This window comes from Oxyura jamaicensis, chromosome 5 (genome assembly GCF_011077185.1).
Source record: "Oxyura jamaicensis isolate SHBP4307 breed ruddy duck chromosome 5, BPBGC_Ojam_1.0, whole genome shotgun sequence".
NCBI lineage: Eukaryota > Metazoa > Chordata > Aves > Anseriformes > Anatidae > Oxyura > Oxyura jamaicensis.
Window position 1 is genome coordinate 50,614,307 of NC_048897.1, and position 64,882 is coordinate 50,679,188.

At 45.4% G+C, this 64,882-nt stretch overlaps 3 protein-coding genes and 1 long non-coding RNA gene across 7 annotated transcripts; 2 read left to right on the plus strand and 2 right to left on the minus strand.

The window, feature by feature from the left end:
• Positions 1–4,366: 4,366 nt before the first annotated feature.
• Positions 4,367–27,233, plus strand: DLGAP5 (DLG associated protein 5). Of its 2 annotated transcripts, none has more exons than XM_035329033.1 (19): positions 4,367–4,463; positions 7,186–7,436; positions 8,118–8,326; positions 8,787–8,879; positions 10,574–10,658; positions 12,711–12,806; positions 13,926–13,996; positions 15,682–15,950; positions 16,382–16,512; positions 16,597–16,726; positions 17,103–17,188; positions 17,488–17,648; positions 19,734–19,826; positions 21,008–21,227; positions 22,340–22,571; positions 22,902–22,959; positions 24,535–24,706; positions 25,062–25,111; positions 26,162–27,233. In XM_035329033.1, the coding sequence occupies exons 1-19, from the start codon at positions 4,432–4,434 to the stop codon at positions 26,282–26,284; spliced, it is 2,562 nt and encodes an 853-aa protein (XP_035184924.1). In that variant the 5' UTR covers positions 4,367–4,431; the 3' UTR covers positions 26,285–27,233. The 2 variants fall into 2 exon arrangements, with proteins under 2 accessions (XP_035184924.1, XP_035184926.1); XM_035329035.1 differs by having other exon boundaries at positions 4,445–4,520.
• Positions 27,234–28,636: 1,403 nt separating this feature from the next.
• On the minus strand, positions 28,637–33,594 carry LGALS3 (galectin 3). The gene is made up of 7 exons (XM_035329059.1): positions 33,504–33,594; positions 31,010–31,031; positions 30,479–30,846; positions 30,415–30,442; positions 30,080–30,168; positions 29,614–29,782; positions 28,637–28,899 (listed from the first exon to the last, which is right to left on the minus strand). Exons 2-7 carry the CDS (start codon positions 31,025–31,027, stop codon positions 28,744–28,746), a joined length of 828 nt encoding a protein of 275 aa, XP_035184950.1. The 5' UTR covers positions 31,028–31,031; positions 33,504–33,594; the 3' UTR covers positions 28,637–28,743.
• A 1,018-nt stretch (positions 33,595–34,612) lies between these two features.
• On the plus strand, positions 34,613–50,044 carry LOC118168575. The gene is made up of 3 exons (XR_004751650.1): positions 34,613–34,632; positions 42,718–42,723; positions 49,903–50,044. It is a non-coding gene; the product is annotated as an uncharacterized LOC118168575 (long non-coding RNA).
• On the minus strand, positions 44,829–56,173 carry MAPK1IP1L (mitogen-activated protein kinase 1 interacting protein 1 like). Of its 3 annotated transcripts, none has more exons than XM_035329051.1 (4): positions 56,036–56,173; positions 49,300–49,327; positions 48,078–48,791; positions 44,829–47,613 (listed from the first exon to the last, which is right to left on the minus strand). In XM_035329051.1, the coding sequence occupies exons 2-4, from the start codon at positions 49,321–49,323 to the stop codon at positions 47,602–47,604; spliced, it is 750 nt and encodes a 249-aa protein (XP_035184942.1). In that variant the 5' UTR covers positions 49,324–49,327; positions 56,036–56,173; the 3' UTR covers positions 44,829–47,601. The 3 variants fall into 3 exon arrangements, with proteins under 3 accessions (XP_035184942.1, XP_035184941.1, XP_035184940.1); XM_035329050.1 differs by having other exon boundaries at positions 56,032–56,163; XM_035329049.1 differs by lacking the exon at positions 56,036–56,173 and adding an exon at positions 50,867–52,784.
• Between the last annotated feature and the right edge of the window lie 8,709 nt (positions 56,174–64,882).

Genomic DNA, 64,882 nt, shown 5'->3' on the forward strand with positions numbered 1-64,882 from the left:
TTCAGTAGCCTTGAACATCGAAAAAAACGATAGATAAAGAAAACTAGTCCTATCTTATCAGAGACCTGGAGAAGTTTAACTCTGTCAGAGTACATAGGATTAACCAAGTCTCTACAGCTCTTCTTGAGTTTCCATCTTAATTAGTGGTCATATTCCACAAAGCTTTTCATTGTACACTCTAAATCAGGCTGTTCCTTATCTCCTTTGTGTTTGTTTTAGCCGTGAGACACTTAACTCTAGCAGTCACTTCCAGCTTCCATATGAGATGCTTCTGGGTGATGGAGACACATGCTGAGAAAAAAACACACATACGGGTTTTAACCCAAGCTAAAAAATTACTGGAGTCTTGTCTAAGCATGGGAAAGGGACGCACTTTTCAAACCAAAACACAATGGCCTAACTCAATTAGAAACGTCCTTAATGCTGCTGAAACATCATCTACCACTGCACTAAGTGGTTTCTTCATCTGCTTTTGCTAAAGGGGATAACTGTACAATTCACCCACAGTAACCCACTCCACACAGGTCCCTGGAAACAACACGAAGTTTGGTTTCAACTTGGCAGTGGCTTAAGGTTGATCCTGCATTTGTTCCTAGGTTAATTCCCGCTCCCCTCTTTCATGGAGGAAAACCAAGGTCTGAGCCTGTTTGGAAACAAATGTGACTTCCTTAAGAATGTGGCTTTGGGCTTCGAAGCTTGAAACCAGCTGTGGGATGCTTTCACCTGTAGTGCTAGAGTGGGTAGGGATTTTGACTGAAATCTGTAACAGCAGGGAACATTCGGTGTAAACACAATGTAAATAACAGAAGATGTGAAGATATGCAGAGATAAAAACTACCCAGACTTTGTTTCCAACCATACTTCACATTATAAGATTGCTAGTTTGCATTTTAGACTTGATCCAGTGGAAGATTGGAGCTTACAAATGTGCCACGACATCTGCCTGTTAGGCTATCAGGCTGCCAGAATGCAACAAAATACCTCGAGTCAGGTACCTCGCCTCTCTATTTATAGCCTGGGGAGCGTCAGACACCTCTCAAGGGCGAGTGGAAACTCCCACCTCCTGCTTGCAGGAGACATCAAAAAGAGGGACGTATTAGGCTCACTCTGCATAGCCAGCATGTTCCTGCCAGATTGGGGTGGAGGGTGCGCACAGCTGGGGTTTACAAGACTTTGAAAGAACAGAGCAAGGTTACCATTTTATTTTTAACACCGTGGGCTGTAGGGGTTGCATCTGATGTGGTTTGTTGCATGTACTAATCTAGATGGTAGAGCAAATACCCAGGGAAGGGGAGGGAAGATGCTCTCCAAGCTCTCCTTATCCTGGTGAGTCCAAACACCTATCTTCTGCCTGGTCCAAGCAGGTAGGATAGCTTAGTCACTCCCCAGACATAAAGGCGTTGGTGGATCACTATTTCACACTCTTATTAAAAATGTTCTATGGCATAAAATGAAATTCAAAGAACAGATGAAGAAAATGCAGTGGGAGACATAACTGTTTCCCAGTTGTTAGAAGGCAGAATTCATCTTCTATTTTCTGCTGTGAGAATTTGTTCCAGTTTTTAAACTAGAGACTGCTTTATATGTTCCAGAAATGAGAACGACAGCCAGTGCACTGTGACGGCTTTGCTGCACAGTTCTCAACCAAGAGACTACCAAATAATTTGGCTGGAGGACTACTCTGTGCCCTCTGCAGCAATATGTTTTGGTCCACATACAAGAGTTTGCCTGCAGTGGCCTTTTTTCTTTGCTATGAGGTGCATGGCAAGCATGTGGTGCTGTGGACTACAGCTTTATATCTGCATTTGCCTGACCTTTCACCAAAAATATATTCAGAAATTCTAAGTATTTCTGGTCTAAATTTGTGGATAGGTTTTCCTACATGCTCCATATTGCTCTTCAATAAGGGGCATTTATGCAAGGGTAGAAAGAATTACCCTCACAAAGCACCATATCCCATATGAAAGAATGACAAGAAGAGTAGAAAGAACGAGTTAGCAGATTCCACATAATGATCTTGGTAAAACATGTATCTGATAATGATAGTTATATTGTCAAGAAACAGAGAAATCTAAATTGGTTCTTAAAGCTTCAATGGATAAAATGTAGGCATATTATCACAAAATCATCAGGACTCTGTGAGAATGACACGTTTAATCTTTCAGGCATGTATAATATCTGTACAGGATAATGAGTTTATATATTCATAGTGCTTGTTTATCTCTATTAAATTGTAATGTGTTTATTCTCTTAACACAATAAAACCAGTAGCAATCAGGAATTTGGATGGAAAAAAAAAAAAAAAGTATTACCATATTTTACCTTAAAGTGGGACTGTGATACTTTAAAATCGTGGCATTATTCATATAAATAGACAATTACGGTGACCTAGATATTGTTAGTGGAAGGTGTAACTGCAGCATGTGAAGGAAACCCATTCTGGCTGTAACCTAGCCAGCTCAGGTAACAACCAGCAAAGGTGCACGGCAGAGTCTGAGCTTGCCAAGGACCTGAGTTAGGTGCTTGGGTTACCAGTCTGCACTGACGTGTGCACTGCCACGTTCTCATTGATGTTGTTATCTGAGCTAGTGAGATTAAAGTCTAGGTTGTAGTGCAGTCAGACTTCCTTAATTCAGTATCAACACCAACATGAGTAGAAATTAACTCAACAAATGCTCCAGCCTAGATGTTCCATTGTTTCAACATATATTCTTCAGGTTCTGGTATGCAGTACGAAAGAATGATTTTTGGTTGGAAGGGTAACACCCCCAAAACGATTTTTTTCCTAAAACTTGTGGTTCAACATGGCTACAGTCATGATATCATAAGGTAGAACTGTGGAATGCCCTCAAATTCCAATGATTCAGGAAAAAAAGGGGGAGTAACAAAATGCAGCAAACACTCAGGACTGCATTGGACTGAATTCTGTGGGCAGAGTCTACAGATAGAAAGTCCTGTAGCTCTGTTGTTTTATCAGATCTCTTTTATACCACTGGGGAATCCAGCAGCAGTCAAAAAACTCCAGACTGATTTTTTTATCCAATACCTAACAGGGGCCTATAGGAAAAATAATAAAGTAAATCAATTACCTCCAATAGAAAGGGGTAATGGCTTTCAACTAAAAGAGGGGACATTTAGGTTAGATATGAGGAAGAAATTCTTCACTATGAGGGTGATGAGGCCCTGTCACAGGCTGCCCCGAGGAGCTGTGGCTGCCCCATCCCTGGGGATGCCCAAGGCCAGGCCAGATGGGGCTGGGGGCAGCCTGGGCTGGGGCAGGGGTTGTGCCCATGGCAGGGGCTGGGATTAGATGGGCTGTGAGGTCCCTGCCAACCCAAAGCATCCTGTGAGTCTGTGATTATTTTATAGCAAATCAATAATTTTAGGGTTCTTTGATTTTCAAAGTTGCTGGACCTCTGCTCTATCCCTTGGCAGTTCATACAGGGAGATGTGTGGTGGCGTTTCTTTGACAGCTGCATGCCGTGACGCGCAGCGCCAGCCTGGAGTGTTGCAAGACTGAACGCTGCTGCGGGAAGCAGCTCTGCCTTCTGACCAAACGGTCTTTAATCCACTTACCGCTGTCTTCTTTCACTGTAATCGTGTTTAAATAAAAGTGTACCGATCGTTTACTGTAACACTGCCCGGAGACGCTGCATTTCCACGCAGCCTGCAAGGTAGGGCTGTCATCCACCATGGACCATAGCGGCTGCTCAGCAGTTTCCTGTCTGGCACTCATCTTTCCTCCTCTGCCAACCTACATTTTGGCAGCGCCACCAAGCGGCTGCTTTCCTCGTTAACATTTTTACGTTTTAATTTTGCTGGTTTTTATCGACAAGCGCAGCGCGAGCTGCCTGGCACCTGAAAAGGCCGCCGAACAGAAGCCGCCCCAGCAAACCTGGGGTCGCTGTGGCACGAAGTACAGGAGGAAACGGGAGATGAGGGCTGGTGTGCATTAGGGTAGAATAAACGTGGAGGACGTGTAATGGGCCAGGGATGCATTTTTTAAGTGTCTTATTTAGGTGAACCTTGAAAACATCTGAAAATTCCTACAGTGCTTGGGAGTCTCACGCAGTTCTTTATTCCTGCCCTGACGCAACTCAGCACAACCCAAGATTTGTCCTCATTTTTTACACCGACCGCATCTCTCTGACCCCCAGCGGCCCTCCCCTCCCTCAGGAAGGCGTTTCTGCATCGCGGGACCCGCTGACAGGACCCCGCCACCCCCCCCAGGCCTCCTCAGGCCACCGCCATCTTAGAGCTCATCGCGGCAACCCCTCACCTCCTCCCTCCCACCGGAGCCCCACCCCCGCTCCGCCTGACAACCAATGAGGATCAAGCACAACTCCGGCAGCGACCAATAAACATCCCGCTCCGCGAGGTAGGTTCCCCCCACCGACTGGCCGTTGGGGGCTGACCAATGAGATCCCGCGGATGGGCCGGGGCTGGCCAATGAGCGTCGGGAGGTGAGATTTGAAAGTGAGCGGGGAGGCCGCGGGGAGCGGGGCGCTGAGGCCGGGCAGGTAAGGGCGGGCCGGAGGCCGCGGCCGGGCAAATGCGTATGGGGGGGGGGGGGGGCGGTTGTTAGGGGCTTTGGGGGGGCTGTGAGGGGCTTGCCGTGAGGTCCGGGACCCCTCTCCCAGGAGGTTTCCCTCTCCGTCTCCTCCACAAGTCAGCCCTGTGCTTCTTCAGCAGTAATTTAACTCGTGTGAATTAACTGTTTCTAAGTCTTTCCCTTTACATAAAGCTCTGTCCCTTCCTGCTGTTAATCTTGCCTTGCCTTGCCTTTATGCCGATTTAAATGCTAGTTATTATCCAAGTCCTGCTTGGACAAGGTGCTACTCCAAAAAAAAAAAAAAAAAAAAAAATCAAAATCTGGGGGTGATACTTTTGTGTTACAATTGAGGGGAAGCTCTTTTCTCTATCTCTGCTTACTTTATACTTCAAGTTCCTGATTAATTCCTCTGTCGTGCTACTTACTCAAAAGTAGATTACTTGCTCTTGGTGCTTATTCATGGCAGAAAGGCTTAGGTGGACATGTGCTACAACAGCTAGAAAAATGCTCTTTAAAATAGAAGGTAGAGTGTTAAAATGCTTATTGAAGTATAAGGCTAACACAGCTTTCTGTAAGCTTGCCTGATTTGTAACACCACCTGTTCTGTGGTTAAGGCATATTAACTTTTACTGAGGCACTGAATTAAACATTGTGCATGCAATCTAGGTCTGTTGCTGTGTATAGAGAACATAAAGGAGCCCCAGGCACAGGGAACTTGGCCCACAAGTTGTTGGAGATCTGGGGGCTCCAAGATTTAGAACAGGTCAGGCAGAAGCTTTGTCAACTGATCATTGAACATTTGGACAGCATCTCCTCCTCTGCTCCCCTTTCTTTGCCTAGTGATTGGAGGGACCCGACCTGTAAACTGCTTCAGAAAAACCAAAGGAAGAGGTGAGGAAAAATAATCATTTTGATTTTAACAAAGCCCACTCCTGGCTGAGATGAACTCCTTAAGAAGCTTGCTAGCTGTCACAGTTCTGAGAAGGAATCAAACAATAAATAATGTGACAGTGGAGAGATGGCTCTTGGAGCTTCTAGGAGTGGCACACCTAATATTATCTTAGCTCAGAAGTGGGGAGATGGAAACAATGGCAGACTTTCACTTGGAAGAAATGCTCTTTCAGTGAGGATAAACTTCTTAGCCAGACCTCTCAATTCCTTAAGTGTTAACTTCAACACCACAGAGGATGAGTGTGGAGACTTAATGTTAGCTGCTGCTTTTAGGAACAATTTTCTTTCAGTAGGCACAAGAGATCTGCTTCTAGGAGGTAGATGGTAGCAAAATACTGCCTTCAACTTTTCTTAATGGTTTTCCGTAACGCCACGGGAACGACTAACAAGATCAGTCCAAAGATGATTATTGGAGAAGCTCAGGATTTAAACTTCCTTAAACACTTACCTGTTAAGCGAGATAAATGTGACTTATGAGCTACAGTAGTTAGTCTCATCATTTGCAATCGTTGTTAATTATCTAACATCTTTAATGAATTTCTGAAAGTTGGAACGTGAAGTGAAAGATGAGATGTAACATGCTTGATATTAACAAATCAGGTGACACTGATGTGCACCAGCTCTTCCAAGACTGTGTGGAAGAGATTCAGCCTCTGATCTGAGTACTTTAAGCTGAGTTTTGCTTTTATTCCCATTTGATCATTTATTCTTCCTCGCCGTTTTGCTCTCCTGCACCACTAAGCTTATTGGGAGAAAAAACTAAAATATACCCATTTAGGTTTCTGACTCATACGTAGTCTCCAGCATCTATTCCAAGCCCTCCCAGATGGCTGTGGAAGTGCTGTTGGTGCTGTGCAAGTTACTCGGTACGTGAATACTGCCATGAAGTTGGGCGCAAGGGGCTGCTGCTGCCAGCTCCAGAATACAGACTTTGTTTTCCTTCTTAGGGTAGTTCAGATTCTCTCCGTGCTTTTTCAGGAGGTATATATAATTTAAGAGTACATCGTTGTTTGTTTCTGCTTATTTTGGTATTCTGTTTTTCCTGACGTTCAGGTTTTCAGTTAGGTCTCTGGTGTTTGTTTTTGGCTTGACATACTGGTAGCAAATACTGGAGCTTTTTGTGTCCCTATTAGCACAACATGTACAGACCAACTGATGTTTTCATCAGGTCTTCCTCAGGTTAAAAAAGTAGGGAGAAATCCTGCTTGAAATAAACGCTATTGTGTTACAGTTGCATCCTGGAAACTCAGCGAGGAAACAGAGCCAAGCACTCTGATGCAGGACAAAAATGCCTTGCCATCAGATAGGGTATAATCTAAACGCTCAGTGGCAATGTTGCTTCCAAGTATTGTCCTGCAGCCTTGTCATTCACTTGCTTGTCTCCTTAACGTGAAAAACATCTGTGTTGGAAACAGACTAGCCGGCCAGTCCCTGGCAGTGACAAAGCCTTCCCTACTAATTTTGGCAGATTTGTTGACAGCTTAATAAACAAATGAGCCCCTCAAATACATAAAGCAAATAATGAGGAGCCATGCTGAAATCATTATTTGTGTTTTCTCTGGTACACATGCAGAAATGAAGAACCCAGAGCTCTCTTTGTTCATTACATGTAAACCCTAATAAAAAGGGCAAAACAAACCATTACAGCTTTTTTTCCTAATCATTATGATTTTTTTGTCCAGGATAATCAAGATGGCTGCTACATCCCAGTTTGCCAGTCGATACAAAAAGGATTTGAGTACAGAAACCATCAGAACAAAAGTTGCGCGCAGAAAATCGGTGCTTCAGAAGGAGAACAGACACAAGTTGTTTGAGAAGGGCAGACAGTTTGGATTGGCAGATGTCAATGTTCAGTTATCGAAAGACAGAGGAATCTCTCAGCGAAATGAGACAAGTGAAATGTGCTCTCAAGAGAACAGCAGCGTGAAACAGAGTAAGTAAAGCTTTAAAAATTGTTAAAGCTTTTTAAAAATTGTTATGAAATTCACTTAAAGAAATTTTTAATGTTATCCCAGGAGCCAAAGTGAGGTTCACATCTTAATTTGAAGGAACGGTTTAAGATTTAAAAACAAATGACTGCCAGTTCTTCTAACTGTCGAGCAAATGGTCTTGATACAGCTTTACCTTCCTTGATGGCCCCAGTGGTATGAATTAGCCTTTACTGTGGTTTGTCTGCAGCGGACAAAGAAGAAATGCATTTGGCTATTAATATTCAATGAGAAGTCTCTTAATGATTGCTTTGTTCAAGAAGTGAATGAAGCTGACCTATAATCTCATCCACATGTTACTGGTATCTGTCACGTGCTTAAAGTATGCTCAGCAATGGATAATGCATGTTCTAATTTTATTCTTAAATTTGCTAGTTTCCTTGTGGGAATGGCTAAAACGATGCAGATACTTTAAGGTTTTAGCAAGGCGATAGATCACATGTATTTATAAGTCTTTAACTGAAAATTGTAGGCATGTACTTCAGAGTCTTCTACTTGCTGGCCTAGTATGTTCCTCTTGTAATTTGGGGAAAAAAATGCACTTTTCCAACATATTTTCTGACTTTGACTTGACTGAAAAATGTCTACGGTATTGTGTAATATCCCTGTCTTCATCTTTGCTTCAGAACAACCTACAGATGCAGCCACCAAGAGGATTAATGACCGCAAGGAAATGCTTCAACGCTATAAAGAAGAAAAGGAACTTCGAAAGCTAAGAGAGCAAAGAGAGAAAGCAAAAAAGGGCGTGTTTAAAGTTGGGTTGTACAGACCTACCGCACCTGGATTTCTTTCACTTGTTCCTGAAGAACCTGTGACAGTGAAGCCAAGGGAGCAGGTAATAAGAGTAATATTAAATATCTAAATGAAGCTTATGTACTATCCAATGTTACGGTTTCTGTTTGTATACAAAACTTCATGCAAGTTATGTGAATTAAACCTTTTATAATATAAAGACTTTGTAAATATAATAAGGAACAATAAGGGAGTCATTTCCTTCTTTTTGTAAACAAAGCAGGACATAATATAAATGGTGTGTTGATTTGTGGCTTTCTCTGTGTTCTCAGCTCAGAAATTACAGCAGTTCATCTGCAAATGAAATAGCCAAGTTATTTTAGAACTGGTAACCGGTATTTAGTCCATCTGACTAAGTTTTTCAAATCGCAAACTTGATTCATTTTGACTCTTAAGTGCACAGGCATGTTGCTGCTTATCCTTAAGCTTCTTGCTCACTCTAGCAGTGATGGCAGAGGGAGGAAGGCGTAGTTAACTCTTTGTTTCCTTGGGAACGTTTCCAGGCAGCTCCTGCTTTCTCTGGGAGGATTACTCGATCAAAGGCCAAGAACCAAGCAGAAAAAGCTGTGATACCAACAACATCTAAGCCTTCCACGGTTTGTCTCTTATATAAAACCTAAGTGAATCTTGCAGAAAACGATGTAATTATCCTTTAGGCCATAATTCCGAGTTGTATTCTGACATGGAGTGCTGTCTCCAAGCAGGTTTTCCCTGTGAGAATGACAAATTAGGTCAGAAAAGCTTTCAGCAAGCTGGTAGACTTTTTTTTTGTGCTGGTTTGAGCACTGTGTTGAACTGAACTACAGAGAGTTTGATTAGGTCGGTACAAACCAAAGGGAAGTGTACTGATCTTCCAGATCCCTTTTTCCATATGAAATATTGACCGGTGTTTAGTCTATCTGTTTTTCAAATCACAAACTTGATCCGTTTTGACTCTTGAGTGCACAGGCACCTAAATAGTCAGCAAGGAATACAAATGAGAGTGGAGACAGTAATGAGTTAAATACTTCTGGCTTGGAGAACCAGTGACTCTCTCATGAATACAGAAAATGTGTGATGAATGCAGATTATAAAAAGTCAATTCTTTTCCTACATCACATTCTAGCTTCAAAAAGTTGAAGGTACCCCAGCAAATTGACTACATTTTAAAAACTTGTTATAAGTTTTGTATGTTTTATTCTCCCAGTAGGAAAGAACGCTTGTTTTTAAAATTCAACCTAAAAACATTATTGCGTGTAATGTCACCTTATTTATCTACTTGTTTAAAGATGTGAGACTGAGTTACCCATCAGACCTATTAGTCTGACTTCATGGAGTCTACACAGTGACAGATCTGGTGCACAAAGCTGTTGAAACCCTATTTATTTTTGCTAATTTGGCATCTTAATTTCATAAAGATGAAATTATATTCAAGCTTTTAAATCTGTAGAACGTTTCATCTCACATTAGTAAATTCAGTAATAGTGGTCTTGCATACATTATTTTCAACAAGCTGGACGTGGAGCTGTATGCTTTAGTAAGGGGAAGAATTTTATATGTTAGAGGGTTTTTGCTTTATGTTTTCCATACTATGGTCCGTAATACAAATGAGTAAAACCAGTGGCTAAAATTCAAAGACAACATATAGCAGTTGTACGAATTTCCATTTAATTTTAAGGCCTAAAAACCTTGCAAATGGAGGTATGTGTTGTTGAGATGCTGTTACTGTAGGCATCACTCACGATTAATCTTTACTGCTCAAAGTTGGAATCACTTCAGCGTTGGCACACTTCACTGTGAATCTTGGCAGTCTCTTTTGATATTACTTGTACAAAAAAAGTAGTTTGAGGAATTTCACCTGCAGTAATCTGTAAAAAGCTATAATTTGAATCTAGCAATCTTGTCTTACGCAACTTGAATGCATTTGGAAGATTTCCAGTCATAATTATATGAAGGGAGAACTGAGTTGATACTGAATCTTTCAGAAAAGCGGCTTTTAAATCACATAAATCACATAATACAAACTAACTTGGGGCAGTAATTAGCACCTACTTTCAAAGTAAACTAAACAGTTTCTTAAATTTTCTTAATTCTTTTTGTGAATTCCTAATTAGTTGGATAACAAGTTAACACATGTCTAAAATGAGCTGTTTCAGTTATCTTTAACTTCTCTTTACTCTTTAAAGCTCTTTGTGCCAAATTACTTGGCCGTTTGTTTTACTGGAGGCTAGGATAGAAAGATGAGGAAAGAAGTTGGACTACTTCATTTCTGGAAGTCCGATGCTTCATAAAATGCAATCTTCTTTTGCAGGTCTGTGCCAACGGGCATAGCGTGCGCCCTACACAGGCAGGATGTAAACAGAAGAGTACAGACAAAATGGCAGAAAAAGGGAAAGGTATGAAAGTAGAATGCTCCTTCCATCTGAATCTGCAAGGGCACTGCTGTTTCATTCTTCTGAGTCAATTGTCGTGTTATGGGAGTGAGGTGTTGAACATCTCTGGGAGAGATCCACAGTTAATTTGGGGGTTTAGGGAACAAGGAAGTTTTTAGGATGACCGTTCCTACCAGCTGCAACAAGGGCAGCTGCTGCTAGACTATTAAGCGTGTGGCTCTAAGTATTGCATGTGCTTGTTGCCTCTATAGGCCAGGGGAAATGGAATGCAGGTTACTTAATGCAGTTCTGGTTACTGATGATTCAGCCTAGCGAAGGGAAAAGACAAAAATCAGTAAGTAGAATTGTATGACTGCTCGCTGCCTCCGCAGCTAGACTTGTGCAGAGCTTCCAGTTTGCCTCTGAGAAAAATAGCACATGCAGCTGCTGTTATATCAAATGGCTTCACCTGGAAAGATGAGGGGTAGTTGGCGCAATTAAAATATGATTTTTTGTTATGGTGACTAATCTGAAAAATAGTTGATTATATAAGCTGTAAATATTTAGAGTGAAATGTGGATCCATACAGCAGATTAAGCCATTGTTTCTGTTCTCCAAGTCATGCAAGTTTCATTGAACATGGGAAAAAATCTAGAGAAGAATAGCCTGCTGGTAGAGCATATTAGCATATAATGTAGGAGCTAAGAGCCCAAACATCTGATACACACTAATGTAACTGACTAAATGCGTGATTGCTTGCTCCAATAAATAAGTACAGCCTTACATTTTCATACTTTACAACAGCCCCTTCTGTATGCGTCTAGTTGTTGGACTTCCTATGTGATGATTCCACACATTTATGGAGAAAACAGTGAAAAAGAGGGGAAAAAATGCCACGTTTGTTTAAGCAAATAAAATGCCTTTGATTATAAATTCTTTCTGGTTGCACACTGATGTCCGTGCCTTAAGTTGATAATGCTAAGTCACGTAGAATGCTTATGTTAACAATGATATTCCATAATTCAGGGTGAAATGAATTTCATATCACTGAAGTAATTAAATCAGCAAGCAGCAGATGTCTACTTAAATAAATTTCATTCACACCTTCAGTGAATATTGAGAAAATCCATTATCAGTGTTTGGTATAACAATTGAAACATTTAATTTTTGAAAAATCATCCACTAGACTCGAGAATGCTTTTTGTTGAATCAAGAATATGCGTTGTATGTATTTAAACATTAGTAGGAAAATGTCAGGGAAGTGAACATTTGGATAAATCAGATGTTATAGTTATTTATCTAGTAATTTCTTCCCAACTTGTCAAGCAGTAATTATGTGGCAAGTAGAATGACATTTAAAAAATACAAATAAAATAAATATCATTAACAGCAACCAAGTGGGGCCACTAGATTTCAGGCAGATAAAGGAAGGCAGAGAATGAAATGAAGAACTTGTTAATTTGTGCAAGTGAATATAATTTTTGAAGGAAATAAGGAAATCAGAAACAGTACTGAAACACAAAGATGTCAGTTACTAAGATGTGTAATAGTATATGAACCTGAGTCATATTTAATAAAAATATGGACTAGAATATAGCTAGTTGGAAGGGACCCACAAGGATCATCATTCGGAGATGAGTCAAATTAAAGAATACTTTATGAAATGCAACCTTAGAATACTTTCATGTAATGACCAGAGCATCATAATGGAACTGTTGAATTTGTCGATGATAGCAGTGAACACTGAGAAGGGATTCTTAAGCTTTGTATGTATCATTTAGCACACTGGTACATTGATGTTATCAGGATCCTGGAAGTACTATTGTGCAACAAAACCACCTTCTGTCAGTATCCTGCAGATCATTGCCTTGATGCCAAGGCTGAGCTGGATTGATCATGTTTAGCTCTGTTTGCATGGAACTGACAAAAAAAAAAAATCTCTCCTGATGATTCTGGCAAACTAATGCAACTGATAATTGCTGGTACAACTTGGATTTTTACAAATCTGAAGCTTTCTATTATATTGCTTGAATACAGCTCCTTAGAAAGCTTATCTCTGGAATTAATATTTCTTAGTGTTGCAGACTGCAGTCCAGACAGCCCCAAATGTAAGAATCACCAGAGCAGCCTCCTCTGCAGCTAGGCAGATGCTGAAAACTACTGCTACTGCTGGTAAGTGAGGCAGGAAATACAGGCTTGCTTGTGTAGCTGATATATAAGTATTTGACAGAGTGTGCTGTAAAGAGATGTCCTGCCCAGTACTGCGTAAGTGAACACTGGAAACAACGCTTATGTTTATGTGCTGCTGCTAAACATATTGGCAAATGATACGCTAGAGACAGTTTTGTCTTTAGGATCTTGTTTATCTAGGACACTCTTTGCTGTAGAGATGCATATCAGCTTGCTCTGAACTGTCTTAGCTCACTACCCTGGTCTGTAGTTGTCTCCCTGGAAAAGACAGACCATATGTAAATCATGCCAAATTGTCATGTAAGAAAAGGACTAAATACTCGATCACTTCAAATCTCATCTGGAGCTCTATTGGAATATTGGAATCAAGATGTTGAAACTAACATTGGACAGTTTCCCGTAAAATCCATCAGTGTGGAGCATCAATATGCACATGGTAATTACAGACTGAAAGAATGAAAACAGAGCTGGGAAAGATTTGCCAGTTTGGTGTATCACTGTTTAAGGACATGTGATTAATAAGATCAGGAACAGATGCCTCTGGAAGAACTGAGATCCTATGTTCTTCAAGTCAGGAATTTTTCTTCATTCATGTTTGTTTACTAAACTAGAGGAAACTTTTAGCAATATTACTTGTCCTCAGGGTGTTCTCCAGAACGTTTTGCAGTGTCCCTTGTATTATATGACAGAAGGCTGAAAGTACAGCTGCAATAGTGTTGGTTTCAATCTTCCTGTGGAAGTTGTATACCAAAAATAAATTCAAAATCTGAGCTCAAACTGACTTAGAAGTGTTTCTCCAGCCTTTAAGGAAATGAAGCCAACTCTTTTAGTGTATGAAAACATCTAAAGACTAATGGCTTAATGACTCCATTTTCCTCTCCTGGTGATACATCTCTTAACAGGCTGTTCAATCTGAGTTCAGGTTTTCTTTTGAATGAACTCTTGCAATTAGGCATCTGCCCTCTAGCCACTTACTTGACAAGCAAAACAATCTCTCCCTGTCTTTAACCACCAGACTTTTATGTCAATCTTCTGAAAAGATCAGTGAGCAGTTGCCTTAATCAGATGCCTTTTGACCTTCTAGATTTTCTCTCTCTCTAGGTAACCAGCCACAGAGGAAGACAGCAAATGTAGCAAAGCAGAAAAAAGCAGTCAAACCTGGTGTCATGGAGGTAGGTCATTTAATATTTGAAATGGAAAAGCAGTAAAACTGATTTAAGAGTAACAAATGGTAGTGAAACTGTGGCTTAAATATGGTTGTACTCAGGCATATAGGTAATAGGAAGTTCACTAATAAACTACATTTTGGAAAGAAGCTGTAAGTATTTATTTTGTCTTACTTTTAAAACTTAAGACCAAATTTGATTTGCTTGTTTGGATGGCTTGTTTACTAATCCTCAAGTTTTTGGACCATGAATTTAAATTAGAGGTCTTACATAACATCTTAGAGGTGATATTTCAACTACCTAAAGAAAAAAAGGCCTGCTCAGTTTGCTGGTTTTATCTGCTGCGTGTAGTTTTGTGCAATTCATTCCTTTTTGTAACATACTCTGAATGTATCCTTTTGATGCTCAAGTAATAATACAAAACTTTAGAAGCTGAGAATTAAATGCACTTTCAGGCTTTGAACCACCAAGAACATATCTGAGAATATTTTTCCTTGCAAGATTTATTATAATTAAAGGTAGTTGCTTTTGTTATAGCACTGACAAAGGGAACTTAACTTTTTTTTTGCCTCAGCATAAAGAACACAGTATTTGAATTCATCATAGCCCTCCAACCCAGGTTGCTAAACAATTTGCTTAGTATTCATGCTTTGACAGTCCTGTGCAAGAATCATCTCTATTTTCTCCTTCCTTAAACTGTTATTCCCCCCCTCACTTAGTGTACCCTCCACACCTCCCATCCCCAGTCCTATTTCAGCAATGTAGCTGTGCTCTAGGATTGTCTTAAAGCTGGTGCAGTCACGCACAAGTGTTGTCAGGAGGTAAAAGACACTTAGATCCTGGTTCAAGTTAGTACTTTTTTGCAAGCAGGAGTTACTTTGTGCTGCCAGTTTGTAAACCCTTGCTGTAACCTCAGTCATCTTGTCACAAATCTGTTAACATTTTAATTCAAAGCTTACATTCCAAGCAAGGGTTTTTAAAGCATAACAAGATTTCCAACAGATTGAAGATGCATATTTTCTTGAAAAAACAGTCTGAAGTCTTTTGGCTGGTTTGAGCTAACAGTATCTCAGTGTAGGTATCTCAGAAATGTGTTCTGTATGATTGTCTAGTCACTCATCTCATAGGAATGTGGACTCAACTTATTGATTAACTTTGATTAACTCTTTCTCCTCTTTGAACAACCTTCTGTAGTCCTAGCTGCACTTGTATTCTCTTTGTCTTGGACTGCATTCCTCAGCTATCAGCCTTCTTTAGCTTGTTCTTCAGTCTTTGGATATGTGTATAAACTGTGATTATTCAACAGACCTAGTCTCAATTGGAGCCAGTAACTCAGCTCTTGAGGAGCTTATCACATTAAAGCATTTTTTTTTTTTTAGCAGTGGGAGCAAGCATTTGCTAATTTTAATTGCAGCTCTGGTAGGCCAGGCGTTCTGCTACTCTAGCCCCTTCAGTGGATTGTTGCATTCCTCATGGTCGAGTGCTACCCCTGCTGCAAAAATGATTTGCAGTTTTCAAAAGCCAGTTGGGCTTATGGTAAATCAAGACTTCTGTACATGCATGCTGTTGTAGAAAGCAAATTACCTGAAATCGTTCCCTTCCTGATGGCTTTCTGATGTTATAATTCAGCCTGTTCCTATACTCACACTCATTGATTTGATACATAGTGTTCACTTTCTCTATTTGTGCAGGTAATTCCTTTTGAACATAAAGCGAATGAAAATGCTCAGCTGGATCCAGTGACATGCTCAGCATCAGAACTTAAACAGGAACAGACCTCTGAAGAAAAGAAGAACAATTCTGCTCCAGGGAGACCCAGAACGCGCTCCTTTGCACCTCAAAACTTTGTGTTTCAGCCATTAGATGGATTAACAACCTACAAAGTTACACCCATGACTCCTTCTAGAGCAAATGCCTTTTTGACACCTAACGCCTTCTGGGATTTTTCAAAATCTCCAGTGTAAGATTCGTACTTCTAGTGGCCTAAAATATAAGTGGCTTTATAAATATAGGTGAACCTTTGTGATGCTACAGAAAAGGTGATCCTTCTGTAGGGAGATTACACATGTAACAAATTGTTCTGATGTTGGAACACCTGATCACTGCTGTTGCTGAATCAAAAGTGGGCATAATATACCAGCAAAACAAGCTATATAATGCATAATCCTGCCTGTGGTTTAGAAGTAGGGCAGCTCCATGTATGAGGGACTGTGCCATAGGTATCTGTGCACAGATGTGTCTATTCTAATACTAACAGCTCATGTTGTCTGTCATTGAATGGAAGGTAGTCTTCCAAATTTGTCAGTCTTATGTGTTTGGCAATGTTAGAGGTCAGTTTCTCAGTGTGTCTTAACTCTAAGCATACCTCTTTTTTTGTTTGTTTGTTTCCAGTAATATAGTTGAAAAATCCAGTAAAACTAGATTTTTCTGGGAACAAGAGCCTGATTCAAAAAGTCAAATTTCACCTTTTGTTAAAGATCCTCAAGAGCAGCAGATCACTACAAGTCTGAAAGGAGAACAAGGTATGAAGTTCACATTTGGATTAACATTTTAATGTTTTTTTAGTTTTCACCAAATTCTGAATAAGTGCTTTTATCATTTTTCAGCAAGAGACTCAGATGAGAAGACTTCCATTCAGAGATCAAATGAAATAATTCCTGTCTCTACAGATATGAGAGCACTTGAAACAAAGACTGAAGATACAAGAGAGCAAGAGCATGATGTGCCCTACTTCAGGTTTGTGTCTTTTTGTTTTCCTTCACTGTTGCCCTTTCTGAAGTCCTTAACATGAGTAATACAACATCTTGTAAACAGTTTATAGTGGTTGGTGTCTGTCACCAGCAACCTCAGTAGATACTCACTCCTGTCTTTCCTTTTGTATTGTTAGTGCAAGTAAAGAATATGAAATTCTGGAGGCTAATGCCTTGTCCTAAGGAATACAAACCTGAAAGCGGTAAAAAATAAATTGCATCTCAGCTAGTCAGCAAATTAAAACAATCTGATGGGTTCCGCTCAAAGACTGCCTAGCTTCACTGAAAGTGAAAGGATAGCAATAATCAACAGTTATTCTCCAAATATTCTCCAAAAAATATTTTTCACTGTTTATTTTTAGAAACATTCTTCGGTCCGAGACAGAGAGGCTGATGTCTCAGTGCCTTCAGTGGGATGGAAAACTTGAGCTGGACATTCCAGAGGATGGTAAGACTGAACTGTAAAAAGCGCTGTTTTGGTAACTCGTTTTATTTAAGAAAATGGTTGACTTGTCAGTTTTTTTTTTTTTTGCCTTAAAGGCTTTGAGTTGGTAAAGTTTCTTTGACAGAAGCAAGCTTAGAGACGTTGAATGGATAGCTATGCTCCAGACTGATTGTATTGCAGGTCTGAACAGTTCAAAATAGGTGAAAAAATAGATTCTGAACTCTTCAGGTACTTATTTACCTCCATTGTGAAATGATGGGTTATTCCAAGTTATACTTTCTTTTGTTTTCTGTTACTATCAGCTAAAGATCTCATTCGCACAACAGTTGGTCAGACAAGACTGCTGATAGCAGAAAGGTTTAAGCAGTTTGAAGGATTGGTGGATAACTGTGAATTCAAACGGGGTGAAAAAGAAACAACCTGCACAGACCTGGATGGATTTTGGGATATGATTTACTTTCAGGTATGTACTTGGATGTTAATCTACTAGAATAGATAAATAAGATGGGGATAATTAACAAGCAATGGATTGAAACTATTCATTTGAAAATACAAAATCTGTTTTTTTTTTCCAGTATATTTAAAAAAAAAAGCAGGTCCTTGTTTAATACTTTTTAATAGTGCATAGTACCTGATGTTATACTACGGTTTATAATTCATGGACCAGTTTGCCTGTTGTCATCTTGTGGCTTGTGGACCTTTTTTCTGGAATGAAAGCATGTAGCCAGATCTCATTCTGGTTTGGAGTGAGGAGTTGGTCAGTGTCCACCAGGACCACAAGCTGGGAGCTACTCCTGGAACTCACCTGAAAGTAGTGGTTCTATTCTTCAGTATGCCAATAATGCAGAAACTATAACAACATTTTAAAGGAGAGCTGGGTGGTAGAAAACCATCTCTCTAATGTTTCTGCTGGTTTCAGAAGGAAGTATAATATTCTGAATGTTCAAAATGTCTTGGCAGTTTTTTGTATAGCAGCATTAACCAAAGGAACTTGTAATAAATCCATCTTTGCATTTAATTTAATGTTAGGGTCCTAGTTGTAGGTCTTGAATTCCCTCAAGGAAGCATATGGGTTTGATCTGCTTCTTGAAGATCACAGATACCGAGGAGAACATTTTTAGAACCAGTAATTTGAAAAAGAGGGTTTTCCTGTCCTTACTGCATCTCTGGGGGCAGTTTGTTTCTCCTGTGCATCCCCACCTTTTCCCACAGATAAACATGGAGTGACAGAGCTGCTAACTTGATTGAATGCCCTACTTTGCATTCAATCTTTGTCTTTTGCATTTTGGGGGATGATGTAAAGGACTTGTTCCTTCAGTGACAGACCTGCTATGAACAAGCCTTGTATTGGCCTTCCTAGTAAATAAGGCAAGTGTCTCCGTTACAAAGCTGAAGGAAAACAAGGCTGTTGCACTGAGCACCAGTAAGGGAGAAGGTAATGCTGCAGAACTAGTTTGTCTGTAGCCACTGGATGTCACAAGTGCAGACTGCATCAGGAAGCTGTTCAAGCCAGCAGCTTAAAAGGGGCAAACGAGCTTGCGTGAGGCATCTCCTAAACAATGGAAGACTCAAGCTGGTTTAGTGTAACAACCTATGTGAGGTACTCTTTGGCATTCCTTAAATGTGAGCACTGTTTCAGGTTGTAAACCAGCTCTTTCATTATCCCCCAGAATCACAGAATGGTTGAGGTTGGAAGGGACCTCTGGAGGCCACCTGGTCCAATCTCCCTGCTTAAGTAGGGACACCCAGAGCAGGCTGCTCAGGATCCCATGTCCAGAAAGCTTTTGAAGATCTCCAAGGAGGGAGACTTCAGAACTGCTCTGGGTAACCTGTGCCAGCGCTCAGTCACCTTCACAGTGAAAAGTTTTTCCTGAAGTCCAGAGGGAACCTTGTTTGTTCCACGCTGTGCACACTGCCACTTGTCCTAGTGCTGGGCACCACTGAAAAGAGCCTGGCTTCATCCTCTCTGCACCCTCCTTTCAAGTATTTAAAGACTGAGATTCTCTTGAGCCTCTTCTTTTCCAGGCTGGACAGTCCCAGCTCTTTTTTCTTCTCCTCATAGGAGACACACTCCAAATCTTTGTGGCCTTACCTGGACTCTCTCCAGTATGTCCACGTCTCTTGTACCTGGGAGCCCTAAACTGGATGCAGTTCTCCAGGTGCAGCTTCACCAGCGCACAGTAGAGAGGAGGGATTGCCTCCCCCAGCCTGCTGGCAATGCCTTGCCTAATGCAGCCCCACGATACCATTATGTGTACCCCAGGATTGCCACTATATGTATTAGATCGTGCTGAGTCATTCTATACCTCTGCTACTGACTTTGAAGAAATGAGACCTGGATCTCGTGTATGATAGCATAACCATTCTGTCAACTGCATGAGAATATTCCATGGTTAGTGTTGGATGGAGGTTTAGTTTGCTTCTGTATTTAAAGCAAAAGTACTGAAATGCATGATGCTTAAATTGTTATCTACGTTCATTATACATTTTTTTGTAAATCTGGTAAGTCTTGTGAATTAACTGTGGATTTTTCTGGGATTTCCAATAGATTGAAGATGTGAATAAAAAGTTTGATAATCTGAAGATGCTTCAAGACAATGAGTGGCAATCACTTGATGTCCCAAGCAAAGAAATTGTCAAGGTATGAATAGAGCCTAAAGCATCAAGATGCAAGTGTGTTGAGATAGTTAAAATAATTTGTAAGCTATTGCAATAATGAGTACTCTTCTTAAATGCAAGTTCCTTCTAAGGCATTATTCATCTGTCGTCTTTATTTGACCATGATCATCTACATATATTCAGTCAAATTAATCTCAAGGTACACCCTTTTTCCTTGTCTCCCACATGTGCTTACAGTTGGTGATTGTGATATTAGTTGCCTCTTTTGGATGGTAAGATTAAGAATTAATGGCTCTTGAAGTCATTGGGCTCTTTGCTAGTAAGTCTTACTAGGAAGAATCTGGAACAGAAATTACCCTTCAGATGTAAAATTTCCTCTGAGCCACTGGCGTTGGCACTGACTTAACTGATAAAACTGCTACAGAGGAATTTGGCAGGGCCTGACAGTTTTAAGCACTGAGTGCTGAATTATATCCGTTGTCATTAAAACAAGATCATGGGTAGTGTTAAACGACTAATTCTCTAAGCATAAATGGATCTGACGCTATCCAAAATAAGTTATTGATTATTGCAAAATAAGCCCCAAGGTAAGCTATTTTATTGACTTTGGTTCCAAATCTGTAACTGTTTCTAACGATTGAAGATCAAGAATCATATTCATACTGCCTAAACTCTGTACAGTTCCTTGAGACTGCTCAACTAATCATAAAAAAAATATATGGTGGTCAATAAGAAACTCCAGATGCATGAAACCAGAGGAAGTGTGGTCTGGGTGAACTGACTAGAAATGTCAGAACCATACAGATGATGCAAGACACAGAACTTGAAAAACTGAGTGCCAGGAGAGACTTTTCTGGTTGACAAGTGTCTGCCTTGCAGTTACTTTATTTCCCTGCCACTAGGAGTCCCTGTATCCCACTCTTCTCAAAAGCATTAACTAGAAACACTAAAAAAAATTTAAAGAAGTTACAACAAGTATTAATGAACTGCAGACGTGGTATGAGAAATAGTTAGAATTGTCCTCAAAACCTGACCTTAACCAATGAATGGCACTCAGTGGTATTCTGGAGATGAACAGAGATCTTGTGTCCTGCAATGCTGTTGCCTGCTGCTGTCCGTGTGGCCAGCAGCTGTGTTGATGATGTTCATATGCAGTTACCTCTGTCTGAAGCTTCCAAATGAGACCTTGACTTTCAATTTCAGAAAAAGACTGCTCCAAATGGGGTGTCTAAACCAAAGCTGGGAGCAGCTGGAAGAACTGCTGCCCGGAACCGACTTGCTGCTGTAAAAGCAGCGATGAGGGACAAAATGAAGAATGATGGAGCTGCTGATTGTACACATCAAAATAAGCTGCCAGAGGTAGAAAAAGTGGTTTTTGAAGCAGGATTTTTCAGAATTGAAAGCCCTGTGAAAAACTTTCCAGGTAAGTGGAGCTTAACCATAATTTCTATGACCTGAAAAAAATGAAAAAATTTGAACCAAGCTCACTGGGAAGGAATTATGCTATTTATACTGGATACAGTTCCTGTTCTGGGCACAACTCATGTTTCAGCTAACAGTCAGTTACATCAGGAAACGAAAGTAAACTGTTCTATATGACTGTACTGCTTTAAGCAATTATGGCAACATGGAATCCCTGCTTAGACTCAGAGGTAAAAGAGGGTGTTTTGTGGTATTCTTTTTTAGAATGTGTTTAGCAATGGAGTTTTAATCTGAGCTTCAGGCTTAGCTGACAACCCATTCATCAAAGTCAGTGCAGGCTGATGACCTTTATTTGAAAGATGTGAATTGGAATTTTTGTGTAGTAAATCTTTCACTACTGTCTTCAGAGATGAAATACAATATATCTGTGATCAGTATTCATGTTCAACAAAGTTGCCATATATTCCCATCTGCTATAAAAGCAGTCTAACGCTTTTCTTGAGCAGACAATCCAAATACAACCTTATTTTCAGCATCTATCTTACTTAAATCTGTGAAGCTAGTATTTTCAGCAATCCTTGATTCTTTGAGAGCTGTTCTGCTTCTCCCATATTTATAGTTCAGAAGAGGACTGAATTTCGCAATTTAGGTAGATTTTCTCTTCACAAGGCTAGCGATCTTTTAGGATGCTTCCAGTTAGTAGAGGAGATCTGAAAAGCTTTGAGCAACTCTGAACAATTACAGAATTCTATAAAAATCAATTCCGAATCTGTCTTTTTAATTCTATCAGAACTACCTAATGCAGAATATTGAAATTCATGACAGTGGCTTTCACCATATGTATTTCTTAATAAGAACAGCCAATCTCGTTATTTCAGGTTTTGTGAAGGGATGGTAATTACCAAATTGCTTAGTTGGAGTGAAGGTAGCTTTAACTTACAGACCTGCTCTTGTCACTGTTTTCAATTTCTGCTTGCATCGTATATAAGATCATAATATAACGTTTTATAACAACAATTAAGCATAAAAACCAGTGTGCTCCTAGCTAGAATCCTAACAGTTTCATCTTTTGGAAACTGCTGTAGTAATGAAACATGAAATGCTCTTTTCCAGACTTGCTTTCAAAGAAACCTCATAGATCTTCCCAGCAGACTTCTGAAAATCTGGCAACTCCAAGATCACCCAGCAGAACTTTGCAGAGCAATTCTTCTCCTCTTTGTAACACTGAGGACACAACTGCAAAACAAACAACACCAGCGCTCAAAGGCTTCCACCCAGCACAAAATTTGAATATGCACCAATTTACCACTGGAAAAACTCTCCCTAGTGGTTGTCTTGAACAAAGGTAGACATGTTAAGGCAGCTTTAACTTAATGTATAAGTAATTTTCCAGTTTTAATTGGAAAAATTAATACTAATGCCCATTAAGTGTTACCTTCCAATTTGGTAGGGATGAAGGTGTTGTGTCTTTTCCTTCCCTCAAGCAAGCGTTAAGAGCTTTTGTCCAAATGTAATTTCATTGCTGGGGTAGAAGTTTTTGCCTAGAAAATTTTATCTAGCTGGCTAGTGCCAAACCAGCAAGCATAATTGCAGAACTAATTTGAACATCAGTTGGGTATGTAAAAATCTTCGGAAATGATTGAGAAGAATGAAGACAGTTTTGTTTTTCTTTCAGCGTTTCCCTAGATGCAGAAGAACCCATTCCTGTTGCTGGTGCAGCGGAGGGGTCTAAGGTAAGTCATGCATAGTTCATGTATGTGCTTTCAATAGCTTCTAATACTAGCCAAATAAAAACAAAACCATTTTTAGTGGTGCACATCTTAGTGTTTGATTATTAATGATCCATGTGTGTGAGGAGCTGCGTGTTGCAATCAGTACTGTGAATTACTGCCTCCTGTCAGCAGCATAGGCATAACATGATGCTTCGGGTCTGTCTGTTGTGCCAGCTCAAGTTACCTGAGAAGACTTACCGAGAGGAAACCCCCCTGGAGCTTCTCTGAGGGCACTTGGCTTCTGTGTTCAAAGCTTGTCCATTAGTTGTTCTGTTTTCCTGAGCTGAACTCCTGCCAGGAAATATCCTTTATCTCAGGATAAGGGTGCCCAAACCTGGCTTGCTCATTTAATAGTTCTTTTTATTAGCTTTGGACACTGGGATGTCTGATCCAATATTCATCAAGAAGTCTTGTGTATTCTTCAGGCTGTTACTTTTTCCTTCTCAGTGTAGACATCAGTAGGGTCGGCTGCTTTTGCATTTGGGTTCCCTGACTAAAAGTAACAATATTATCTACCTCTCTGGGTCTTTGTGTTGCCATAACAGACCATTAGGTTGTTCCACCGTTTAAAGGTATAGCAAGAGCACTGTTAGCAATACAAGTATCAGTGCAGAAGTGGATGACCTGAGATGCCTGTAGACTCCTTTTTTAAGTTTAAAAAAAAAAAATCATTAAGCTGGAATGGGGCCTCCATAATTTAGGCAGTACTGTGCTACTCAGTGCAGGCCAGTGCTTTGGAGTTAGTCATCCTTCAGCACCACTTGTTGGAGATGTAGGATCTTAATTTTTGATTGCTTGGATCTATGCAAGGCTACAGCAGGCTTTATTCATACATATGCATGCACCCATGCATGTGCATACATATCTGTATTTTTAAAAAATCGCAGTTACAAATTTGCTTCTGTTCCTTTCGCTTCGTCCTTTCCATGTCACGTGAGAAATTGCTTGTTAGTGATGCCACTACATAGGGATTTTTTCACAATCAGTATTTCTGATAGGGTTTTCCTTCAGGTAAAGTCTCATTAGGGAACATCCTCAGAATGCTTTTGGCACTTCAAGTTCAAAATCATTTTCTCATGTGGAAGAACTTCCTCTGTACCCTCTTTAAGATGACAGCAAGTTTACAGGGGTGTTTGGGAAATGGTCCACATGAAATAAATCAGTGTTAAGCTACCAGCATTGTTCTGCCTCTTTTGTACAGACTGGAGTTCAAACCCACCCTCTCCTGATTTGTCTAGAAAATCTGAATATTAGGTGTATGGATCTGGCTTAACACAACTCAGATGTGCTGGTTTCTGTAAGCTCACATCCCTTGAATATCCTGGCTACTTTTTACCTTTGTGCTTTCTGCATCCAAAAGCTGACAAACTGCCTTTTACAGCAGACGAAACAGAAAATAAAGCTTCCCACTGTCATTCAAACTGCTTCATGTCCTTCTGATTTCACTAATGCTTTCTTTTTGGCTCTCTGGGAAGCAAATACAGCTGGCATCTTAGTCTCACAGAGGATTAGGAACAGTTAATTTGTGTTTTTCAGGTGCTGGAAAATTCTAACAGTGAGTTAAAAGTAATGGATGGCATGGAAGAGATGGAACTATCGGCTCCAGAACAACAGGGACAAGATATCGTCATGGACAGCCCAGAGAAGGAGGATACCTGCACAGAGACTAACTTAGCTCAGTATGGAGAACCAAAAATACATCCAACAGGTGCGTATCTTAATGCTGCTGTTAATGTTTAACTTGTGGTTATGTTTAATCTAAAGTTTTGATGGTCTAAATATTATGCTTTGAAAGCACTGTCATTGTAGCTTGGTTAATCTAGGCATGCTCGTAGCAAAACCTACATCAGCTAGCATGCCTTACTCGTGCTTTGCATGTGAGCAAACAGTTCCCCTGGTTTTTCTTTGCAGTTTCCCTGTGATATGTGAAGCAGAAAGCTGATATAAAAGGCTTGCAGTAAAAGCAAGTGCAGACCATTTAGATTTTCCTTCGATAAACACAGAAAACAGAACTTTTTTCAGCTTTAGCAGTATCAGGCTAACCTTAAGCATTTTTTTTTCAGATGTTTTTTGTAGTGATTTGACATCCATTGATGGAAATCCTTTTGATACGGTAAGTTAACCCTTAAGTTTGACTATAATGATCTGCTTCTTACAATACTGTTAACCTTTGCTGCAGAATCAGTTAGTACATGAAATAAATGAAACCCTGGAAAATGATGTTATCAAGTCAGTTCATGCAACTTATTCTAATAGATTCAGGCCACAATTCCTGTACTGGCTCACATTCATTCCTTGTTGCACGTGTTGACTGTAGGATGAATTGAGACATTTGTCACAGAAAGAATGCCCGATCTCATTAGATTGATCATTTAAATTACATCTCTTGTGGATTTCCTCGTAAATATAACGAGCTGCCTGGCCTTTTCCTTCCAGTTTCTTGCTGGAGTTTTCAAGACTTATTCCATCCCTTTTCTTTAGCATTATCTTTTACAGCCAGAATTAATATTCGCCAGGCAAAAGCATTTGCCTTCCAAATTGTTAAAAGAACTTGGCTGTACAGCTTCCTTGGTTTTGCATGGGGAAAAAAACCCTCTCTAAAATATAGCTTACTGCTTGAAGTAATGAGTGTCTTCAAAATGTGGACCGCCTATTCATTTATGTTATGTCTGGAAATAAATTTGCAGAATTCCTTACTTCTTACGCTGGTACCCACAGTGATAAATTACTTTTTCAAAGCAAGAGCCGCAGTTCAAAATACCACCTAAAAGCAAGCTCATTTCAGTATTTTTACATCCACTAAATTGCTGTAGTTTTCAGGAACGTTTCAGATCTTCCTGGCAGATCTGTGCTTCACGTGTTCTGAACCTGTGATGTGTCCGCAGTACTGACTGCGATGCAAGAGAACTGTGTGCTTCTCCTGTCTTATCAAAAGCAATTTCTGCTCATTTTTGTACTTTGATGGTTGTGTGGCCTTCCAAGCAGGCAGGCACCTGACAGAAGTAAGCAGTTGCCTGTCAGTAATTCCTGTTGGTCTGCTGTTCTCACAGGTGCCATTAGGGAGAGGAATTTGCTGTTAGCTTATCTTCTGTTCTTGCAGTGCTGGTTTGTAAAGCAGATAACTGCGGCTTCAATGCTTACTTCACACTGATTTCTCTCGCAGCCGATGCTGGATGGTGAGCTGCCCTTCACTCCAGTCAAGAACAAAGCCCAGAAGCTTGCAGCAGCTGAAACGTTCAGTGACCTTATTGTATTTTCTCCTCTTCCTTCCTCTGGGGAGAAATGACTTGACTTGAAATGCAAAATGTGTAAGTTGCATAAGGGAAAAAACCAGAGGATGTTTAGAATAGTCTGCAACCCATGAACTGTGTTTTGTGTAATACCAGTAGTATTTTATAGTGGAACTTGTTAAAATGTTTTGTAACTGTGTTATGGTGCAGTCACTGTGCACTGTAAATATTGCTGTATAGTAGTAGTGGTGTGTTCGCTGGTTATTCCTGCTGTATCCAGTGACTGCATATTCTGCCTCCAACATGAAATACTTCTATTTTTGTATCCTTTCATGTATTTCCTGTCTACTTCAAGTTGGAAAAGTGTTCATCTCTAAGCTTTTCTGTCTTGACCTTTCTTACCTCATGAGTTCTTTCTACAAGAGATGGGATAAGATTTCTGTAACAGATGCCTACCAGAGCAGCTGCACCTCTGCCCTATTTGCGATGTGAGGGCACCTCTGAGGGGGAGACTCAACCTGTTTCCTACCCCAAAGCACTGTTTCGTATTCAGTCAGTGTTGTGAGGGTTCTATCGCACCCTTTGGCTCCAGTATTCTGCACATCAACTGTGCTTGATCAGCAGATGGGACGAGGTTTGATTCATATTATTCTTTCCTGTGGGATCCTTCCTGGTGTTTAACAATCACTTGCTTTGTAACAGTAGAAATTAGAACAAGCATTTCAAGGTCAGATAGTACCTTTTCCTTGCGGTGTGTCAGGTAGGCATCGATTTATTTTAGATACTCAGCAGAGAGCTGCATCCTTAAGTACCTTCAAGCTAAACCCCATTCTCTCTTTCCTTTTTCATGTGAAAGTCTCTTAACCTCTTCCTTTGAACATCTGGCCTGTTAACCTCAGCCTCCTCTCGCATCTTGTTCCTTATGCATTCCCTTACCTGAACTGATATATTTGTGCACAAGGAGCATGCCCGTTACTGCTATGCAAATATAAAGTGTGTATATATGAGTACCTCATGTTCTTATATTTTTAAGAAATACCTGACCGGGCTTCTTCTTGCAATGATGACCTTCGTGTAAGTACACACGTTCTTCCACTAACCTCTATTTTAAACTAAGCAAATGTAATACAAATCCCTCAGCAGAAAGCCTTGCCGTTACAGCTGGGGCTTCTCGTTGGACTGAGGTTTTAACCTGGAAGATCTGTACTGACTGCACTGAAATAAACAGAGGAAGCCAACTTGACGTGGTGTTACTGTGCGAGAATGAACTTCCTTTGATACTAGCTTCTGTTTTTATTGACAACTACAAAAAGATAGCTCTTACTGACTTGCCTGCTCTGTGCAGTGTTCAACACTGCGCAATGAGAAGTGGTAACGAGGGATTTTTGCCATCTAACGTGTATGCTTAAGCCAACGTTAGTGTGCTGGCCTAGGCGCTTGCATCTGCTGGAAATCTGAACGCTGTTGTAACTCGGTACCTCCAAGGATAAACGAAAAGACTTATAAAAGGGTATGAGGCATTGGAGAGATCCTTGAAAACTTCAGTAGTGGCTCTTGCATTGTTCTTGTTTTGCAGACGAGACTAGAGAATGACTCATAGCAAAGGGAACGGACTTTATTAACAGCCTGACTCATCTGGTGAACTTGCCAGTGAAATTCCTCCCCACCCTCAAACCGGTCTTGACTGAGAAGTGAGGAGTTGAGAGAAGCAAAAGTCTCCTGACCAGTGTGATGCAGTACGTAACACATCTACAACGTGCATCTCCCTTGAGACAGAAGTGTGACAGGGACATGCTGATTTGGGCCACCCTCAGCAGCAGGTTGTGATGGCTTCCTTTGATGCAAGTGAAGCTTCCTTTGAAGAGAAGGAAAGGGGGGTGCCTTTCCTAGCCACAGTTTAGGGGAGAGATTTTTGCTTCCTTCAGGCTTAGCTCTGAACCTCCTGAAATACCTTGTTCTGGTCAGACCAGAGGCTCCTGCGTGTTCTGTGTTTTCCAGTGTTGCCTGGTGGGCAGCTTCACTGGAGTGACACTGCTGTGACTCATGCACAACCCCTTCACGGCTTGATCTTGCAATTCCTGCCCTTGTGGTTCCCCTGGGGGAAGAACAGAAGTCCTTTGCTATGCTACTTTAATTCCTTTAGTGAAGAAGGAATAACTGCTCCACCTGGCAGAGGAACTGAGGCTAAGATAAGATGGGGTTGAAGATTGCTGCCCTAATTCACAGGACCACTGCCTGTATGTTACAGACAGCTTTCCCACATACTTCTCTCCTTAAAATTACAAGTGGCTCATAGTCATTATCCTCTGGCAAAGAGATCCAATCGCTACAGCAAAAATTCAGCTACTTCCACCTTTGAACTCTGAGCACGCTGAGGATATTGTCTTTTAGTTTCTTAGTCAAAAACCAATTTTACTTTCAAAAGTATTTTATTGCCTCAAAATATTCATGTACAACACCAACCTTACAACCTTATTATGAGCACTAAGTTTGTGATAAAATTACAACTTCTCAGTTATATCATGGTAGGCAAAACGCTGGTGAGAGTGATGTCCCCACTAATGCACAGTTGGGTGATCTCATTCAACCTCTTCTCGCGGAAGTTGTACTGCATCAAGTGAGCGTCATTGGCTGCTACCTTGAAGTGATCCACCTCGCAGAGAATCTGGAGCTGGAAGAAAAAATGCCAAATCAGCAACAAAAATAATCATGGGATTTGTTTTAGGAAGAAGTTCTAAGCCCTAATGTTAAGCGAGTTAGCACTGAGCGAGGGCTGCTACCAGCTGAGTCCAGTCTGGTGACACACAGATTGCTAAAACACCCCTGACCTTTGCCTTCCTAAAGCCCTGGTGTATTCTTCCTCCCTCGTGTTTTAGCTCACGGTGTCTGTCTCATGTCTATGACAGTGTTTTCAAGTAGCGGTATCCTACATCTACATTTCATGCAGCGAGAGCTGAGTTCACTCATTTTGCAGGAGAAACAGCTTGTGAAAACAGTTTGGCTGCTGTAAGGAAGAATGCCTTACAGAAACCTGTCCAGTGATTGCTGCGGAATGCCAGCATAAACACGGAGGATGTCATAATAAAGGGGAATGACAGACCCGGGGGACGTTCAGCCACGGGCACCTGGACCAGCAGGAAGGGGTAAGAAATGGAGGAAAGGTGCCGTGACATCTGCTGCCCTGTGCAGCTGGAGAAGCACGCTGGTCATACCGCTGCTCACACCGCCAGTTTACTCATAAGCAGCAGCCTCTCGGACCTGATTTCTTGTGCAAAAGCATCAAGGTCTTTACGGGGAGTCTCATTACACAGTCCTGATAAAAGCCTCCCAGCACACGATGTGGCTGCTGTTGCACGTTAAGACTGAGAATTTTGTTTTTTGTTACCTTGAAGGGCATTCCAGGCTCAAAGGGAAATCTAGGAGCCGACCTATCCTCCTTTCCCCAGTTATCCTGGAACTTTGAATTACAGACGATGACTCTTCTGTTATCTTCCTTGAAACGGGGATTAAAGTGGAAGGCAACGTCTTGCCCCCTCTTGAAATCCAGTGCAAATCTGCAAAGACAATAATGGATTAGCTGCTTTTCTACAACAGCCCTGAGCTCTGTTACAGGGCTTGCCAAAAGCAGCAACAAGTGAGCATAAAAAAAAAAAAAAACAAAACAACAGACCCCATTAGGCAATGAGAGGGCGTTTCTGACATCTTTAACACAATTATTTTGTGTAGTGTTTGATTTTACACTATGCAGGTGTTATTCAAGAACAGAAAGTGAATTCCAGCCCCCTGCTCCATCCTGCAGCACCCTAACCCTGTGCAACCCCCGCTCCCAGGGTGCTGGGCGCCCCCCGTACCTGTCGGGGTTTGGGTTCACCGTCCCCGTGATGGTTATCAGCAGCCGAGGCATGAGTCCTGCGGGCAGGGGCAGCTCGAAGGGGATTTTCTGGGAGAGATCGGGGACTCGGTGTTAGCAGAACAGCCCCTCAACAAGCAACAGAATGCTTCTGCTCAGGCAGGGGCTGGGTTTTGGCATAACAACACACCAGGACAGCCCAGTGACACTGTGACTGTTGCACATGCAGCTTCCCAGAGCCACCCTCCTGGGGACGCACAGCCCCATGTCCCTCCTGCGGCCAAGCAGAATCAGGCAGAGGACAGAGAAACCCTTAAGAAAGGATGGAGCCATTACCATTGGAGGAGCCATCCCTGGTCCTGCCAGTGCTCCAGGTGCTCCTGGATACGGTCCCATTCCCGGTGCTCCCATGGGATTCGGCCCCGGTGCTCCAGGATACAATCTCGGCGCTCCAGGATTCGGCCCCGGTGCTCCAGGGTATGATCCTGGCGCTCCAGGATTCAGCCCCGGTGCTCCAGGGTATGATCCTGGTGCCCCAGAATACGGCCCAGGTGCTCCAGGATACGACCCTGGTGCTCCAGGATAGGGTCCTGGAGCTCCAGGATAGGGCCCCGGCGCTGCTGGTGACCCGGGGAAGGTCCCCGGTGCTCCGGGGTAGGGCGGGAAAGCCCCAGGTGCCGGCTGGTTCCCCCAGGCAGGGGAGGGCCAGCCTTGGGGCGCAGGGGCGCTGGGGTTGGGGTTGTTACAGGTGGACAAGGCGTCGGCGAGCTGGGAACGGAGGGGAAAGGAAGAGGAGGAGGGTGAGGTGGGGCAGGCAGTGTCAGGTGGAGTCGTCCCCCCCCCCCCCGGGTCCCAATCCCACCAAAAGCCCCCCCTTTAGTGCAATGGAACAGTACCATGACCCACAGTTTTTAAAGACATTGACACTTACAGAGAAACCGTCTGACATGGTCCTAAAATGAAAAAACAAAGGACATTTAGGACATTTTTTTAACATATACAGCCTGAAAAATAGAGGTCTGGGAGGCTTACAGTTCTAGAAATGTGTCCCCCTGCGTACCTGCCAGGCAGAGCAGACAGCTCCGGCACCTCAGCACGAAATCTGGTCTAGGACCTGCGGGAGAAATGAGGGTCACCAAACGAGGGTCACCACCAAACGAGGGTCACCACCCTGCACAGCAGCACTCGGGCACACACAGAGCTGGGTCCAGGCAGGAAACCCCTCGGTCCCAAGCTGTGGACGGAGGGCTGGAAGCAGCATTTCCCTGCCCAGGCCACGTGGATGCTGCCTGGTTTGCTCTCCTGAATGAGGAGCTCATCGCTTCCTGGGGAAAGGGATGTCCGCACCGTGATGGGGGTGCCTGGGCACCATTACATGGCAAAAACACGTGAGAGCCATGGCTTTAAGCCCCCCGGCAGCCCCAGGAACTGTGCTGAAAGCAATGTGCACCACCTCCATCCCGAGTTACGGCCAGGGCAGTCAGGTCTACGCTGGGCTAAGGGGTGCCAACAGCTCAAACCAAACCCAAACGACAACCAAACCAAACAGCTCAAACCAACCCAGACCCAGCCCTAACGCCCTCCAGCCACCAGCAGCAGTCGATGTCAGTGCAGCACCATCATCGACCCTACAACAACGCTGCCGGTGTCAGACGGAGGTGGGGAGCCCAATCCAGGGTCCTGCTGTGGCTCTGTCCCAGGGGAGTCTCAGCTCCTTCCAGCCTCCCCCCGGATTTCGCTCTCTGCCCACGGGGAAGCACCACGCTCATCGCAAACCACGCAAGAACCACACCCTCCGAGCACCACATGTAAATGAGAGCAGAGCTCTGCATGTGACCGACAAAAACGTGCCAGATCGGCTGCATTCACAGCTCTGGAAGATTTATTCTGGACTCGAAACACTTCATAACAAGAAAAAAAAAAATAAAGCGTGGGGAGCTGCTCTTTCTGCCTCCAGCAGAGCCCCTCTGTGGCCAGACCTTCTCTGCCCCCGGCTCTACCATGCACCCGCAGCCCTTTGCTGGGGTGACAGAGGCAGGGGGGACACTGGGTGCTGGCTGGGTGCAGGATCAGCCCTGGCTCCTCACGCACGGAGCCTCTTGCCCAAGAGCAAGGTGTCCCCTCACAACGCTGCCCTCTCCAAAGGCACTTGAGGGAGCGATTTGCTGGGGCCAGCAACGCGGTGCCAGCACCCACGCGGGTCACGGGAGCGGTTTTGCCCTGTGCCAGCCGCAGCCTGCATTACTCACTTCCCAGTCCCCGTGGCGTGATGCTGGAGAGGATTTCAACATAGGGAAAACACCCAGAGAAGTCCCTGGGGGTGCAGAGCGGGGAATCACGGCCACAGAACCGGCAGGAGCCCACCCTGCTGCCGGCCTGGGATGGAAGAAGGAGGGCAGGTCCCGCAGGGGCTCGCCTTCCCCCCCGAGCATCCCGCTGTCCCCACGTCACCCAGGGGGATGAACATGTCGGTGACAATGCCAGGCCAGCTGGTAAAAGCCCCTTTACAAGTTTTTTGAGTTTTGAGTTCGCAGCCGCAGCGGCTCAGAGCTGAGTTCCTCCTGTCAAAGAGCGCATTCATAAAGGAAGAGAAGGAAAAAAAAAAAGGAGAGGCAGAAATGGAAGGAAAAAATGGAAAATTCCAAATTGAAAGCAGAGGAGTGACACTCTCTTTGGGAGAAACATCCAGTTGCACAACGGTCCGAGCAGACCTGGCTTTAGGAACACTGGCAGAGCACAAGCTCTGACGGACAACAGCGAACCCTTCCCCTGCACAACGCCCCAAACCCCGAGCCTGCGTGACTTCTGGGCCTGCCTTGCAGCCAGCATCCAGAAGCAGATGTTTTTGCTGCCCGTACCTCGCAGCTTTTATTTGCCATCGGCTTTTCTCAGCCCGTGGGCTTCCTGTTTTCCAGGGCTGAAGGCTCTGCCCAGAGCAAAAGGAAAACCCTCACAGGTGTCCGGGCAGAGCCCCGCGGGCGCTCCCCACCTCGAGGGCAGCTGAAGTGCTCGTCTGTGCCCTTCCCTGCCTCTCCAGCCTCCCAGGGCCTCAACACTCACCCACCTCCACACCTCTGGGGCTGCAGCAGAGCCACACCAGTCGCTCTTACAGCTCCGTAACATCCGTCCCTACAAAATTCCTCCAGGCAGCGAAGGCTTTCCATCTGCTCCGACACGGGGGGCTCTCCGCAAGGGTCCCCAGCCGCTGCCTCCTTTCGAGGCTCAGCCTTCGGCCACTCATCGCCTTGGGCATTGGTGTTGGGAAGCCCTTTGGGAACGAGCCTAATTTTTATTATTATTATTATTTCCCTTCAGGGGGCTGAGGGGAAGCGACACCCAGCGAGGGACGAAGCCACGGCTCCCCCCCCCCCCCCTCCCCGCGGGAGGGGGGCCCCAGCGCCCCCCAGCCCCCGCAGCCCCCTTACCTGTCAGCAGCGGGACCGGCCGCTGTCTGTCCGTCTGTCAGTCCGTCCGTCAGTCCGTCTGTCCGTCCTGCCTGCCCTGCCTTGCCCTGCTTTTCCCGTCCCAGCCCCAGTCCCGGCCCCGCTCGGGGCGGGGCGGCAGCGGGGAGCCCGGCCCCGGGGGCGGCCTCGTTTCCCCGGCCCGTTGAGGAAGCGCAGCGAGTTCAAAAAACCTTAAACCTTCCCTGCTGGGCTTGTGGGCGTGGGGCTGAGCCTCCAGCCCCGGTGTTTCCACGAGTTTTTAACCCTTATGTGAGGTTTTAACCCCCTGGCTCTCTCAGGAGACCGCAGTGGGGTGGCGAGGCGCCAGGGTCACCGGTATGAGACTGGCCTTGATGGCGTGAGGCTGCCCACCAGCAACACCAGCACGTACAAGGCACTTGTGAAGAACCAAATTCATGTGCAAGTACCTTACTGTTGTCCCAGCCACCCTTGGTGCTCTGACACCATCTGGCCATGCTCCCTGGCAGTGGCCGAACACGGAGCTGGAGGCATCCACCTCGCCCTAAGACAGCCGGGGAAAGGGCGCTGCCAGCAGCAGCCACAATTTCCCCACACACAATATTTTTTTCTTCAGGCTAAGGCTGACACATCTCCCACATCTCAGACTGGTTTTGTGGCGACACAAAAAAATGCTGGGATTCTCCTCTGCTGTTGGTGCCTTTAGAGACCTAGAAATAACTGTAAGGCAGCAGCTAAACTAAACAGCTTAGCTAATGCTGATGATAATGCTGAAAAACAAGGCAATAATATGTCGAGTTTGATTTTTAATGAGTTTTAATATCACTCTTCTGCAGTTCATCTCCGCTTATCCAAACTACTGGGCTCTGAAAGAGGGCGGCCTCTCTCTTCCCTAGGGCCCTCCTCTCTCTTCAGGGGTCCTCCTCTCTACTCCAAGGTCCCAAAAGCCTGGATTTTATCATCCTTCAGCTCCAAATAATGCTCGTAACAAGGATTCAGACCAAAGCTGCATGTGCACAAAGGGGCTGATTGATGAGAGCCGCCCAGGGAGGGCACCACAGGGGTGCATGCGTGGAGCACCAGCGTTTACCTGTCACAGCAGCCAAAGCTCACCACAGTGAACACACACACAGTATTTTTGGTGATGTTTTCGGGCAAAAGCACCTTGGGATAATTTAAACCAGTGAAGGATGCCTGCATCACCTCACACGAGTGTGTGACCGAAACCCGGCCTTCCTGAGCACACCATAATCGAGTGCTGCAGACCTTCAGAGCCAGCTCTGTCAGGAGGTTACGGTGACGTGCACAGAGCGTTTTTAGGCAGGTACCAGTGGTTTTTGTCTTCCTTGATAAGGCTGTATTATTAACCAGTTTACTATGCTGTTTTTTCCCTTTCTACTCTAAGATTTCCCCCGACTTCTTTGGCAAGAGATATTCTCATGAAAAACCCGTTTTGCTGTTTTCAGGATTTTGCTCCAAAGCTCCACACATTTACAAAAGAGGCTTGCCTGTTTTTCCAAGTTCCACTGCGTAAGCTTTACAGCCTCCAGTTATGCAGCAGACACACAGCGTTACAAAAATATTTAACCAGAAATGAAAACAAGAATCAAAATCCGAGCTTTGGTTCATTTCTTCATTTCTCTAAACCAGGGAGCGCAGAAGAGTGAACGTCCCTGCAGCGTGGAGGGGCTGGGCTTGGAAAGCCCTTTGCACGCAGAGGTATTAAATGCCTGCACTTTGCTTCGCCCCGCTTCACCTGCGTCATCGTCCTGCTATGTGCACCGTCAGACAGGTAGGTGTGGTGACTGTCAATTTAAAGTTTTGTCTCTCAGAAAAAAGAAAAAAAAAAAAGAGTATCTGGTTTTATTGGCACAGACAGAAGCAAATGGCAGCGCAGGAACGCGGCAGCTCTGTCAGATGTAAGTCACCGATCACATCACGCCCTTGCAGCGCTCGAATGTGTTGTGATGTACTGCCTTGCCACCCAGATCTGGCTGCTTTTCCAACGGGGATGAAAACATCATTCCTTTCTCAGAAATAGGCACATATCCTCACAAGTATCCTGCTTGCTTTAGAGACTCAGTGTAACACGCAAGCCCGCTGCATGCAGCGTGACATCAAAAGCCCGATTTGGCAGAGCAGCCTGTTGACAGACAACAAAAAGCCCAAGGAACAGAGATGGAGGACCCGGGCAGATGGCTCAACCGGTCAGATCAAGCTGTTTCTTAGTGATATGCCCTCTGACTTGTCCTTCACGGAGGCCAAAATTATTCCCTAAACACAATTTGCTTTCCCCAGCTTAAAATGCCCAGCATTTATCTGATAGCAAGCAAGTGCCAAGGTGTATTTTATGGCAACCCAGAAGTAAGGCTAGACGTAAGATAATGAGCTAAATTCCACCAAATGCTTAGCTTCAGTCCAGCACTTGAACTAACTCACCCCACCTCTCCTCACTCCGGCTTCCCAAGCCACTCCGGCACCACCACGCTGTAAGGCAACAAATTTTTAAACGTTTTCCTCTAGGAGCAACCTTTGACAGGCTGCTCTGCAATAGTTTCAAAGTGCTGCAGTCTATTAAATTCTTTTTATCAAAGGGATTACTTGCAATCGCCTTATAGCAATGTTTACCCAGTGACTAGCATTGGGTTAATTAACTACATGCTGTGTTAGTTCAGGTTATAAAGAGAGGAGAGGGCAAAGTCATTTAAGCTGAAGAACTGCACAAGACCAAGTGGATAAAAAAAACTAATTCGTGGAGACTGACCCAAAGGCACCATGCCCTTTGCAGACACCGGGAAGAAGGAAAGCAAAAAACAGTTCACAAACAGCCCCCCAGCTGCGAGAACAGGCTGGTACAGGGAGGCTCAGCAGGAATAAAGGGTAATGCAGAGAGCGGTGTAGAGCAGAGGTTCCTCGTTTGGGTGCACCTGGGGAGCACCCCAGTAGCCTTTATGCCAGTTTACATCAGGACTTAATGCCTTCTGCATCTGTGTGCTGCTTTCTTCTGTTCTTGTGGACGCAGAGTCCCCAGAGGTAAAAGACCCGGCCTCAGGGAGAGATCTGTCTGTGTGAGGATACATAACTTCAAAGCAATAGACTGCTTACTGGCAATGAAGTCAGAAAGCTGTGCATCTCTTGTACTTTTTATAGGCCTGCTTGCTTTTTAGCTAGCCATACAGCCAGCCCATAAGATCAGCGAACCGTCCAGGCTGGAAAAGACCTTCAAGATCACCTGAGAAAAGAGACCGACGCTCTCCTCACCACTGCCTCCTTTCAGGTAGCTGTAGACAGCGAGGAGGTCTCCCCTCAGCCTCCTTTTCTCGACTACAAAATAATAAATAAATTACAGATTTACAGCTGTCGAGAGACAACCATGAGGTGACGAGGACAGAAACTAGGCCGGGGGGGCCACAGGCTCTTTCCTAACACATACTAAAGGAGTTAGGCCTAGACAGCTGCTGGCAGGGGCACTGGTCATCGATGAAACTTCCAGCACAACCCCTCTGGGTGCTCAAGAGCCCAGCTCAGCAGGTCCCAGCCCCGGGGTGACACGGCCACCAGGAAGCAGTGTGTGACCGGTGTCCTGCTGGCTGGGGTCCAGCCCCACACGGCTCCTGGCACCAAAACCCGGGCTTGTGGAGCTCAGCTGCACGGCTGGAAGTCTCTAGATGTTATCTGCACAAAGCATTCAGCTGCTACTTCAGAAAAACCTGCATTTCCAGCCCATAGGGTGGCAGGGAAAATCTTGATGGTAGATTCAGTGAGTGAATTTGGAGGGTAAGAAAATAAATGGCACCAGAGCTCACCCCACAGAGCAGCACAGATGTGACAGCACAGCCACACAATTTTATCACTCACAGGACTTCTGTGGCCTGACTCGTTTGTGGGGTCGCAGCAATGCTATGTGTAATATTTGGGCTGCAGATCTACCACCGAGGCTGTGCTCAGAGCAAAACCGAGCGGCTCCATTCGGCCACAACCTCTTCTTCCTCCCCACACAACCTCCCCAGCTGGGGATGGGCAGGCAGCATGGTAACGTCAGCTCCTGTCTCAGGAACAGGACCGAGGTTCTGGGTGCCACAAATTCCTCCCAGGAGCCCGGTGCTGCACCTCGCCAAGATGCCACTTTGGTTTCATCCCTGCGTGCCAGTCAGTCCCCACCTCTCCCAGCAATAAACAAGGTCATCACAGCTGAAGCACCCGACAGCCTCACCTCCGTGCCTGCCAGACTTGTGCAAGATCCTCCCAGCACTTCTGAGATCAGCAGGGAATCGAAGAGCTTTCCCCAGGAGTGTGTTAGAAACCCCTCTGCATGCACCCTTTTTTGGGGGCAGGGTGTGTGGGGCTCATTCAAGAGCTCAGTGTGCTGAATTGCTCAAACCCCACCAAGCATCACCTTGCTCTAGGGAAAACCTCAGTGCAGAAGAACCTTGAGAACTCGAACCTGACAATGCAGAAAGCAGAAGGAGCAGATGAGGCTGTCGATGTCAGCAGCACCGTCTGTGCTGAGCACTTGGCTCCTTCAGGCACTTGTCTTCTACTGCTGCTGCTGCTTAGCAGAAGAGGATGTTGGTTTTACCAAGCAGAAGTTTTTAAAAGAATAAGGTCACTTGAGAAAGGACAGGAAGGTCTAGTGCCTTGCTCTTGCTGCCCTGGTGAAGAGGATTTTCAAATAAATTTGAAAGAGGACAAAGGCAAAAGCTCCAAGGGTGCGCTTAAAGGGCGCTGGGCAAAGAGCTGGCACCCACAGGCTCCGTGCAAAAGGGCAGGAGGTTTGGGAGAACAAGGATGTTCTCCCTCAAAGAAAAAATAAAAGTAATAGAGGAACGCCAGCACATGAGTAATTACAGGAACCCGAGCTATTAGTTTGTAACAAAAATTTGGGCTTTCTTAGCAGCTAATTAGCAATCAGGGCTTGGGCTTAATGAGCACTGCTTAATGAGAGCATCCAAAAACTCGCAAGGCACAAGTAGAGAGCCTTCACCATGAGCTTCAGGCCAGGGTTTGGTGGGACAAGCCAACCAACAAGGCGGGTGTAGAGGCTTTTTGGCACAGCGACAGCCTACCTCCAGCCTACCTCTCCTACCTCCAGCCGAGGCCAGGCGGTGCTCCACGGGTCAGGAGTCTCCTGAGCAGATGGGAATAGCAGGATGGCCCACGAAGAGCGAGACATTAAAAGCATTACTGGGATGTTATGGAAAGGACAACTTTCATATGGTGCCGTGGAGCTGTAATGGAGAAAAACCCCGCTACGTTCCCTTCCTGACTAAACAGCCCTTCAGCACGTACACCATTAATTAATCATTGTGCACCTGAGAGGACACACGAGAAGCAGACGAGGACCTAGGTGATTAGCTCCATAATTAATTAGATGGTTGGGGGTGACATCCCATTATACTTTTCCGTTTAAATGTTCGTCCTTCACTTGGAGCATGGCATTGCAGAGGGCTAGCACCAACCTCACGTGCATGAGCACGTCTGGGATCACTGTTCTTGTCCTGTAGCTTTTATTCCTATGTCTTATCCTTTTATTCTCTACAGCACAAAGCAAACCTCCTGCCTTTGTGGCTCCCTTCTCCTAGAAAACAAGAGCACATGCACAAAAGGGTTGCTCATACATCTCCCCCTGCCCTATCAATGCCAGGAGGATGGCAATTCCTCCCCCAGAGAGCTTCGCGCAGCTTCTGACATGGATGCTGTAAGTGAGCAAAAGCATGCCATGGTTTGAAGCTTTTATACTATGGAAGATGAATAAACGAGGAGCTCTTTGTGCTTGACGTGCCAATGCCAGTAACTCGTGGTGTCAATCTGAGTACCAAGTTGCTTTCCAAGCATTAAATGAATCCTGTAGCAATTTCTGTCAATAGAGATCTACAGAAGTCATCAACCACTCCCCGGCTTTGAACTTCGCAGTAACTCCTCCTGGGCAGCACGGTGGCCTCTGACGGGAGGTTCTTTGTCCTAACAATGCTGAGTAACCCGATGAGAAATCCCCACAGTGATCCCAAATGCCTATTCAGATGCTTGCAGGGGAAAAGCCTCCCCCCTGGCTTGCTGCCATCAAAAATCTTGAGGTCCCAATGCTTTTCTTGGCCATGCCCTGTGCTCACTCAAACGTGCAGCCCGCTAATTCAGCCTTATAGAAAACTAATCCAGCCTAAACAGCAGAAAAGACTAGTGCTGGGCTGTAGCGATGGGTTCAATCAGTTCAAACCTAATGCCACCAAAACCAGGGTGTGACTCTTGCCTCTTTGGGTGTAGCCGCAGAGGATCAAGGAGGCAGCTGAAGGGGTCACAGCTCTGGGTCCCACAGCTTGCTCGGCCCAGGGGGCTTCCCCTCTCCCTGCAGAGATGGACTTGGGGGTGCTGGTGGACAAAAAACTTGCATTGCAGCCCAGAAAGCCAACTGTATCCCTGCTGGGCTGCATCAAAAGCAGTGGGGCCAGCAGGGTAAGGGAGGGGATTCTCCTCTTCTGCTCTTTTGAGACCCCACCTGGAGCCCTGCACCCAGCTCTGGACCCCAGCACAAGGACAGGGACCTGTTGGAGCGAGTCCAGAGGAGGCCCTGAGGCTGCTCAGAGGCTGGAGCCCCTCTGCTGTGGGGACAGGCTGAGGGAGCTGGGGGTGTTCGGCCTGGAGAAGGGAAGGCTCCAGGGAGACCTCACAGCAGCCTGACAGGGCCTAAAGGGGCTGCAGGACAGCTGGGGAGGGACGCTGTGTCAGGGGGTGTGGGGATAGGGCAAGGGGGTAGTTTTAGGTTAAAGAATTTCTTCCTTCTATAGGAGCGTGGCGAGGCTGGAGAAGCGGTGGATGTCCCATCCCTGGAAGCGTTTAGAAAGGCAGGTGCAATACCAACTAAGCTGAAGAGTTTACTTTAAAATAACTTTATTACAACAATTTGTGGCTTTTACCTCGGGTCATGAAATCAGAAGAGATGGGAATGGGAAGAGCTTTGTTAGAGGCACTGCTAGGTCAGTAGCCTTTGCTGTTTTGCTGCACTTCTTTGGATACTGAGCTTTTTGTAGAGCACAGGGATTCATTCTCATATAAAACCTTACCCTAACCGTGGCTAAAATTCAAATCTTTCATACAGTGCCTGTCTTCTCCCTGTAGAAATCAAATGCAGTTTAATACAAGTCTGAGAAAAGACGTAGAGTTACAATTCCATCTCTCAACCCAGCCCAAAGAACGGCACTACATGAAGGTACAGCTAAACCCAGGACCTGCCCCAACACAATCCAACACGGCAGCTATGCTTGCTCCCAGGTCACTCCCAAGCGGTGCTGTCACTCTCTAAACTGTGGCATTTTTTCCCCATTTTTAGCAAGTAACGTGCATTCAATTCAAAATAATAAACACCAGGTAGAGCCTTGTGCCAGGAGGACGTGTCACGCAGGTGACCCAGGAGGGCTCCCAAACAGCAGCACTGCCCTCTGCTGCTTCCAGCAGGGCTCAGAGAGCCAAAACCAGACATGAGCTCCTTCACCTGGTGTATTTGGCTTTTATTTGAACCATTTAGAGCAGGCCTGTAGGAAGAGAGAGGTTTTTTTTGCTTGGTGTCACCCCGCAGACACTCCTTTTTAGCAACGCCTTACTTTGCCAGGTGGTGCAGACCAACAGGAGAGCAGCAACAAGATGAGGACGATGGAGTTGTGCTGCACTGCCCACGGGACAGCACTCAGCTTTCCAAGCAGTAAAATGGGGACAGCATCAAGGTTAAAACAAGAACACGAAAGCAGAAAGTGGAAGCTGCTGAGGTGCCTCTAGTACAAAGCTTTCAAGATGAGCAACGCTGACATAGTTTCCTTCAGGGGCACCAACAAACTTCAGTTTGGCACAGCACAACACGGCACTGGGATATCAAAGCATCAACTCTTCCTACTTCTAAGCAAACTTGAAATAGGATATTCCACTTTCACTGTGCTGGAGGGCACTGCTCTGTAACCGGAGAAAATACAGACAAATTAGAAGGTAGAGGACTGAAAACTGCTCTGAACAATTTCTGTTGTACAAAGCACCGTATAAAGCTTTCCACATAATGCAAATCAAGCACATCCTTGTGAAAAGGCATCTTAAAACACTGTTTTACTTCTCATTATCTGTTAACAGCTCAGTAAGATGCGGTATCCTGACAGATCTCCCCTTACTAGCACATACTGTGTTCCTTCAGAGAAGCCATAAATCTACCACAGAACCACACTGCGTGAATTAGCCAGAGTAAACCTAAAAACTCAAATGAAATCTGCAGTCAGTGGTTACCTTTGCATTTAAGGATACATTCCGTGTTTGATTTCAATCAGACATGGAAGAGCATGAATTTCTTGGGAGTCGCAGGGTGATGCAGGTGGGAAGGGACACAAGCAGGTCCCTGCCCCAAGACTCAGAGCTGGCCCTGCTCCAAGGCAAGTCCAGACTGCTCCAGGATTTATCCGGATTGACCTCAAAAACCTCCAAGGATGGAGACTGAGCAGCCCCTTTGGGCAACCCACTCCAGTGCTCGACTGGCCTCATGGTGAAAAAGTTTCTCATTGCTGGCCTGAGCCTCTTGCTTCAACTCATGCCCCTCTTTACCTGTGCAATACTGCCTGGTGCTTGCTTTAATATAACGCTCTCCAGCAGCTGGAGGAATCTTCTCTTAAACCTAAACGGTGAATAATTCCCACCAAGGATTCCAGCTCCAGCCGATATATCACTAGCAAACAGCTCATGACAGGACAAGGCACAGCAGGGCACCCAACTCCTACTCACATCCAGTCAAGATCAAACCTTCAGTAGCTCACCCTTCCTAGGATCCCTGTCTAGTTCAACAGAGAGATCCAGTCCTTTGCAGAACATGAAGTGAAACGCTGATGGTGGACACGTGCTGCAGCCCTCTTTGGACAAGCCTCACGCAAGCCTCACGGTCACACGCACATCGCTCGCTGCTTACACCACCAGCCCTCTGCTCTGCCCCATCCCCTTTGTGGGATCCCCACCGGCCTGTATCAGTCATCTGGCCTGAGGGAAACTGCCACGGTGGCAGAGGGAAGAGAGGTAGGAAGACATCCTCAAGCCATCACTACTGCCGGGAGAAACAAGCGGTGGTTGATGGCACAGCTCGTAAGAGTAATGGGTTAAGTGCTACAAGCCTCTCCCTTACTTTCCTCCACAAGAACAGGCGTCTGCCAGAGCAGGTAACGTCTTGCACTGACAACAGAACCACGGCCTGAAGTTAAAGGCAAAGGTGTGTCAACTGACTCCTCAGCATGCTTCCCTGCTGAGTGCCATGAGAAAGTTGGAAAGGGGACAGAAATAGAGGGATTTCTATTTTCTCTCTCACATCTCTCACGTAACAGGGAGCGTACTGTTCCAAAAGAGATGCTATGGAACTGTTTGTACTGTTACACTGACCGTCCCTTTTCACTTACCTGGGTACAACTTTACCATTAACTAAAACACGGAGAGTTTTGTGTCCCTTTTGCAGAATTCTCCTGTATTCACTTGGGTCAGTTTGAATGGCCAGCATCTCTCCTGAGACAAAGTACCTGCTTCTTCCATCAGTGCATTGCCTTAACACGTGTAGGCTTTAACAGTGCATTTCCCACATATTTGAGACATTCCTGACAAGAGTGACCAAAAAAGGAAAGATTAACTTGCTGTTATCAGCCTAATGGATGCATGTGCACACACACAAGTGTTTTTAGATCATTTAAATCAACTCAAATTCTGCCAAATCACAAGAGCAGAGGAAATTAGAGTTGATTCTGCCATTACAGCTACCTTGAAGATGTAACTATGAAAAGTAGATTTAGGAAAAAAAGGAAAATATTTAAGTATCTTGTGTATGTAGCCATTATCCTACCGCAGACCAAGTGCTACTGCACCCTCTGTAATACAGCCAGGTATCGGCGACTCTTGGGTGGAGCCCAGACAGCAATCACAGAGCTCCCCGCTCACAGTGCCACAGATACCTGCATCCACCCACAGGGCAGTGCTGGACCCAAGCCCACTTGCGCTTTCTCCACACGTCTCAAGGGTAAGCAGTAATTACACTCATCTAATAGTGTCAGCTAATCTTGAAGCACATGCTAGTGGAAAGCTTGTATAAAAGTTGAAGCTTGCTCTTCTTCATTTGTCAGATCACATGCAACAGTAATCTTCTGCCTAATGGCTGTTTGAAGCATACAGAATTGAAGAAATGTATGGAATTGTGCTTAATAAGAAAGCCAGTTAGGAAAATATTTATGAAAAGGAAAACTTTTGTTGTTGGAGCCCTTATTCTGCAGAGGCTAAGCACAACCTTCCCATCAGCTGCCCACCAAGCTGGTGGTTCAGAGGTTTTTAAACAGGCTGGTCAGCGACCCGTGCCTGTGCACAGACACGGGGCTGAACTTGCCAACTTGCCAGAGGAAAGCTCACCCTTCTGCTTCACAAGGGCAGACTGGAACAAGAAGATCCTGCAGCATGGATCTCTGCAGGAGAACGCACACCCTTACCGCTTCTGAGAAGTTATCTTGGGTGTTTGCGGATGTAAACACGCCCCTAAGAGTTAGGTGGTTAAGTACCGTGGTTAAGTACCACTTGTCAGATGTCCTCCTCAGAATTCAAGTAAAGTTTTCAGGGCCCACAGGGCAGTAAGCAATTAACAGAATTGGATCAGCATATTCACATCTCTACCAGTGCAAGAGGATTTCCATTTGAGCAATCAGCCAGTGGGTGATCTCATAGCTGAACACTTTGGACAAAACACGGGCCCACTCACTGTGTTGTTCTATTAACAGGTCCTGGGACCTTATTTGGTGCGTATTGTCCAAGAGCAACTTGTTTACACATCTTTATTCACTTCAAACTAAGGCTTTTTTGTTTGTTTCCCCTTTTCACTGCTGCCATCTTTACTTTCCTGACCAGTTGAAGGTGCAAACAAAGGTCGCAGTGCTGGCCGGCTGATTGTGAGCTCTTCTGTAGCCCACTACAAAGAATGGAGGTGCAGTTATGCCCAAACTTCACAGTTACTCCACTGCCAAGCCTCAGAGTTTCTCAGACATTTATCCACCTTTTCCCATTCAACTCCTGATGAGCACATGAAAACACGGGTTTGCAGGTTACTTACCACATCCACATGTGGAATCAAGCACAGGCATTGTCCAGCACCAGGGAGGGGGGAATAAAACACTCCTCTAGCATAGGCAAGATCAGAGTTCCCCCCCCAGTTAACAAGAGGGTTTATGAGCTGCCAGTAATTGAGGCCTACGTGGTACAATATAGCAACGTTCACACCCACACTTCATGCGCTCTATGAGCAGGCTGCAAAAAAAATAATCACAAAAGGAAGAGGAAAAAACACAGAAGTCAAATAATTCTGATTTTATATTCAGTCTTTGCAAGTCAAGGATGTCCTGTTTTTACTATTCATTCAAGGCAAAAGTCTACACAAGCATGTCAAAAGCTGTAATTGAAAAACAGTGAACACGACAGTCTTGAAAATACGTTTAATGTCTAATCTTATACAAAAGTGACAGCATTTTCAAAAAAATATCAAATCCTGTATTTATAGCTTCTCACTATCATACAGCAATATTTGTTTCATCTAAAGAAAATACAGCAGCAGGTGATAATCTATACTTTAAAGATGTGATTGCTTATATTTCATATTGTAAACAAATGCAGTATGTCGATCTCAAAGCACAAGTCAAAAACAAACTTCTCAGCAATTTAACTCAAGTGATGCATAGAAATGTACAAATTCCATTGCAAAAGCTTCAGGCCAGAAGTTGCTCACACTTGACATAACATGTGATAAAGTTACTACACGGTATATAGTGACAACTGGAGTTTTTACACAATAGATTAACAGGTATACCCTTTTCACTGCTATGCAAAGAACTCTGCTCACAAAAACAAAGGGGTTATGAAACAGGTTTCATGACCTCAAGAAATACGAATATACATTGAAAAACATCCCATATATACTGAGTTTTAGCCTAAATGTTCCAGTAATAAATCCTGTCTACTTCAGGAAGAACCTAGAAGTCTAGTTACTTTCACAAATCCCCTTTCCAAGAGTCAGTACTTGCTACATTTGCTTAATCCTTTCCTACCTCTTCCCATTCCCTGCAGACACGTGACCAGTGCAATTTTGAAATGGAGTGCTGCCACCATGATCCATTTGTTTGGAGTAACTGTTCTTCACTACATCGATTTATCATCTAAGGCTGGAGGTATTTAAAAAAAAAAAGCACTTGAGCAAATGTAGGCAGTGTTCTACCGTGTTTATTTTTAATCAGTCTTGCCGAGATCAAAGCCAAGGCTGTTGTTTGGGAGGCAAAGGGGGCTTATTTAAGGTTAATAAAGACTTGCTCTTTTGGTTCCGATTCCTAGGGTTACAGACGCTAGGTTTTAAGCTGAAATGTTAAGCGTTTTGGTTCAGTTCCAGTAGTGTCTTCCTAAAATAATTTAAAAATACATGTACCTTTGCTATTAATTTTCATGACAGTTTCAAACAGCCATGGCTGACTTCTTCCCTCTGCAAAACATGTTGCAGAACTTTGCCGTAGAGGCTAAGACAACTAACAAGCATCACCACCAGGTCACCCCACTTGTTTTTAAGAAGTCCATCCTATGCATGCAGGAAGCCATGATAAGGTATGGGAAGAGAATTAACTTGCTTTCACAGTTCCACGACACAAAGACTCCCTAATGAGCTACCATGTTAAGCAAAATGTTCCTAATTCTACCTACAGAGGCTAAGTTAGGATCTCCCCAGCTGGGGAGAAAACAAACCACCCATGGTCAAATCTAGGCTATGAAGTACCACAACAATTTCCAGAGCTCCTCACTGACACGTGGCTGTGCCTCGGTAACGCTACGCTCACATTGCAGTGAACCCCCAGCATGCTCTTTGCACGGATATGGCAGGAATACAAAAACTTACTGCAGCGTCCCTCCGGAGGAGGGGCAGCTACACAGCAGTGCACAGGCTTCGAGACATTCAGTGACTCCCAGATTACGCTTACTCAGTGAGGTATGCAGACACCGAGCTGAGAACAGAGGACTCTTCTCCATTACCACGTTCAATGGAGCCCCAAGGAGACCTGCTTGTTCCCAGCTGTGGCAATAAGTATGGCACAAAGGATCTTTGTAGCTGACACAACGAAATGTCAAGCCAAAAACTGCCGGGAAGGGAATTGCCAGACTGAGTTTTTGATCCTTTAAGCTCAAGTTGAGTGTTCAGGGACTCTGAAAACATCTGCTGAGTTTACACAACCCGGCAGACAAATTTTAAATGACTAGAACCCAGGTTAGAAACGGGGAAGTACCTTACCTAAGTGGGAATCGATTTCTCTTTACATCGACCAAGCCAAACTTCCAACCACCACAGAATGAGAATTGGCAAAATGATGTCCCCATTTGCATGCATGAAACTCACATTGGTTGATTCAAAGTTAACTGCACATCCAGGTTATTTCGTTTGCACATAAATGCCTGTTTGTGAACATGAACAGTGTGCTGACAAGCCAGACCAAGAATTTCAAATGCGGATCTTCTCTCCCGTAGTCCCGGACTGAGCAATTGTTTTGAGTATATACAAAATGCTGAGAAAGCCTTCAAGTTCACACGCTCTGTCTCTCTCTTTAGTTTGAATTACTGTAGCATGTTCAAAAATCAGATTTCTTGACAAAAATCTTGGAATACTCTTTATTGACATTTTAGAATAACCTGAAAATAGACAAGATATGACTATCCATCCGTTCAATAACCAGCACAACGTCTGGCAACAAGACTTAAAGCGTTCATGGAAATTTAAGAATGTTTAAGTCCTTGGGCCTGATTCTTTATAATCCTTACTTGGCAACTCCAATTTTTCCAAGGAGTATTTGCCAAAGCAAGAACCACACATTTATTTTTATTTCTGCTCTTTGACACTCATTTTGTTAAACCAAACAGTTACGCTAGCATATGAGCAAGTTAAACTTAGGCAAATTGCTCCTTCATACCTCAAATGCACATACAAGAGGCAAGTATTCTTCATAGCCCCAAACATTACTGAAACAAAAACTGTAAAAATCTCTGTAAGTAGTGGATGAAGGTGGAAAGCTACAGTACTTTGTTGCCCAGAATGTATTCAACGGTAAGGCTGCAAGAGACAATAAGTCATCGTCAATAGAAGGTTTTCACAAAGCAGTTAATCCACAATTGCAATAATTTTGTTTTTAAGCTAAGAATGTATCTTTACAATTCGTTATTCCCTAGCTATGTGCCCTAGGAGTGATCTCTCTAGAACACAGACTAGTACATTTTCTATTTCTGAAGATTATTATAAGCCTTCTCCACTCTTTGTCTTTTAGAGAAGGCTTTCCAAGTAGTGCAAGACTACAGCGTAATGCTTAGACACACCCCAGCTTTATATAATTTGACCATTCTGGCATTATATAGTTAAGCATTTAAGAAAACTGGCTGCTATTCCTCTGACTACGTAAACAAGACAGGCATGTTCCAAGTCCTTACCTGCATTAATGCATTACCTGTCTCATGCTACTGCATTTCCATGATTAGAAGTTTACAGTTTTACATAATTCAAGCTAAAAATTAAATACTCACATGGGGACCACCAGGCATTGACGGAGCACCAGCAGGACCAGATGGCACTTGAAAAGGATTAGGGGGCGTAGGATAGAGTCCTGGAGCCGGATATGATCCTGTGGGTGGAGGAAATGGACCTGGCGGTGAAGGTCCCCATGTTCCGGGTGGAACCGTACCCCATGGTACTGTTGGCGCAGCCCCTGGAGTCTGGGTAGGAGCAGAATATGGCCCTGGGGGTGGATATGGCATGCTAGGTGCAGGATACTGCCCTCCCATTGTTGGTCCCCATGCTCCAGAGGGCATGGATCCCCAGGGCCCAACAGGAGCCGGAGGTGCAGCTGGCTCTGTTGGACCACCATAAGGTCTTGGAAGCTCTGGAAAGGGCATATTTGGTGGAGGATACTGCCCTGGTGGGACAGGACCTGGCACAGTTGGGGGCGGATATGGACCTCCAGGAGGAGGGCAAGAGGGTCCGGTAGGAGGAGGAGGAAATGGAGCAGGCGGTCCAGGGGGCATTGAAGGATACATTCCTGTTGGCGGAGGTCCGAACGGCACGCTGGAAGCAGACGTGTTTGGCGGCAGTCCGGCCGGCCCCGCAGGGGGAGCGCTCGGGTTGTTCCAGGGGTTCGACGCCGGCCAGCCCTGCGGCGGCTGACCAGGCTGCTGGCCGGGTTTCGTGCTGCTCACTTTGGAGGTTTTAGCAGGCGACTGATCTGGTAAAGCATCTGCCAACTAAGAGAGAAAGCATTAGTGAGGGTGTAAAGTGCCTACGGGATGTCAGTTGCACACATTCACTCGCTACACACGTTTGTATTGCCAAAGCAGGAGAAAAGAGCTACTGGGTGCTGCAGAGATGGCTACGTTCCCTTCTGTCTTTGAGGGAGAAGGGCATTCTGACATGCCACAGCTCTGGAACCATGGATAAAAAGAAACCTGCCACATGCAGCAATAAGCAATTCTAGGACAAACCCAAAAAAGACTTTCATAAGTCCCCATTATTGCTATTCTGACACCATTAAAATACAGCTCCTTTGTTAGGACCACAGCAGAAGAGACCCTACAAGGCCTGCAGCAGATTTATATATATATAGTTCAGATTATTACATCTGCTGAAGAGGCACTATTACAGCAAAAGCAAGAAAATAAGCTCAGCTATAAGCTCTTTCTCAGAGAAGTGTCTTAACTTTTAGAATGGAAGTCACAACTGGCAGATCTTCAGGAAGGAGAAAACATTACTTACCGAAAAATCATCAGTTCCAGACATTTTGCTGAAAAGTAAGGTAATACAAAGTGAAATTTCTTGAAAATAAAGTACATCAAGCAAGAGTTCCTAAGAAATCCCACATTTGTCTCATTCAAACTGTAACAGATGTCCAACTGACAGCGCTTCTCAGCAACAGCTCTATCTCAGTGACTCGGGTCCACACAGACCCCAGCTACAGGTCTCATGAAAAAGCAAAACTTCAGCCTCCGCCTGTCTCAGCTCAGAACAGGACCAACACAAAGTAAAAGGGCCACAACACCAAAAAAAAAAAAAAAACCTGAATCCATGCATACTCGAATCCATACATCTGTTTTAGGATACCAAGCAGGCAGCCTACCCAGCGATGCCTGTGACGTATTCCTGATCTTTTCTAAACTGGGACTCCAAAGCTCTGGCAGGCTGCCTGCAGGTGAAGTCAATGCCCCTAAAATTAAACGTGATGACACCCCCATTCAGACCTTATTTTCAGAAGCAGAAGAGCTATCTATGGACTTAAGACACACTAAAGATAGTAGATGCATCTATTTACTTCCACTGCCTGCAGCCAGCTAGCCTCAGTTGAATGTAGATGCAGTGAAGGCGTTGTCACTGCGTGCCTGATTGCTAACCTCTCTGCACTTGGGAAGTGTTGAAAATAGAGACCAAGGAGCTATGTGCTATCACGAAGGCACCAACTTCACCTCAAGCCTTCCAAAGCTTCACCGTGATGAGAACTGACTGCTGATCTTTATTAGCCATAGCAAAGGGCAGCCGCCACAAAGCCAGCATTACATTCAGTTTGACTGACAAGTACTGCCTAGAGGCAAAGAAATCTTAAAAGGATGACCAAGAGCAGGTGGAATTGCAACCAGAAGGTCTTAGGGGAGGGTGGAGAACATGGAACAGAAGAGGAGAATGCAAAACACAGACTCACAGAATTGTTTAGGTTGGAAAAGACCTCCAAGATCATCACAGCTGGACGTTAACCTAGCGGTGCCGAGCCTACCACTAATCCCCAAGCACCGCAACCACACCACGTCTTCTGAATACCTCCAGGGGTGGTGAGTCAACCACTTCCCTGGGCAGCCCATTCCAGGGCTTCAGTTAGTCCTGCCTAGCTGAATCCGTAAAAAAAAAACAATTCTTGTGAATAGGTTAAAGATGGTGAAAACCTGACTTAACACTGAGCGATCTCAGGGGTTGAGGTCTGTACACAGCCCCTGGCAAATGACTTGATAAGTTCCCACTAAATTTCAAAGGATGTAATGCAAAATTTGTGCATATAGTCTTCTCTACAACTGCATTTATGTTTATTTTTTTTAAATCTAGAGAATATTCTAATCTTAGGACAGCAGGGGCCTGAAAAAGGGGCCATTTTCTCCACGTTGCATTTCATCTTCAACAGCAACTAAGAGGGAAGAACAACAGGCACAACAGCCTAACCCTTCAGCTATTCTAGGCCCAGACTTACAAGCTCGGACTTCCTAAGTTACAGGCAGCTTCTATGGAATAAAACTCAAAATATCACTTCCACAAACCCATTTAGCTTCCTCCTTGTACTTAAAACATCCTTTGAGGAGAAACTCCATCTGGCTGCTGTGTGTTACACAAAGAGGCACCTCCCTTCTCTGTCCTAAACCCGGATCCTCCCAGTTTCAGGTGACGCTCCTTCATTCTTGCATCTTCAGAAGGCGTTAAGTCTATTCTCACACACCCTGCCCATGCTGCTCATTATTCTGTACATTTCTCCCCATTCTCTTTTAGATGCTCCTTCTCCGGGAAGAGATGCAGTTCATCTCCCTGACCCTTGTGCAGCACCCACTCCATCTCTTTGATTATTCTCACTGCTTCTCTTTGAGGTTTCTTCAATTCTTTTTTTTACCTTCGGAGATGAATGACAAGAAAGAACTGCACAGAATTCAAAGTGTGGGAGCAGCACTGATTTATACAGCTCCATAATTATGTTCTGGTTTGTCCTCTATTTCCTTTCTAACACTTCTTAACACTTGACCTGCTTTTTGTTCACTGCTCAGCTGACTTCTGCAGCAATGCTTCATTCTTCAGCCGTAAGGGTCAGCCCATCGTTTTGTATTTGAATACAATACAGCCATCTCCTCTGAATCATACCACATTTCTCTACGTTTAATTATATCTGCCATTTTATTACCTAAGCCTTACTTTCTTGAATGCCTTCGTATCGACAAGACACTGTTCATCTCATTCCCCAAGTTATTTATGATCATACCATGCAACCAAACCCCTGTGGAAACAGTGAGATCCTCAGGGTATACCTAAGAACTTCGATAAACCTTTTAAGAAAGGCACATTGACTTTGAGTCACTGCCCTGGTGGAAGCCAATGGCTCCGTGCAGGAAAACAACGGCTCGTTAAGGCTCTAACACCAGCTTACAACAGCAATAGCTCCTTCAAGTCCGTACAAATGCCTGTATCTTTGTATTTAATCGGTTCAGATCAGCAGCCATTTGTTTTGAGTTGAGGAACCAGCTGCAATTCACCAGGAAAATGTGTTCTGCTCCTTTCACGAGCTCAGCTGCTTGAGGCACCCACCAGAAAAAGCCCCTTTCTCTTCAACAGACACCACTGGTGTTAAAAACCTTGTGAGTGGTTCTTTACAAGAAGTAGGGAATGAACAGAAATTGATCCTCACTTTTCAGTGGCACTGTAGCTCCATTTGCCTAGACACGAAGCTATTTGATATAACCCACAAAATACAGAAAAATCATTAATCTAGAGCCAAGTGCAAAAATAACTTTTTACAAAGATGTGCGTGGACATGTATTCATATGCAAAAGAGCTGGTTAACGGAAAGCAGCACCAGAACAGGCCAAGAAAATCGTCCTTTCTGAGGCAGAAGGGATGGGTAAAACCAACTGATAAACAGGCAGACTGAAAATAGCCCGCAGAGAAAACCAGAGCACGTGCTGCCAGGGAGAGACAGAAGAGAGGGAACAGACCCAGGGGTAACTCGGAGGATCCTGTGACAGTCCGTAGGAAATCCAAGGCAAAGCGGCGGATGGCTACTGCAGAAACAGGCCTGCCCACAAAACACCAACCGTCCCCAATATTTATCAGCTGCTAATCCCAAAATATTTCTGTGCCATGAAAATTAAGGAAACAATTCATGACTGTTAGGAGCAAACCTGCCGCTAAGCACAGCCCGTAATGAGATTGAGTGGCTCTCCTCCTCTGGCAGGCAGACTACAGCAACATTTGTTGGCAACATTTGGCATGATGGGGTCCATGCCAAACATGTCAAGGATCCTTCTGCAGACAGCCTGGCCTGCTCTGGGGACATTTTCTAAACACGCACTTAATCTGCGTACTGCCACCGTCCTTTCATAAGAAATTCCTACTGTTAGACGCCTTCAGACACCACACAAGCTGATCTGTACTTCAATCCATAATCCATATTCTGTTGAGGTTGCACAGCTCCAAACTGCAATCCAAACCTCCCAGAGAGATCACTTTTATCTGCAGCGCTGCCCGAGGCATTCCCGTGCTCACACGGGATGAGAGTCAGACGCTGCTGGGTAGAGGACCTCCAACTTGGTCCCTCTCAGAGCTCCCGTGGGTTCACGATTTCAGAAAATTATACTGGTACATTTTGTTGCCTAGATTTTCAGAGCTGGCAGGGTTAGCAAATGGACTTTCATTTTCTCTTGAAGCTTTCCAGGAAGAGCACTGCACAAGCACCGATGCGTGTAGCGAATGACAGTGCTCGTAGCAGGTATTTTTACATCACTATATTGCCACATTTGAAATCTATTTCAATTTACTCTTTCCCGGGGCTGTGGGGAAGGAGCGAATAGAAGGAGGGCTCGAGGAGCTGAAGTAATTTGGCAGGGCGCAGAAGGACTACAGAACTGGCAGCATTAAAGCTGAAGTCCTGCTTGCACCTACTGTGCTGAGAAATAGGATTTCCTTTGTTTCTGAAGGCCGCCGCCCCTGCAGACATCCTCTGCTTTCCAGAAGCACAGAGCCTGCCAGCAGCACCCCTGAGAGCACACACAGCCACAAGCGGGAAGCTGAAGTGAGATGACCAACGTCTCCAGGCAGTGGGGGCGGAAAAATAAGGGAAAAGGAGCAGAATCCCTCTCGTCCTTTAACCCGAAGAGTAAACTGAAGCATGGCATGGAGAACTTCCACTGCACCTACCCTGGAACTACATAGAGAAGACTTCTCCAGCCCAGAGGCCTCCTGGGCACCCAGGAGCTCTCCGAGGAATAACCACCAGCAGGCAAGACAAGGAAGCCTGGCAGGCTCCAGAAAGGTTGCGAAGTGCTCCTGCACAGCACCAGGGGGCCAATCCTACCAGCAGCATTCAGGACTGACTGAAACACACGGCAATTTTCAGAGAGGTCTGTGAAAACCCCACTCCTGGCAGCGCGATGCTCTGCATGGCACACTAAATGCTTCAGCTTCCACAATAAAACAGCTCCGCAATGTTTTTGCGGCTATAAATCCTCCCCGCTCACATCCAACCCAACCAAAGCTGAGGGATGCAGAAGCATTTTTTCGCATGCTCTTGCCCTCCCTGGATTTTCTCCACCACCGGTCCCCAGTGGCCCCCATCAGAGCTGTCCAAAACACTTTTTCCTCCTCTTGCTAAATCTCTTCCAAGCTCTCCCAGTTTTACAACTGCATGGCATTTTCCGAAGGCTCGCTGTGACAGATTTAGTTCCCGTCTCCAAGATCATCTTTCAAACGCAGGAAAAAGCCTCCTAGATGCAACGGGCTCGGCTGCGTTTCCACTGGGTGGCACGGCTCTGTCAGCGACGAGGCTCCTTTGTCACCGTAACATGACTAATGCCTCCAGCACAACCCCATCCCCAACGAGATTTCTGCCCACATAAGCCTAACCACCCGACACAGCTACCCAGATCAAGTGGAAGGGACCAAATCTTTGACAGCTTCTGAATGTTTTTGAAAACATGCAAATTTCTGCAGCTTCTACCTTCAGGCGTTAAGAATCAGCATTTTATAGCTGTCCTTTCCCATCTTTAAGGCCTCTTCTGAAGCGCTTGCGTACCCTGTGACTGTTTGCTCCGACCTACAGGGTTATTTGGGGAATAAATGTAATTCATGAACAGACTGAAGAGAAAAAACAATAGTTAGCTGTTAGCAGCCACTCTAAATGTGGTGATTTCTGCTTCTTGCGTGTCTGTTTTGACAGAAGAGGGCAGAAGGAGGATTTTTAGTTTTCAGATTTCCAGAACAGATTTAGTCAAGAACAACGAGGACGCGTGCTGGCACATGCTGCAAGTCAGCGACTACCAGAGAAGAGAGATCTCCAGAAGAGAGGTCTCCTCAGCCAGGACCTGTACAACACACGGCCATAAGGAACCAGAATCCACTCCAGTTTGCCACATACGATACTGTTCAGTTTCACAGCTGCCTCCCCACCAAGACGAGACCTGATCACTTCTAACGGTCACCACACCACAGGCAGACGGTCCTGAAAGCAGCAAACACACATCGCTTCTCTGGGGCCTGTGTGCCTGCCAGCTGCAAAACAAAGCCAGCTGAGAACTGCCACAGACGACTCCTGTCCGCACCTCCCTACCCTGGGCACCCTGCAGAAGGTGTTAGTCCAGCAGCTCACAGGAACTACAACAGATCCTCCACAGCTGCCTCTGAACTTCCTTCAGAGCCACGCAGTCCATTTACCATCATCCTTGGTTCCAGAAGGATGTTTCATTTATTTCTAGCATTAACTTCCCGTTATCAATCCTTTGGAAGGCTTCCTGCATGAGCTGTGAAGGCTATTGAAGGAACACCTGAACCCCCCTCCTATCAACACAATTTACTCACAAAACATCAGCATTTTTGGTGGGATGAGACAGGCTGACCCTAAGCATAACTATCAAGCATCCTCCTCAACTGTGCTGCTTTTAAAGCAACATCAGACCTGCGTGTCACATTCCAGCGACAAACAGAGCCACACACCTTTCTGCTCCGTTACAGAGGTTATTGCCAGGTAACTGCTTTTCCAGATACAGCCTCGCTCCATAGATACAGCTGGTACCTCTGGCTTCTTGATTTGGCACTGCTAAAGCATGCTAGAATGAATTTAAGTTCAAGAAGTATCTAAGATGCTTTATGGGATTGGACTGACATTTAGCACTTGTTGGTGTAGGGAAGTGAACCTTCAGGGCGTGTCATTTTGGTTTTGATTTAGAAGAAAGGACTCTTGTTTCTTACACCTACTGACCAGAAGGCTGAACAAACACCCCCAGGTCAGCACTGTTTCCTGAGGCATCCACCTCGAAACAAGCTCTCCCTCCCAGATGAGTAACCCTCTCTCCAGGAAACGTGCTGGTCGATACTGCCCGCGCTAGCTTTTCCATTGAGTCACCCCCTTAAAATACAGCAACATCTGCGAAAATTCACTCCTCCGAACGGAATACTGACTGGTCTGAGACTTTCTTTAAGGAGAAACGTTTGACATAAAGGGCTATTTATGAACCATACACACTCATTTACGCCTCATTTACGAAGCGGGGAAGAAAAAAAAAAAAAACAGACATTCCAAAGCACACCGCCCCTGACCGACCCCCTCCCGCCGCCCAGCCCGAGGCAGGGCCCGGCATCGCCGCCCCCCGCCCTGCCGCCACCACCACCAGCCACACCTCGCCCGGGCCCGGGCCCGGGCCCCGACAGGGCAGAGCCGGAGGCGGCCCCGAGGCTCTCCCCCCCCCATCCCGGTACCTGCCGGCGGGGCGCAGCGCAGCGCAGGCCGGAGCGGAGCGGAGGCAGCAGGCGGCGGCCCCGCAGCACCACCGCCACCCCCTCACGCCCAGGCGGAAGCGGAAACTGCGTCACACGCCCCGCCTCCCGGAAGAGCCTCTCTAGCCACCACGCCCCATTTTATAGCCACGCCCCCGCGCTCGTGGCCACGCCCCCTCCATTCCCTCTCCCCCTTCCCGCCTTTTCGCGCCGCCCCGCGGTCACGTGACGCCTCCCCGCCCCTCTCCTGACGGGAGGCGCCCAACGGCCGCCGCCTCTGAGGGCGAGGAGCCCCCGCACGGCTCCCCCCGGCCCGCCCGCTGCCCTCGGGCCGTGTTTGGGCTCTACACAAAATGGCCCTTCCACAAAATGGCCCGTTTCCACCTTCCGTGCCCGCCCTGTGCTCCCCGGCACGCCCAGAGGCGCTGCGGGTTGTCTCCGAGCGCTACCTTTGCCCGCATGCCTCACGCCCTCGTGGCTAAGGGCTGCTAAATATAATGTGTTTTCCTGCCCTGCCCCGCCGAGCTATGGCACTAATCCAGCAGGCATTTGCATACAGGGATAACTCCGTTAAATTAAGCAGAGTCTTGGGCACACATCGTTGCTCGTGTCCCATCCGCTCCCCTTGCCCATGTGCATCTATTTGCTCTCCTCAAGGTCATTATTTGGCCATTTCTGCAGCAAATGGGAAAAAGGAGCAGGAACGAGCCCCGTTACATTATTACAGGCGTTACAGTAGCGGCAACAGGCATAAAATTGCATTATTTTTAGTGATTTATTAGCATAATTTTTATCTATCTAACCCAAAAGGGTATTCACCACAGAGCCAGCCCCACCATGACATGGTAACTCAGTTAATCAGCTCACTCAGAGTTTAATTAAACACTGGAAAATTTAGGCTGACTGCACCGTCCTTTCACAATTGCCTTTCCAAGGATGGCAATCGCGGGGCGATCGTGTAGAAACGACGCTTCTGCCATGGCCTCGTGGGGAAAAATGAGCAAATAATAGTGAAATCCATCTTCCCGCGAGCTGCGTGCCGAGGTTTAGCGAACCCTCGCTTTTTCCTTGCTCAGAGGCCCTGCCATGGGCGGCTGCTGCCATGTCCGGGACTGCCAGCGGTGACAGCAGGAGTCCCTGGAGCACGCTGCTTCTTCCTGAGCGATCTGTTGGTTAGAAACCTTAATTAACGAGCACACATGCGGCCAACGATGGTTATGGTACAGGGGCTGCCGTAGGGCTTTCCATCAGTAGCCTTACCAGCCCGCCTCGCCGACCTTGATGTCGGGCTCACCCGATGTATCGTAAAGGTGACCCCCTTGCTGCAGAAACAGAAAGGATGATGCACGTCTGTGCAAATATTTGCTTGCATACACAGCTTTCCGCTCCTTCGGGCAACTGTGGCTCTTCCACTGTGTGTGCTGAGGGTTGTGGAAAGAGCTGCAGATGCAACTGCACATAATTAGTGTGCAATTGATCCATCTTAGTGCCAGGAACAGCACTCGGGGGGCCTAACACCGAGCCCTGGCCACATCCTATTGGAAGACATTACTTTGCACTCTAAATTATGCAATGGAAAAAAAAAAAAAAAAAAAAAGTTGGGACGAAAATACAAACTGAGAGCTTGCATGCGATTCTGAAGGAAGACAATGGAAGCTGTGTGTAAGAAATTTTGCTCCCAATTAGTAAGAGCCATTATTTTCCGTGCCACCACTTTGGGACCTGCTATGGTGTTGTTTCAGTTACTCAGAGGGGCGGTTTCACGGTGTGAAGGCAGCTCTTTATTACAGGTCCATTGCAGGACCTACTGACTCTGCGTTGCAAGTGCAGACGACTTTGTTTTTCCTTTGGCATCGTATAAATATTTGGATTGGAAGGAACCTGTGACCTGGCCTCCTGTTCTAAACAGGGCCAGCCTCACACCTTGTCCAGTTGGGTTTTGAGTATCACCAAAGACGGAGATTGCACAACCCCTCTGGACAGTCGGTCCTGTCCTTAAATACTGGCACTGAATACCACCATTATGCCTTGCGTCTAGTCAGCCTTCCCCTCGCTGTGACTTGTGACCGTTGCTGCTTGTCCTTCTGCCCTGTGCCTCTGAGGAGCGCCCGTCTGCTCTGTGACCCCCCCGTCTGTACCTTGCTGACTGCAGTGAGATCCTTCCTGCCCTTTCTCCTAGCTAAAACCCAATTTCCTCAGCCTCTCTTCACGTCATACACTCTAGCCCCGCAAATACATCACTGAGCTCCCTCCTCCAGTGCGTCAACATTATTTTTTTGGTTGGCTTTCAGGAGCAAAATTGGGCCTGTCTGCTTTAGAGCAGTAGACAATACTTCAAGTAAGTTTTTAATCCCGTTACAAGAAAAATCATCCCATTCATGAGTGCATTGATCTTAGTTTTGCTGGGACTGGAGGAGCACAGACAGTGAGCGTTGGGTTCTCTCCCGTTGGACTCTCACTTATTTATCACTGGATTTCAGTTCCTAGCGCTCCAACAAGTCAGATTTAGTACTTTTCAGGGACAATAACAGGGATTTTGAAATGTGACAGACATCAGACTGAGGAAATGTTATTGCACCCAGAGGGCAGTGCATGCCACAGACAATAAATTCAGAGGAGCAATAATAGCATCTTTCTTGTACCTCCTGCTTTTCCATCAGCTAGTAAGAAGGAGGAAATCCGAGGCGTAGCAGAGGCATCCCTTTCTGTCCGACCAGAAAATGAAAGGATTTGTTTTTATTTGTCTAGTGAGATTAAAATTATGAAACGTAACGTCAGTTTTACTTAAGAAAATCGCCAGTCTTCGATAAGGGGCTCGAAGAGCGAGATATGAGATCTTGAGCTTCAGTTGCAGTGTTGGTTCCGGCTGGGTTATGTCGCCCTGCTTTTATATTCATGCCTCACTGTGCACTGTGAACGTTACGCGCTCTGAAGAATTAGCTGAGCCACCCTGAAGCTAGATTTTAAAGGATACCAGATGGCATGTTCGATGCATGTGGTAGGCTTTTATATGCTTTTCCCCTATGGCCAATCACCGGCTGATAATTTATTTCAAAACCCTCATAAAATAAATCACTTTGAAAATGACGCTGTCTCTAGTTAATAAGTGCTCTTTCTCAAGGCAGAGGCTTGTTGCCATGAAGATAAAATCATAAAACTGTTTCAAAGTGCATTGGGATGGCAAACGCACCCTATTGAGAAGATGAGATAAACTGGATTGGACTGGAAAGGAAGCGTTGCTGCCTGCTTGTTGTGAAATTACGAGCAGGTGAACTGTCATTAAAGGCATTTTGACAGTCACTTAGGTTCTCACATGGGTGTTCTGTGACAAGGAGAGAATTTTCTGGGTACATTTTCTTTCCACAGTGGTGGATGTGTAGAGCCTTGATCGTGTGCCATGCTACCGCATGAGGTTGTTTTCAGATTTCAGAGCTAGTGATTATATCTGGCAGCAGCAGGGAGAGTTATCTTCACTTTTTTCTCGTTCTTTAGTGGATAGGAACTAGAAAATTCCTCACTGTGTGGCACCAGTGAAACCCACCTAACCATCTGTCCTCTCAGAGAGGCCCAGACCCCAAAGAGAACCACGGTTCCCTTTGCCTTCCTCGTGGACCCAAACCTTGATCAGTCCCCTCTCTGTTCTCCCCTTCCCCCTTCCTCCCGTTGCCCAATTGCAAACTCAGGTTCCTGGCGTGGTGTTGCAATCCTCAGCCTCTCAATGAGTTTTGTGACATTCGCTGCTTGGCTTACAGCCACGGCTCCTACAGGCAGACGAAAATACGAAAGCACAGCCCTCCCGTCTCTGAAGCATCACGTTCTCAAGTGCTTGCTACTGTGGAGACAAGCAGGGAAACTTTTTTTTTTAAAAAAAGCTCAAAGATCAGAAGGCGAATAAAAGGACCCCTCACTTTATTTTGCTCTAATCTTGCAGTTGTAAATGAAGCTCTTTTTTTAGGAGAGGGGGGAAGAGGTGGGCAGCCACTGATCCGTGAAGGTTTTGCCTGGCAGTGAGGGCAGAGTCGATTTTTCCCTGGCTCAGATTCTCCGAGTGCTGTAGATGCCGGCACACACACACACACACACACACGCCTCTGGTGGAGAAGCTTAAGGAGAATCACGGTGCCACAGAGCAAAGGTCCAGCTGGCATCGAGCCCCGTGTGGCTGTGGGCAACCAGGTACTTTGGAAAAGAAGAGAGAAAAGAAATAACCCTCCCCCCAGGATCCCTCTGCATCATCATCTTCTGCAGTTGGAGCCGGAGGGGAGGCAAGGCCAGCACTATTTGAAGGAATCACTCATGCTGTAAGGTGTCTGCTGATGATCTCTGCGACCCCATGAGCAGCTCTGAGCAGGAGGAATGGGCTCAGCTTTTCACCACTGCCCTGTGACGCCGCTCGTGGCCGTAGTTTCGTGCCTCATTTTCAGTGCAGAGCACTTGGGACTTGCCTGTTCATGGAGAGGCGCTTCTGTGCTCAGGACACTTTCCTCCTGGCGTGCTGCGCTTCCTCTGCAAACCCTCTGGGGGCCTTTGAGACCTCCACCTTTGCGCAGCCACTTACGTCCGCGTTCCTGGATGTGAAATTAATTGCTCGCTACCACGTTGCTCGTGTCTCTGCTCCAGATGCGTATCGATGGCATAGCCAAGGTCAACGACCGGCTGATTGGTGCCAAAGAACCCATTTGCAGTCAAACGGCTTGTAGGGATCCAGGGAACGATGCACGTCAGGGCCATTTGGACTCGGGAAGGATCTGTAAGTCAGTGATGTGACAAAGGTGCTACTGAAGGGCATGGGATGAATTATTAACACGAGCGTTCGGTATAAAATAGCGTGTGCAGAGGGTTACATCCGGACCTGCCCCAGGGCTGTGTGGGCTAACCTTGTTTTTTGGCTTGCACAAGGTTTGGTAGAGAGGCTGGCTCCCGCGGACTCCTGCTTTACTCACACACATGGAAGTGCCTTTGTGTTTCTCAGCAGAAGCCGACCATCCGACCCAAATTCCTCTGGATGCAGACCGAGCTGCTGCTCACCTGCTGACTTCAGCAGCTCTCATAACCTCCCGGAGGGGGGATATTTCCCCCCAGCATTGCTGTGATGAACCAGGATGGATATTTACCGGGGTGGGCGTTTACCAGGTGCGTGGTGTGGCTGCAGGAGTGCAGTTAGCACACAAAAGCACACATCTCGTCCACTGCAACTGCAATACGCTAAAATCTGGTTGCATCAGCTAATGGTCGGCTACTGCTCCGAGAAAACCCGTGGGAATAACACCCATGCCATTCCTCCTCCTCCTTCTCTTGAGCTTTGGGGCTCTGATTCAGCAAATAGCTTGGGTGCTGCGCTGAGCTGGTGCCTTTTAGTTGCTAATGCCATGCAAGAATGCCATGAAAACAAAGCAGTTTGCATGACCACTGTTAAGAATTCACTTCCTTCTTTGGGTCTGATTTTCCATCGGCCTGCTGGAAGAGTACAGCCGGAAAACAGATTAGCCTGGGAAAGACTTCTTAACTAAGAATCGTACCACAAATGTGCTGCTTCCATGGTATTTTAGGTCAAATGGATTTGTCGAGTCAATAGCCAGCAGAGTATGAAGTATTCCAGTAAATAAATAAAAGTGACTTAAATATTTTTAATATCTGTCTGACAGAGCTCCTTTAAAGTGCAAATCTGGCTGGAATTAATGGAAGTCAGGATAATTTCAAGCAGGAGCCATTAAAAGGAAAAGAAAACACAAACTTTTCAACTTTTTAACCTTGGGGTTCGTTCCAGTCACACCCCTAGCGATGATAATAAATGCAGAGAATTCCATGAAAACCTCTCTTCTTCCGTCTCTTGAGGCATTTAGCATAATGTTCACAGTTCCTCCTTTCTCTTATGAAAAGAGGAAGAAATTATGCTGGGCAGTAGCTGTTTAAATACTAGAAAGTCTCCCCGGGGAGGATTACAGACATTTCAGTGATAAATTGGAAGGGAGATAACAGGAGGTTTGGAATGAGCCCGATCCACAGTTCGTTTAAGTCAAAGCTCCCTCGTTGATTTTGGGGCTTTTCACGTGAGCCTGGAAATGGGGAAGGATCCCCCTGCAGATAGCCCTGCTACTGGCTGAAGGTTGAGAATCCCCACGGTAGGCTCATCTCCTCCCACGAGGGGTGACTGCATCCTAATTAATGAGCAGAAATACTCCTCATATACAGATATCTAGAAAGAAAAGGAGCTGACTACTGCGATAAAGTGCACTGCAAAACACGCTGGGCTCCACTGGAGCGGTATGATGAGCACCCGAGGACGGATTGCGGCGTTATTTCATGCTCCCCAGGGCCGTGCTGGAGGCAGCTGAACACAGATGGGTGCTTGCAGTCTGCTGCCCGGCCTGGCAGGAGCTCCTTCTCCTCCTCCTCCTCTGGGAAATTCCCAGCCTTTGCTTCCCCATCCCGTGAGTGCTGCCCCAAACATGGTTAATGCCAGTGTTGCAGAGCCCCCTCCCTCCAGCACCTCTGCTATATTTATGTTTGTTTGTTTGTTTGTTTTCCCTGTTTTATGCTTAGACTTAGTTCTTCGGGACGTGGAGCATCTCCTTGCTTATTTTTGAGCATCTCCAACAACGAGGTGTCGGCGCTGAGCTGCTGTTGGGACACAAATAACGAAGAGCAATAACACTTCCTCCGTAACGATTCCGCCCAGGGTCCGGGCCGGTTGGCGACCTGAGAAAACCAGTCTTGTCCTGGAGCGTGTCACGCTCCTCCCTCAGCCCTCCTCCTGCTAAACACATCCTGAGAAAACAACACGGTGTGCTGCCAAAATAGCAGAAAGAAGCAACTCCCCAAACAGGAGGCCTTCCCCCAGCCCCGCCATGTGAAGCGCAGGTTTTGGGAAGCAGCGGGAGGTAAAAACAAGCACTTTGCTGCTAGAAGTTGCTTTTCTTGTAGGCAAAATATGTATGGCATGCCTGCTAAAATGCGTTTTCATAATAAACTGCCATTGGCGAATGAATTAAGTGCACGTTTTTGGCGGTGTCCTCCCGTTCATTCACTGGGTTGCAGTCAGTTCTTTGCGACGAATCTCCCCGCTGTTAGAAATTCAGAAACACGGTCACATTTTGATTGTAAAAGCAGCATTTTGTGTCTCGTTCAGAACACCTCGCTACTATTTCCACCATGACTAACGCTCATTTTGCTGTAGAGACAGGGGAAGCGCACACGGCTGAGAGCTGGGCTGGCCACTGCCCGCGCGACAGATAGGGTGAAGCCCAAGGATCTGGTTCCTAGCAGCTACTGGCAGATGAAGTGAAAGAAGATCAGATACGCGTGGTGGTGCTGCAGCCCATATGAGCTGGGAAGAGGTGTACAGCTTTTTGCTCGACTTCTGTGCTCATCAGGTTAAGGTGAGGAAGCTACACTGTGATCGCAGCTGCCACAACATTGACTTTAATTTGCTAATGCCACGCGTTTTCTGGGTGATAACAAATGTGCCTTTTTTTTTTGCTCATAAAGCATCAGACAAGTTCCTCTGGAATGACTTCTACCCTAGTATGGCAGAACATTTGACAACTGAGGTTCCAAAATGTGTTTTCTGGAGTGCTGTTAGATTACAGCCTGTGGGTTAAAGTACTCAAGAACACATTTGGGATGAAGAACAGGACATGTAAGAGCTTGGTAAGCACCTGGGAACAGGCGACTCCAGTTCCCCACCTGCCCCTTTCTTCCCTTTAGGTCTTCTCCATCCTCCCCCTTCTCTTCCCCCCTCAAAACTCCTGCCTGCCTGGCATCCCAGCAGAGGAGTGCCCTGGATAAAGCGCTATTTATTTGTGCTTCTGCTGCTGAAGGAAGAACAGCGTCGAAGCGTTAAGTGCATTCCCTGGCTCCTGCCATAGAAAGGATCCTTTTATTCCTCTAGTCTTTTGTCTGGGCAGGAATCTGCCGCCCACTCGGGTAATTGTACCAGCAGAGCTCACCTGGGCTAGCAGAAGATCCCGTCAGGAGGGAATATCCAGCGGAAACCGAGCGTTGCTCATGCATCAGAGGGGCTGGCAAGGAAGGGGTGAGAGCTGATTTTTTTTTTTTTTTTTTGGTCTTGCTTGGAGGAGAGGAGGACTGGGGAAGAGGCATTTGCTCAAACAGGGAGCGTGGCTCGTTACTAAATGTGTGTGTTCTTAGGGAATCAGCATCAGAAGGTGTAAAAGTCAATGGGCAAGTCCCTCATCTGGCTGGCGTGCCACTCAGTGCCACCTTCAAGTAAGACATTCTCCTGTTTCCCCTTCACATTTGCCCCCCATTTGGGCACAGGACCAAAACGACTCGTGGAGTTCCCCACTCAGGTTAAAAACCTGAAATGATCTCATTTTGCAACTGTGTTGGTGGAGAGAAACACTACGTCACATTTAGTAGGGTTATTCCCTTCCCCTTGCCCCTCTCATCCCCCAGATATCTTCGAGATCTTTCCTCCTTCCCTAAGGCGGAGGACACAAAGTTTTGGATGGCTCTGAACAAGTTGCACGGCCGCACACCCAGTGCTCAGCTTGATTTTTCTTGGCTAAATTTGCTTGATCGGTTCTTTTCAGGCGTTGGGTATCAATTAAAAGAACACTGCTCTTTTGTCTTGTGTGTTGCTCCCCTAAAAAATAATGAACTGTTTAATACACTAGAGGCAATTTCAAATTATCTGGCTTAATGAGGAAGGTTGTGACAGAAGATTTATTACCCTTTCTGATCTGCTAATGTATTTTCCCAACCATCCCAGCAGAACCAATCGCTGTATTTTCATTATCCCCTCTATTTTCAGGGGTTCATTAGTTGTGGGCTAAAAATAACACCCAAGGTCTCAGGCTGAGAACTCATC

Coding starts and splice junctions, on each gene's coding strand:
- MAPK1IP1L (XM_035329049.1), bottom strand. CDS start 50,976: ATGAAGGAGCGTCACCTGAAACTGGGAGGATCCGGGTTTAGGACAGAG. Junction 49,328..50,866: donor GTTTCTCCTCAAAGGATGTT/TTAAGTACAAGG, acceptor CTTACTTTTCAG/CAAAATGTCTGGAACTGATG. Junction 48,792..49,299: donor CTGGAACTGATGATTTTTCG/GTAAGTAATGTT, acceptor TTTCTCTCTTAG/TTGGCAGATGCTTTACCAGA.
- LGALS3 (XM_035329059.1), bottom strand. Junction 29,783..30,079: donor GTGAACCCAAACCCCGACAG/GTACGGGGGGCG, acceptor TTGTCTTTGCAG/ATTTGCACTGGATTTCAAGA. Junction 28,900..29,613: donor AGCCTGGAATGCCCTTCAAG/GTAACAAAAAAC, acceptor TTTTTCTTCCAG/CTCCAGATTCTCTGCGAGGT.
- DLGAP5 (XM_035329033.1), top strand. CDS start 4,432: ATGGGCCGGGGCTGGCCAATGAGCGTCGGGAG. Junction 8,880..10,573: donor CAACATCTAAGCCTTCCACG/GTTTGTCTCTTA, acceptor CTTCTTTTGCAG/GTCTGTGCCAACGGGCATAG. Junction 22,960..24,534: donor GTGCAGCGGAGGGGTCTAAG/GTAAGTCATGCA, acceptor TGTGTTTTTCAG/GTGCTGGAAAATTCTAACAG.